Here is a 61,285-nt window from a genome sequence, read left to right on the forward strand (position 1 = left end):
AAGCACTTGCAATGCTCTTGCACTACTCAGCAGTCTGAAATTATATTAATTACCCTCAGGATTCAGTGCGCACATACACTAGGGAGTAGTACTGCTTGCTGTGGACAAAGTACTATATTGTGATAATACTGCTACATATGGAAAGAGTGAGATGCTTTGTGATAAATTGAAAACATACAGGAGATCCCTAAATGTAACATGATTAAAGATTAGCCTGCATTAGTTGGATTATGTGAATGTCATCAAAAGATGCACAAAAACGCTCGTCTACGACATCAGAGGTTTGTCAGCATGTTATGATACAGTGCAGTATTGCAGTATTAGAATTACAAAGCCTAATTTTGCGATACTGGTTAACAAACATTAAATTGACTAATTCACTAACAAATAGACTAGCTAAGGGCAGCTCACTATTGGTGCATTTCATTGATGAATCTGCACAAGAGAGACAGAGAGAAAGACAGAGTCCCACTGTACAGCTACTCATAGGTCAAATATTTGTTAAACATCTTCCAATTGTGATGTTTTGTCCTATGTGTATTTTTCCTCTAAGTGCCAGTTGATCCACTGTACTATGACGTTATTCAGTGATCAATATATGACTAATGTTGCATTCATGTTGCAAATAAGCTAACGCTCCTTAACAGCTGAAATGACATTGCATGAAAGTAAACTGGTTATTACACTTATGACATAATAACACCAGTCACTTAAAACAGAGGCTACTGCTGTCCAAGCAACTAAACCACCACTTTGGACTATGTTGCTTGCTTATGTGTGTGGGATATTTTGGTGAGGTTATATGTTAGAGGTTACCAGTGGTGGACAGTAACTAAGTAAATGTAATTTGTTACTGTACTTAAGTATTTTTTTCATGTATGTGTACTTTACTTAAGTTTTTCCATTTTGGGCGACTTTTTACTTTCACTCCACTACATTTCAAAGTCAAATATCTGACTTTTTACTCCTACATTTTGAGTAGGTCCTTTTGGTTTCTGTGTGTATAAAAACGTAACATGCCAAAACAAAAGAAGCGCAAAGCAAGAGCACCAATCAGGGCACAGTGATCACTTTGTTCTGAGCTTGTTTTGACCTGTTGGTCATACCGACCCAGTGCAGCACACGGTTCAACGTCAGCGCAGCAGCGTAAAAATTTGGGAGCACATCCGTCACCTAAATGATGAACTAACCTAACTTTGTGTAAATAGACCACAATATAGAAATATGTCCACATATGCAGTCGTGACTGGCGTGTTTCTTTTTTTCTGAATTCATACAAACACTTTCATTTTATAGTAAATTAGTTTGGGTTAGTTTATGTTTATGAACTGAGGCCTACAGATCAACACAGTAAAGGAAAACTTATTTGTGATCCTGAGTTTAAAGCCAGTTTTTATTCAACTTGTAACTAATTTACAAAGTAATCTGAAACTTTGCTTGTGTGTAAAAGTGATTTCAGAGCCACTCGGTTCTCCCTGATGGAAACTGTTGACCTTCAGTGTTTTGTGCTTATGATCATTTTAATAGACGTCAGCGTCACTAATTAATGACGTTCTGTTAAAAGACTGGTTTACCAAGAGAGACGCTGGAGGACTTTCACCTGAAATGAGTTCATGAAACGAGTCTTGTTACAAAAAGGATAACAGGACATCAGAGCCATAATTACTCTTTTAGTACTTTTACTTTTGATACTTTTATTCAAGTTGAGGTCTAAAGGGAGGAACTTCTACTTTTACTGGAGTAATATTTTACCTTGGGTATCTCTACTTTAACTCAAGTACATGATTTGTGTACTTCATCCACCTCTGACATCTTCCAATCATGATATGTTTTGTCCTGTGTATATTTTCCCTCAAGTGCCAGTTCATCCTCTGTACTATGACGTTATTCAGTGATCAATATATGACTAATGTTGCATTCATGTTGCAAATAAGCTAACGCTCCTTAACAGCTGAAATGACATTGCATGAAAGTAAACTGGTTATTACACTTATGACATAACACCAGTCACTTAAAACAGAGGCTACTGCTGTCGAAGCAACTAAACCACCACTTTGGACCAAGCTTGCTTATGTGTGTGGGATATTTTGGTGAGGTTACTCTTATAATGTCAATTCAGTGCACAGCAGTGTTAGCCTGCAGCATAGCATATTTTGACAATCAGAGAAAACATTCACATAAGAATGTACATACTGATGTATTAACACTGTTTGTATCCATATAGTACACTTCTCTACATTTCTCCAATAAATGTGTGCAAATAGTAGTTTTAACACTTATTATGTGTGGAGGCTAATTTCTCTTTTCCACACTTCTATCAGACCAGTTTTTCAGAACAGTGTCCAAAATGATTTAGTATGAAATTAGAAGCTATGAAGCTTTAAACAGCAGACAATATAGATGTGCCCAAAATGATCTACAGAGCTGTAGATGACTCTGATATGACTGAGAAAACTGTAGACTTGTGATAAAACCAACACCTAGAATAGCTCATATTTGAAGTGGTGGTCAAATCTTGAGGTAAATAGCTTTGTAAATGATGATAAGTATATAATGATTCAAAATCCTTGAAATCCTTAAAACTTATAAAACGCCTTTCTGTGTCTAGTAAATAAATTTTAAAATCAGATTTTATATTTTAAAGACCCAAGTTATCATTGTAAATAAACCAACACAAGTATCAAGCAGGGTCTATCCTTCAGGAAACAAGCAGAATGTATAAATACAGTAGGCGTGTGTTATTAACAATTCATAGACGATTTATTAAAGAGCTTATTTTGAAACTCGTGTTTTATTCGTGTTATTCACATGATCAGTTACCATGACCACCCAAACGCACTTGCTCACGTGACCGTTTTACCGATTTACTGGACGAAGAGGACCGACCGGTTGGCGAATATAAAGTGCTAGCCAATCGCAGCGCAAGAGGCGGGTAACACTAGCCAATCCTAGCCCAATATGCAAATAACAAACGGAGAGTGAGAATCGGAGCCACGTAGAAGATCAGAGTGAGAATGAACTACTAACCAATCACGATGAGGGAGGCGGGGTTTGTCGGAGTACGGGTGGGAAAAAATGTGACTCTCACAGCCTCCAGGCTTTACTTCTCGTTTCTCGCGCTGTTCTGTCTTCACTCCTCAGGTCTCAGTGCAGTAAGCGGTTTACCTGCCCCGCTCAGGACAGGAGCGGTTTACCTGTCCTGCTGAACGCATAACGACTGAAATAACAACGTTCAACAAAGGGCAAGTACCTGCTGTTTTTTTGGGTTTTTTTTTTTTTTACTAAACTTTTGGTGTTTAAGACACTTTGTCTGAAGTGGGGTACAGGCTGTGCTAATGCCAGTAACGGTTTGATATTCGATTCGATTTTTCAAAATAAACAACGCTGCTGTCTTCAGTAAAATGACTGTCAGATGTAACGTTAGCCCACTTTTTTCCCTTTAAATTGTAATAAGATGTGTCATTGTCCATGTGCTTTAGTTGTAGATCATTAAGTGAACTGAATATGACGTTCCGTGAGAAAAAGATGGACCAACTTACTCTGATGGCTAACTAGAGAGAGCTTGTGTTGTGCACAGACTTGCTATGTGAAGAATCCCCCCGAGGTCTGACTGATGTGATGGTGAGAGAGCCCAGGCTGGGTGTGGGGTTTCTCAGTTCTAAGCGGTGGCACCGAGTGCCTAACTGGGGAAATCCGGGAATTGGATGATCTCCGGGACTAACCGTGTTTAGTGATTACATAAGGCCCGTGTGAGTGAGAGAGAGGGAACGGGCTGGACCAGGGCATGTCCTGAAGGTCAGCCTGCAATCATATCCTTTTAAAAACCCAGTTTACACACAGAGCCCCCTTTCAGACCTCAGTTCAATAGCACATACAGTACCGAGCAAAATCAACACCATTGTGTTTTTTATCTGTAAAAACAGAATAACATTAGAATAAAGGCAAATAAACAGAAAAGTAAACGAGGTTTTCTTGTTTTTTCAACTTTGGTTGTGTTTTTCAGTCAATGCACTCCAGCCAGGAGTTTGTTAAACTAAGGGATTGACCAGCTAGTTGTTTTTCTAACAAATCTACGCTCACTGTCCAGATAAATATCTTTACATATCTTTTTTGGCCTAAGATTTTTATGCAGTATTATATTCCTTTTCCAACCTATCCGTGTTTGGATGTGAGTGGTTTCCTTAGTTCATATATGTTTCAGTTTAATTGTAAAATTAAGTTCTGAAAGTTTTGGGTTGCCTTAGGCGAGTACATCGCATTAGCAGATTGTGAACACTCAGATGGCCTCCAGAGAGAAACAGAGAGATAAAAAGTAGCTTTTGTTCTCTTGCCAGAGACAAGAGCATTTTAAAACAAGATTCAGTTCAGGAACAACCTTGGGGTGTGTCTGGCCTTCTTGGTGGCCACAAATTGGCCTCCTGCTTCTTTACCAGCAGCAGGCTGCCTTTCCACAGCCAAACGAGGCTCCAGTTAAAGAGGGTTACTAAAACGGTCTGGTTTATCAGTCTGGTTTTGCCACCAACTGTGTCTCGACTGCAGTAGCTACACTACAGTAACTTAGTCTTCATTCCAATCCTTTTGAGCTCTGTTAAGTGTGTACCTGATACTTTATAGCATAAAAGACATGGAGTGCTGGGACTAAATGCCCTGTTTGTGAACGATCTGCAAGCATAGCTTACAAACTAAAATGAAGTAACACATCAAGGACCAAATGGATGGCATCTGGTCGGTGAAGTAAGGGATGAAAAGTGATGTGAGAGATGTTGGCCAACAGCATACATCTGCATTGTACAAAAACACCTGTGAGTTTTGGAACAGTAGTTCAAGAGTAATCTGGGTGTAAACTTGGACGATGATGTAAATTTGGACAAAGGATCATCTTCTGCAGAATTATCACGATCAGCAGTATCAGCATTTTCCCTGATGGTGTTATCATTACCACATAATTACCAACTGAGCCGTCTTTCAATAATACTTAATAGTTTATTATGATAACTATATTCTGCGCAGGTGGCATGTAACACTGTTAACATCCAGTGGATCCCTACATTTATTTAGTCAGAAACTAAATTATTGCCTAAAATAGATCTCATGTACTTTTCGTTTTTTGTTGTTATCCCATTTATGCGTTCCCCACTTCTTTGCCCGACTGAAAATCTATGTTATGATCAATCCAAGTGGCTTTGAAAGTATAAGTGTGTGTAGTTAATTAGTTGATATTCTGTTTGTATAGCCTACAATTAAGTGCAGTCTTTTCTGTCGTTTACATTATTGAGCCATCCGTAGATTAGAGTAAGATTGTACAAAGGGAATAGTTAAATAAAGGCAGGTTTAGGAGACTTGTTCTTTATAAGGTTCGGCATCTTTTTTTATCTTGCTGTATCAGATGTCCTGTCTTACTGGAACAGGAAAAAGACATTAATAAGTCGCTCTCAGCTAAGGCCAAAAATGAAGTATTGCAACTGTATCCCTCTCTTCCTTAATGTTTCCACAAATGCTTCTGGTGACCAGTCTACGTGCTCATAGGGTGGGTTCAGAGCACACACATAAAAAAACATTTACGCAAGCAAAGCCTTTAGTGCCACCCCTTTCAAAAACCAAACAAATGGCAACAACACTCTTAGGAATGCATGAAATGTTTGCAGACATATGATTTGGGGCCAGTAAGTCTTTGTGAAAATCTGAAAAGGGTTGTTTTTTCTATACTTTCAAATTGATTTCTCAGTAGATGCACTTTTATTATGTGATTTTTTTTCAGTTATGCTTTCCCAGCCTAATTTTCCTGGTTGTAAATCTACTTTTTTCTTTCTACAGACTCACACAGCAGCATTCTGATGACACATTTCATGACCTGCTGAGGTGCTCCTGATCTCCAGGGAGCTGCAGACTGAGAGGCAGCCAGAATATTCAACTGCAAGCAAGCAGCCAAAAATACTAAAGAACAACAAAGAATTGGAACATCTTCCTCTTTTTTCTACAAAAGAATGCTGATGGTCATTGTTTTCATTGCATCATCATTGTGAGCTGTAACTGTGGTGGCATAACATTTGATATTGGACTGAAAAGGGCATTTTATTGGACACCTGTCCAAAAAGAACAGAGGAAAACTTTAGCATTCCATATACCTGTCACTTTTTTGTGTGGCAAAGGAGGAACAAGTAACAATTGACCAATGTCTGGACAAAAAATCTACTCATGCTAACTCCTTAACCTAACAGCTACATCATCAAAGAAGGCGTTGGTGTTACTCTCTGAATTCTGGGAAACAGAATGCCAGCCAAGACGCCCATGTACTTAAAGACATCCACACCCAAGCGGGGCAAAAAGTTAAAATTGAGGGACGTTCTGTCTGGTGATATGATCAGCCCTCCACTGGGGGACGTGCGCCACAGCGCCCATGTTGGTCCGGAGGGTCAGGGCGATATGTTTGGTGACGTTGGCTTCCTGCAAGGCAAACTGGATATGTTGCCTGCTCTAACCAGACCACACCACCACCGCTCAAACAGCATGGACAGGCACCTGGATGATATTTTTGATGTGAGCCCCAAAGGCCTGAACCACACATATGACACCCATCGGAATTCCCACCACACTTCTCATCTCAAAAGCACCATCTCAATGCCTGTCTTCATTGCACCTGAACAGCCTCCTCCTAAACCTCCTCGTCTACATTTGGAGGAGAACTCCCCCCATGAGCAGCAGAATCATTACAACCAACAGGAGCAGCAGAAGAACCACCACAACCAGCAAGAGCAGCAGAAGAACCACCCCAACCAGCAGGAGCAGCACAAGAATCACCACAATCATCAGCAGCAGCGCTCCATGTCCGTATGCGAGGAAGTGATAGGCTGCTGCAGAGAACCCTGCAATGACCTCACTCTTTCAGCTTCTATCCCTATCCTCAGACACTTGGTTCCATCCAATGGCTCTTTTTCCGAGGCCTCTTCAGATGACTCCATGTCCGAGGGCTGCGGGCCACTGGACCCAAGTAGAGGTCTGAGCTTGGACTCTGACGCCGGCCTGAGTAACGAGGACCTGCGAAGTGACCGCAGCGAGTCGCCTGCACTGTCTCCGAGCATGTCCCGCTCTGAGTCCCTTGCGGGCCTAGACCTGGACCTTGGACCGTCCATCCTGGAGGACGTTCTCAGGATCATGGACCGTTACAAGAGCGTGGAGGAGAGGTGTGAGCTGTGAGTCAGCAAAATGCCTTCAGATTCACCAGGGATGTCCAGAGGTGTTCAATTCCAGTCCTGAAGGGTTGGCATCCATAAAGACTGAAGTTTCCCTGCTCAAGCATGTGGACTCATTTTTAAACAGATGGTTTCAGTGAACCACAGAGACGATGACACATCATTGGTCAAAATCAAAGTTGAATTATGACTGCATCTGTTCCTGTATTACAGTACCTCTGAACTGGAGATTTGATTTTATGTTTGTTTGTTTTGTTTTGTACTTTATTATACATAAAATACAAACAACATATTGGAGATGAAGGAACTGAGATTTTCACAGATTTACATAGGTTGCCTATGCATGCATGGGCTTTAGTCCACCAAATAGTGCTGGACTGAGGTCTTACAGGACTGGAGCTTTGTTTAGGTATTGTAATGAGGTTATCATTGCATGACCTTGCACTTGTGTGCTAGTTCTCCAGAGACACTATAAAAACTGGTTTGAACAATCTTTACATTTCAGAGGAGGAGAAACAGCGAACTTGTCATCACCAGCTAACTAATTTGCAAACAGATGGTTTCTCTTTCAGTGAATCAGAGAGATTATGACTTATTGATAGTAAACAAAGGAGACAACATCTTTTTCTGTATTACAGGCCGTGTGAACTGGAAGTGCAGAATGTTTAAGAGATAATGTATTCATTGTTTTGTACTTTTACAATCAAAATACAAACAACATATTGAAGGTAAAGGGACTGAGAATTTGGCTGCCTTATATAGGTTGTCATTTTGAGTAGACTAACAAAAACCAGTCAAATACATAGAAGTGAAATTCAGACAGCTTGCTTGTTACTTTCAGCACAATATATGGTTAAAACTAGCTCATGATCTCGATCACTAATAATATGCTACGTACAAATTCAAAAGTAAGTTATTATTATGGGAGGCCCATTTTTATCTTGGGGTATTATACAACCATACATTCCATTATTGATATGTATTATAATGTAAGATTTAAAATGGTTATGTAAATAAAATGTTCTAGACTTCTGTTGCTGTTTTGGTCTATAATTATTACAATACACAGGCTGTGTCCACCGTGTCCTCATCTATAACCGTCTGGTTTGGCACTCTATCTGCTCAGTCCAAGGGCAAACTGTAGCGCATTATCCACTCATCTGAAAAGATCATCAGGTGTAACCTGTCGTCCGTCTAAGACCTGCATGAGTAAACGGATAAAGGAGCAAGTGGGGAAGATCACTGCAGATCCTTCTCGCCCTAGTCATCACCTATTTCAGAGAATACCCTCCGGTTCAGGACACTGTGTGTTGTATTTATTTGTATTATTTGTTTACTGTTTGTATTCTGCATTTTAAAGACAGTGTACAACTTCCTCATACACATGCAAGAGTACCTGACTAATACAGTGATTTTGATTCTAGTGTGTTACATGGAGTCAACCAATCAAAACTGACCATTTTTGTTTATGTTCCTGGTCATGTTAATTGGCAATTCCTACATAATCAAATCATTTGGATGTAAACAGTCACACGATGATTTGGCGTGAAATGGTTTGTTCTAGAGAAATGAGTCTGAATTGTTCACAGCAGTGGTGAAAGGAACCATACGTATGCAACATTTAAAAGCCCCCATACATAAAGTTATTATATGAAATAGCTAAGAATACGCTGCCTGATACCTATGACACTGTTCAACAGTATGAGGTAATGTTTTGGCCTGAAATGTATCTTTTAAAAGACGTTCACGGTGGAGTGGGACATGCAGGGCAATATTAGGCAAAAAAGTCCCCAAAAGATAACAGATTTTTCCAGATTTAGTACTATTTTAGCAATTTTAACATAGAAAAACATGTAGATTCAGTGGTGGTTTCAGTAAATGAAATGGCTAGATTTGCACTGTAGACACTGTGACCCCTGATTCCTATCATTTCCACTGAAAAGAAAATCTGAGTTTGTAAGTTCCTCTGTAATGTACCGTTTCATGTCAAAACAGTCTGAAGGTCAAGTGCTGAATTATGCAGATATTTTGAAAGATCTGTGGAATTCCCCTTTAAGCATGATTAATGGTGGAGCCTAATCATGATGCATCATGTTAAGACATTTTTCAGCAATCTTCCTTTAAAATGTGATGACTTACTTCTAAAAAGTTTTCTGAGTTGTGATTATGTCAACATGCACCAGCGGTGTTTCACCTCCCAATCCCATATATATATATATATATATATATATATATATATATATATATATATATATAGCTCAGTAAGGAAGGAAAGTCTGTACAAAAGCCTATACAAATATAACAGCCCAAAAGACTGTTTCCCTCTCATTAAAGACAAAATATGTACTATGCACTTAAAATAATTATAAAATCGTGCTCACGCATTTTTCTTTTATTGAAATAGCAGAAAAGACAAAATGCAAAACAGTCATTTTATGGAATGAACTCATAAGAGAATCTGATGTGAGAGAAAAGCAAAAAGTTGGTTCTTTAACTGCCGACTTTTATTTTATATTCTCAGATCGAAAGCTCGGGCAGGCTCAGTGAGTAGGCGGGTTTTACTGCGGTGCAATTTTTGATGGACAAGTAGGTCGTCCAATCAAAGCACTGCTCAAGAAGCGTCTATAGCGGTTCAGCCAATCCTGGTCGCGTATACGCTTTTTGGACGCGACGGTGTGCCGTTAGACAGTGTTATGTTAGTTTACATGCACCAAAGTTATTTAACAGTTATCCTCTAAATAGTGTTTTAATATTGTGCCGAGCCGCGGCCAAGTTGTGGCCTACACGATAAAGGAGGTGGCACAGTGCCACAGCGTCCCGCCGCCAGCCACCAGCCAAGATGAAGTGAGTATCTCCAACGTTAGCATTGTGGTCTGTGCCACAGAGGGAAGCCCCTCAGTGCCTGCAGCTGACGGTATCACAGCTCAGAATCATGTATGTCTGCTGTGCATTAAACGTCGCCGCATTTTGATATTGCTTTGTCCACTAGGCTGAACATCGATGGGCTATTAGTCTATTTCCCATATGACTACATTTATCCAGAGCAGTACTCTTACATGCTTGAGCTCAAGAGGACTCTGGACGCAAAGGTGAGTCTAAGGCATCATGTCGTTGCAGGTGGGTGGTTTACAGATATTTGCATGTACTCAAAACAGTTTTAGGGGTTTGTTTCAGGTTTTTTTGCTTACACTCGAGTATGTCTGTGAAGAAAGTGTTCTACTTTGAACTCAGTCACATTTTAATCATTAAACTTTAGTTGTTAATTCCTTTCTGTGTTTAATTCGTTTTCGCCAGTGACAGTATCTGTGCTGTTTTGTGATGAATCGCATGTCTAACTTTTGAGGTTTATCGTTTTATTTTCGTCCAAAAAATAGAAGAGTAGTGCTACATTTTCTGTGCTGGTAGATGTTGGGTGTTCTGATACATTCCACTGTCATTCTGTAACCTGGTACACTAGGAAAACCTTTCAAATCCCCTTTTTTCCCCCCGTACACAACAAAAGAAGAAAATTAGAGAACTTTGTGGGTCAGGTAGAAATGTACTACCTTTCTGTCTGAATAACAAAATGGATCAGGTCAGTGCGTACAGTAACAGGAGTTTTACTTTTTTTTTCTTTTCTTTTAATAGCGCTTCTCTTTTTTTCCACTTAACAATGTGTTGCAAAAATACATTAGTCAGTATCCATTCACTGACCAACTTCATTCAACCATAAAACTCTGGATGTACACCTTAAAGCTAAACTGATCATTACTCAATGTTCATTGTGTATGTATAGCACAGTGGTGCTGTCGTTTAGTCTCGCAATCTGCCTTGTATAGAAAAAAAAAATAGAAATAACAAAAAAATTCTGAAGGCCTTCAAAAAAACAACTTACCTGCAGGTAAAAAAAAATCAGAAGAGAGAAAAAAAATTCACAGAATGCGGATGATGTCCCTTCTTACTGGAATCCTTCTGAACAAGCAGTCCTTAGCAGTCCAGCCATATGCCATCAGCGCGCAGCCAGCATCATAAGCCCAGGAGAGCAGTCCCATAAAACGCACTTTCACCTATTACAAAATGAAAGTATAAGTGAATCTGAAGGAATTAAATTAAGCATTTGCTGAGGAGCTTAAACGATGGACCCCCCGGAGCCATGGTACTACGTTCACAATGAGGCTCACTGTGATCACGTGTTGCCGTGTCCCGCAGCAGATCTCTATACCCTCCTTATTTTAGCCCTTTTTCAGTAAAAGGTTGACAGACTATTTCTTTATCAAGAATTTGACATAAAAAAAAAACTATTAAAAAACATTTATATAAAAAAAATAAATCTGCTAGATTTTTTTTCTTCTCCTTGTCTTGGGTGGGTTACTTTTCCACAAATAACTGTTCTTTTTCAATTTTTTTTAATACTTTGGTGCACCTATTCAAGTTATTTCTGACCTGCTGCTTTTAAATTTATTTCTTTGCTTGTTTTTTTTTTCAGTTAACTGCTTTTACTTAAGTCTTTTTCCCAGAAATAACAGTTCTTGAGTATAGGTTCAGGTCACTCTACCCACCTCTTCCATACATAATACACAATTTACCTGCTGCTCTCTGTCCTCAGGGCCATGGAGTTCTGGAGATGCCCTCAGGGACTGGAAAGACCATCTCACTTCTGTCTCTGATTGTTGCTTATCAGAGGGTGAGGATCTGTGGTGTTGTTGTAGTAGTAGTGGCAGCAATAGTAGAACTAGTTTATCTGGAAATGAACAAACGGGCAAAAATCTTTCTTTGGGTTTCCACACTCTGTGCAGACCTACCCCCTCGAGGTGACCAAGTTGATCTACTGTTCTCGAACTGTGCCTGAGATCGAGAAGGTAAGTTACAGACGGACTCTGTGGTCTGCCTGTTTCATCAAGGCTGTTTGATGGATTTGTATTTTTCTGTTTTACAGGTGATAGAGGAACTGAGGAAATTAATGGAATTTTACACCAAGGAAACGGGGGAGAAAAACAACTTCCTTGCACTAGCGCTGTCTTCAAGAAAGAATCTGTGCATTCATCCTGAAGTGAGTGTCATTTAAAAGTGTTGTTACATCTAAAACAGCAGACAGTCTTGTGGATTTTCATTTCAAGAGTTACTTATTGACGATGTTATTTAGTCCAGACTGATCCTGAATGCATTGTTTACAGGTGAGTTCTCTGCGCTTTGGTAAAGAGGTGGATGGAAAATGTCACAGTCTGACAGCATCATACATTCGAGCCCAGCGTCACAGTAACCCAAACCAACCAGTCTGCCGTTTTTATGAGGTAAATGGCAGTAGCAAACAGAGGATGTAGTGTTTTGAAATTAAGGGTGCTGTTGCTTTTATTTTGGGCTTAGCATTCTGAATATAGTAAACTTTGTGTGATATGCTGTTTATTGACTGACGTTGACTTTTATCATCTGATTTTACTCGCAAATTGATTTTTCAATCTATTTATAAGATTTTGTTTTGTCCCTTATTATTTCTCTATGTGCAGGAGTTTGATGCAGTGGGCAGGCAGGTGCCCATTCCTTCTGGTATTTACAACCTAGATGACCTTAAAGCCTTTGGGCGTAAGAAAGGCTGGTGCCCGTACTACCTAGCGCGCTACTCCGTATGTATTTCATTAAGATTTTTACCATGTTTATCATGTTATTTCGGTTATTTGTAGACCTAGTTGTCTGTTTGAATGCACTGAAGAAGGTCAGTGGACACATGACCTAATGATTCTTGCTCTCCTTTAACTTTTTCATGCAGATTCTTCATGCCAACATAGTGGTTTACAGTTATCATTACCTCCTGGACCCAAAAATCGCAGACCTGGTTTCTAAAGAGCTCGCAAAGAAATCTGTTGTTGTGTTTGACGAAGCTCACAACATTGGTAAGATTCATCTGAGAAACAGGCTCTGTCTCACCTGGCAGGTTCAAAAGGGGCATCGATAACGTGTGATTTTTATTTTCATTTTTTTCTTTTTATATCCAGACAATGTGTGCATTGACTCAATGAGTGTTAACATCACCAGGAGGACACTGGACCGCTGCCAGACCAATGTGGAAACCCTTCAGAATACCATTCAGAGGTGAGGAGTTTTATTTTCTAGGACAAAATCTAGGACAATTCCATGATGTACATGATGGTTGTTGCTCTCACAGGTTCAGCTTTAAATGGGACACAGCTACTGGTGTCCTTGGCATTAAAGTCAAACATACAGCCCCTAATGAACCCTTATTTTCTGGAGGTTTTCCACGATTGAAAAACTGGTATAGAGCAGTTTTATTTATTTAGTTACAAGGTAAAACACGTATAGTATTTTAATTCCTTTGCCATAGTGAAGAACAGTGTTATATAATTGTGTTACTTGGTACTTCATAACTCATTTATGTACACTTTTAAAGTCATTGCTAAATGTATAAACTGCAGCTTTGTTCTTCTGTTAAAGGATAAAGGAAACTGATGCTGCTAAACTCCGAGAGGAGTACAGGAGACTAGTGGAGGGACTGAAAGAAGCCAATGTTGCCAGAGAAACTGACATCTACTTGTCTAATCCAGTGCTGCCAGATGAAATTCTCCAAGGTTTGTTGCATCTTTATAAAATCCGTTTTTAACTAAATTGTTTAAGAAGCAACATTCCTACCATAGTACATAAACATAAAAATGATGTACCTTTTATACTGGGTCCGTTCACTGTAGAGGCGGTTCCTGGTAGCATCCGCACCGCAGAGCACTTTGTAGGCTTCCTGAAGCGCTTCCTGGAGTACCTGAAAGCTCGGCTGCGTATACACCATGTTGTGCAGGAGAGCTCTCCTCAGTTTCTGAAAGATATCTATGAGAAGGTGTGCATTGACCGCAAGCCCCTCAGGTGAGTCTCTGTGCTATGTGTCCTGTGTGGCTAATCTGTGTTGTTTTATACATCCTAGACATTCTCTGATGTTGAGTGAGTGCTGCATTCACTAGACAGCATAAAAATATATTCTGCATGTTAAAAATATGGGGACATCTAGCTTCAAAATTATTTTAATAAATGCACGTTTCATTTGTTAGTTTGTGAAAATAGAAATATATTTAAATCTTGCCATTTAAATATATTTTAATGGGGAGTATTTCAAGCTGTGGTTGTAACAGTAGTTTAGTACAAAGAGTAGGTTTTCTCTTCTAACACTTTGATGAGCATGAAGTTGAGTTTCTCGAAAATGAATAAACACACACAAGCAGTGATGCAGGTAAATGCAGGTGTCTTCTTCCTACTTAACTGGAAAGTAACTAAGAATTAAAGACAGTGTCCCCAAAGTTTTGATGCGCAGTGTACATTATGGAAATTTTGATTTTAAGTGACAATATTGACATTATTTGTAGCTCAATATCAGTACAACATATTGAAATATAGAAAATATGTCAGCTGAGCTCTAGTTATTCTTCCCCATAGATTCTGTGCTGAGAGGCTTCGCTCATTGCTGAGAACTCTGGAGATTGCAGACATCGCTGACTTTTCTGCCGTTACTCTGATCTCCAACTTTGCTACACTCGTCAGCACCTATAGCAAAGGTGAAGAAGCACTCATCTCTTCTGATTCCACCACAAACACCAAATGTATTTATTGGCAGCCTTCAGCTTGTTTCCATGTAAAATAAATAAATCTCTTTTGCAGGCTTCACTATTATTATTGAGCCTTTTGAAGACAAAACGCCAACAATAGTGAATCCAGTCCTTCACTTCAGGTTTGTAAGAAGGAAAAAAATCTTCTGAAAAATAAATGATAGTTGTGGAAGCCACTGGTTCTGACTGTCAACTGTTTATTCTCCAGCTGTATGGACCCCTCCATCGCCATAAAGCCTGTGTTTGAAAGGTTTCAGTCAGTCATCATCACCTCAGGGGTAAACAGCCTTCTCCATAGCAGCCTCCTTTCTCAGCACCCTCCTTCATGCATTTGATTATTAGATTACATATGGCTTGTTTTCTAATCTGAGATTATAATCCATGCCATCTGTGGTGGACACAGTCTCTCTAATAAACAAGTTAACCACAGTTTAGCCCATCTGCATGTACTTAATTTGCCATAATCCTTTTTTTTTGGTCCAGATTAATGTTTTCGTAAGTAGAGAATCTAAAATATTTTTCGCCTGATGTTAGTCGCAGCTATACAAGAAATAATTGACTACTTATGACCCCATATGACCTGATGACTGTAAATAAGTGTACTAGGCTTGTGTTTTGATATGGTGCTGCATTATTCCTCTTGATAGACACTCTCCCCACTGGACATCTATCCCCGAATCCTGGACTTTCGACCTGTCACTATGGCCTCCTTCACCATGACACTGGCGCGAACCTGCCTTTGCCCCTTGGTAAGTGTTCTGTAGAACACTCATCTAACATACTGTCTTGGATATATTTTGCTTCAAAATTCAGGTACCAAGTCCTATAGCTGAATATGTCATGTTTTCTCAGATTGTCGGGCGAGGGAATGACCAAGTGGCAATGAGCTCAAAATTTGAGACCAGAGAAGATTTTGGTAAGCTGTACTGTAGTTTAATGTGTGATCAATACAAGCCATATTAATACCATTGTTACAAAATATTTGTGCTGTTAATGAGACTGATAGTTTAAATAGATGTATGCACTGCAATCCACAGCTGTGATCCGAAACTATGGGAACCTGCTTCTGGAAATGTCTGCCATTGTACCTGATGGGATTGTCGCATTTTTCACAAGCTACGTTTACATGGAAAACATTGTGGCTTCATGGTATGAGCAGGTAAGGAAGTAAAAAGGTTTTATTTTATTGGAGTTTTGATTAGAAAATGTGCGTTTTGAGAAACTGTAAAGAGTCTCTGTTTTGTTCTCTGGCTCTGGGGCCTGTAGGGAATTCTGGAAAATATCCAGAGAAACAAGCTCATCTTCATCGAGACTCAAGATGCAGCAGAGACCAGCATGGCTCTGGAGAAGTACCAGGAGGTGAGAAGACATTCTTGAATTTCATTTTTAAATGCTGTTGCCATTTAGTAATTAAGATTAAGTGACCCTTAAGTGACCAGGACAATGAATAGAGCTGACTTGATACAACCATTTCACCTCCGTATTTGACGCATCCGTGCAGTGAAACACCACATACACACCAGTAAATGCACACACACTAGGGGCAGTGAGCACACTTGCCCGGAGCGGTTAGGTGCCTTGCTCAAGGGCACTTCAGTCTCGTACCATTCAGGGGATCAAACCAGCAACTTTCTGGTCACAGGGCTGGTTCCCTATCATCCAGCCCATGACTGGAGTAATGTCAGAGGAGATACAGTACGTGTGGTCTGGTATGTCAAGTGTATTTATTAGTAAAGATATTATATGTCAAAGACTGTGTTACACTAAAGACCTTTTTACTGTTGACCTGTTGTTCCAGGCCTGTGAAAATGGCAGAGGGGCTATCTTGCTGTCAGTGGCCAGAGGCAAAGTGTCTGAGGGGATTGACTTTGGTAAGTATACTGAAAAATATATGCTGTTTGTGTTTCTGTTTGATGACTTGCAGAGATGGCAGCAATGCATAACCAGTTGTTTTAATTAAAAATAGGTCAGTTTAAAGTATTTAAAGAAACAAATGTCACATCGGTACATCTTTAAGATTTATACTCAAGGTTTCAGTATCTGTGGGAGTATTGGAACATAAGTGGTATTGTGCCACCTATGAGTTTAACTGACAGAGAATTTAAAAAATTTGATGTACAGTTTTTTTATACATAAGAAGACTAAGATAATCAAATTTTGCGTCTGATTGACCCACAGTTCATCACTTTGGCCGAGCTGTGATCATGTTTGGAGTGCCTTATGTGTATACCCAGAGCCGAATCCTCAAGGTCTGCCCTGTCATTCTGCGTTGCCGTAATTTCTACTGTATTTGTATAACTTTTTTTATTATTAACTATAAACTGAATTTACCATCAATTAATACTCACACTTTTCCTATCTGCATCAGGCTCGGCTGGAGTATCTCCGAGACCAGTTTCAGATACGTGAGAACGACTTTCTGACCTTCGATGCCATGCGACATGCAGCCCAGTGTGTAGGCAGAGCCATCCGAGGCAAAACTGACTATGGCCTTATGATCTTTGCAGACAAGGTAAACTGGTTACCTCTGTATTACTCAGATCTGGTCTGGCTGATGTAGGTTAGGTGCATTCTATCAAATATTTAATCACCTTGGTTCTTCCTCTTAGCGTTACGCCCGAGCAGACAAGCGAGGGAAGCTGCCCCGTTGGATCCAGGAGCACATCACAGATGGCAGCCTGAACCTGACCATCGATGAGACAGTGCAGCTGTCCAAGCATTTCCTGAGGCAGATGGCCCAGCCATTCAGGCGGGTAAGGACGTTTGGTGCAGCTATAAGGCCAGCACAAGCCATTACCTAAATATATCAGGGTTAAAAAAAAAAAGTTTGTCAACATTTGGTGGGATGGAGTCATCTAAATGTTATTACACTATTTTGTGGTCCCTCGAACGTCACTGCTATTTTCTTACAGTGTCTTTGTCTGCTTTGCAGGAGGATCAGTTGGGTCTGTCCTTGCTGACCCTGGAACAGCTACAGTCAGAAGAAATGCTGCAGAAAATCTCTCAAATCGCTCAGCAGGTCTAATGCTTGTTGTGTAGATGTAACACATGCTCATCATTTGAGCTTACATATCTGTACATATCTTTTTTTTTTTAAAGTTTGTTATTGTATGATCATATCTTCATCTTCCAAAACAAAGGCAGGAATAAATACTGATGATTTTCTATAAAATCCCTTTTGTCAGCTATTGGTAAGGTTGGACACATTAGCATGACTCAAAAATATTTCATGCTCAAATGACCAACAGGAAGTTTCAGAGTCAAAATTTCAGGTTTTTTAGGTTACAAAACTGATTTTAAGAACATTTCTTCTATTATTATTATTATTATTATGTTACTGCACTGAGTTTTTCTTATGACTGACATCATGGGCAGTTTGAATGGCAGCATGCAGCCATTTCATCCTCTTGCATAAAGGGTAAAAAATACAAGGGGCATGTTCCTCTCTAGAGGGCGCAAAACTACACTCTTCATTGGGTTTGGATTTAGGTAGGTGAACTGCGAGGCTTTCAATCCACTCTGTAGGCTACATGGAAAGACAGACAGCAGTTTTATTTGGTTCTTCAGTGTTTCTGTACTGAGTCTGTACATTTAAACAATGTCAAATAGATTCAACTGTAGACCATCTACCGTAAAACCTATCTTGTTGTTTAGGTACAGTTAGGCTGACAGAAAGCTAGCTTAAAGTAGCCTTACATTACACATTACATTTAGGTGTTTTTCTAGATCTTTCTGGCATTTCACACACATGATACAAAATCACATCCTGCCTTTCAGGATAAGTAGAGTAAAACAAAATTCAATAAACTACACTATTATCACCAAATTAAATTAAAATCTATGTATGAAATTGAAAAATCAAGTCCCTTCTTTCACAGGCACAAGTAGAGAGCTACATTTTCATTTTTAAAATAACATAGATAACAAACATTTGTCATTGCATATAGAAATATAGAAACTAGTGCAATAGTGTCCTCTCCGTTCTAACCTGTAACATTAAGTGCAAAAGAAATTTCAGATCCTAGCGGGCTGTAATAAGTTAAGATTTTATAGTGCAACGGTCCTTTAAGATCAGAAAGAGACAACTAGCTCCAGAGCAGTGAGGTACTAGTGTGCTCCATTAGCTCTAAAAAGGGAGATCTGTGTGAAAAGTTCCCTTAAATTTCCGCAGTTCAAGCTGGTCCACAAAAAAAGGATGTGTGCTGCTTCATTCCTTTAAAATGGTCCATATGAGGACCAGGTACACAGGAGTAGGTACACAGTGCAGGAAAGTGCAGGGAAAACTAGTAGGCAAGGTTAACCTTCTCCACTTAAAGAGCTGCGTCGGGCCAGACTCTGCGTGCTGGAGCTGAGAGTGCGACTGTCTGTCAGCCTGTTGAGATTCTGGAAGGAAAAAAAGCGTTTAGGAAAATTTGAAGTCACGATGCCTGTTGTCTCAGGCTGTCAATAAAAGACATACGTACAACAGGTGACTTGGTACATACATTATATCTCTAAATAATAATCCAAAGAAAGCAAACAGCAAAGACTATCATCTTTTTTATAGTAGAAGAAAGTGAAAGCCCCAAAAGCAGAAAGCTCCATTCTTACCTTTGCAGTCTCTTGACTCTCCCTCACTCCCACATTTAACACATTGAGGGAATTTGCCCTTTTCATTCTGTTGCAAAGAAAACATCATGAGCTGGCAAAATAGACTGCTTTGTCCAGACTTGGGCTACTTCCTCCAGAGAGAACAGGGCTACTTTCCTCCTCATCCCTCCCTCAGTGTCCCACCCTTAAAATATTCACATAGGGAACACACAGCATATGTTAAAAAAGATCAGCTAACGGGAGATGCAATTACCCAGGAGCACGAGGGGCTGTTTCTGGTGTTCCGACCCCTTTCAGCTTCCTAACCAGCTTCTCACTGCTCCGCCTTATGGACTCCCGAAGCTTTGTGAAAGACCCACTGCGCTTGAGACTACCAAGACTGTCCTAGAGCCACAGAAAGAAGACATGGTTTAACTCCTGCTCTCTAGAAAAGCTGCAGAAACTACATTGTGTTTAACATACTTGTCTAGAGCTCCCCTCGTCGGTATGTACCCAAACTGGACGTCCATCCCCTGAAAGTCAGCAAGAGAGTGAGAGTGAAGGAAGGCCAGGACAATGAATAGAGCTGATGTGATACAAACAATTCATTTTGGTAAAATGTGTGGTGTTCAGGTCTGTGGGACCCACTTTAAAAGTTAACAAAAAATAAATAATTGCAATTTTTTATTATTTCAACCCCAGACTCCTTAGTGTTTGCTCATTTTCTGTAAAGAACAAGTAAAATAACACATTTTCAGTGACTTCACACTGCACACCCAACTACACATTTATATTACACATGTGGTGTTGGGCTGAACCTGTGGGGAATAAAAGTGTGAAGGTGCTGTGCTCCTTCACTCTGTTCTCCTCCTACATGGCCTGCTGTTAGTGTGTGTCTGTGTGTAAGTCTTTGTAAAGGTGTTCATGTGTGTGATGCTGGACAGCATGGACACACTGCTGGCTGGCTACAGCTTGTGATATTTTAAACATCTGGTACGTTTACAATAATGCAGTGGATCCACCAGACTCACTCAGTAATAAAAACTTGAACACCACACAGGGGTTAAAACACAATAACAAACAATTTTATAAACAGGAATAACAATGTTATTGAGTTTTATTTTATTTTTCTGTTATATTGTGTATTGTGTATAACTATTGAATAACTGAATTTTACATGTGAATTGCTATAAATATTTTTGCAAAAACCCTCAAATGTGATAATTAATCAGACATAGGAAGGACTACTGATAACTGGCAACAAACAACAATAAATGAATATATATCATGTATTAAGTGACATACAGGTTAGTACATGTTTCTCTTTGGTATTACTGATTATGACTAAATGAAAAGACAATCTGTTTTGTATTTAACAAGTTTTAATTTGAAAACTAATAGTTTTGCTGTGTTGGGATCTTAAACAGCTGATGGAAATTTACCTTCCACTGATCCAAACTCCTTCTCATGAGCACGAGTCAAGATCTCTTTATACAGAGCTTCAGCTTGTCTGTACTTGCCCTGCTTGAGGTAGCAAGAGGCCTGTTAATCAAACACACAGCATATTCTGTAAACACCTACCGCACATCCTTCTCACAGACACCCTCCCCAACCTCCACAGCCTACTGAACAGGATTCATAACCCATTCATACATGAAAGAAATGCAGCCCTTGCCTTTGTAGTTCAAAATCATGCATGTGACCCTCAAATAAAATACCATAACAAGAAAGCACAAGGTCATCTCAAACCCTCACCAGGTTATTTTTGGTTTTGGCCACATTGGCGTCATCTGGACCCAGCCGACTCTGGTAAATGTGCAGCGCTCTCTCATAGTATTCTTCCACCTCTTGATATTTGCCCTGGTTCTGGCACAGCAGAGCCAGGTTATTGAGCTGCTTGGCCACATCAGGGTGGTCAGTCCCCAGCACCTGCAGAAAAAGGGGCAGGGATTATCTTTGGGTTGTGCTGAATAAAATTGTATATATATATATATATATATATATATATATATATATATATATATATATATATATATATATATATATATTTTTTTTATACAAATGAGAACTCTTTAAAAACAAACAACGTGAAGGAATACAGACAATAAAGCAATACGCAATGGCGTTTTACATTTAAAAACAACACACTTTAGTGAATGTTTTTATAGGGCTGTCAAATGATTAAAATAATCACAATTAACTATTTTTGTGTGGGTCAACAGGAATTACTTGCATGTGTCTTATGTGCCCACATTACCCTTTATTATAGCTGCATGAGTGGACAAAATGAACTTCCTCAGACTATATTTATTACTTTCATTAATTCAGTTACATTATTTTCATTATGTTTTGTGAAAGTCAGTTACCACTTCCTCTACAGAGAGCACACTTCTACACACTTTAATGCACAATTACTGTTTTTTTTTGTTGAATTTAACATAATAGGAAAAATAAATATGAAATGTGGCCTGTACAAATGTTCATGTAATGTTTATGTTCAACTCAAATAATCTCTGCATTAAACAAATTCTACATTAAAATGTGCAATGAAATTTAAGTTTATTCTCTGTTGAGGATGTGTTAACTTTTCACTTACGTTTTAACTTAGAAAATCAATCTAACAGGGGGTTCAAGCTTTTGCATACATCTGTGTCATATATATAGCCAATGGCTCCATCTCCTCTGTGATTGTAGGCTCTTGCTCTCATACTGATTCGTTACATCTTGTTTTTTGATTCGAGTGGAACTGGAGCTTTCCACTTTGCTGTTGCTTTTGTTAATTTGTTAAATTAACTGTTAATTTATCATTGGTTCCTGAGCACTGCTGAGCACTGTCTACTGAATTACTGATACTGCCACATCACCCTTGTGTTTTGCTTGTAAATGACACCTCAGACTACGTACTTCATAGATAAACAAATTCATGGCATGTCAGTAGCTGGAAATAACTTTGATTTTGTAATGAGAGACATCAATAGAAGTTGCCATTTAAAAGCTGTTTGAGTGACAGGAACACAGTCATGAAAGCAATAAACAGCGCGTAAACAGCTAGGCTTTAGTGTGGAATCCAGATGGTGTGAAGAGTCAAATCAAGACAATGCATTAACATTATTATTATCATGCTGTCTACCGTACCTTTTCCCTGATCTCCAGTGCTCTCTTGCAAAGGGGCTCTGCCTCTTTATATTTCCCTCTTTTGCCATAGAGTACAGCCAGGTTATTTAGAGTAGCTGCCACCTGTACAAATGTACATTAAGACAAATACAACTCTGATGCTGCCATTCATATTTTCTAAAAACACTCATTAAATACAGTGTGATGAACAGAAAAACACATACTGCAGGGTGGTCCATGCCAAGTGTCTTCTCACGTATTGCAAGCGCATCATTCAGGAGGCTGGCAGCTTCTTTGTATTTGTTCTGGTCCCTGTGTAGAGTAAAAATAACACAAATCCAATATTAAATGGAGTAACGGATGAAATAAGAGTAAAGTCTAGGCACTGAAGACAATTCAGTCTTTTAACTACCTGTATACTAGCGCCAAGATGTTGAGCATGGTGGCTACGTCTGGGTGGCTGTGTCCAGAAGATTTTTCCAGGTCCTCCAGAGCTTGCTTGCAGAGAGGCACAGCCACCTCATAGCGGCCCTGAGAGGCATACTGGATCACCAGGTTGTGGAGTGTTCTTAGCCTGGCAGGGATCTCATAGCCTCCCTGCTGGGCTGCAGCGACACCACTTCTGTGGGGCTGAGACACTGTGAAAACAAAACGGCCAATGTTACTGAGAAAATGTAATGAAGCTGCTTCAAAACATTTCAGGGGCAAAAGAAATCCAAGAATAAAAATTTAAGTGTATACCTTGTTAATACTATTACAGATACATTCAAAAAGTTTTACAATGTTTTCAGAAAGTTGTTCATCCACAGGTCTGTCATGCAACACTGAATACAACGTGCTTTGTCCTGCACACAAGAACGCCATGTGCATGTTGTGCACCAGCTATGTTCAGCTCTAAAAGTGTAGTCATGGCGTAACACTGACAACAACATTTAAATGAACTCATCCTCCATTTCGGAGGGATGTGAGCTGGAATCATTTGACAATCAAGGGCCAATCACAGGATGACAACGTTTTTATACCTATCCAACCATGAAGAGTATTTTCAAAAACATGTACTTATGTACATGGTGGAAAGTGCCTTTTCAGAGAGGATGAGGATTCTGACCTTCAGTACAGAGTAGGGCAGCACAATATATAATTTGTTAATAATTTCTGCAATATTGGTAACATTAAATACTTTTGGCCAAAAACATGTCCCATTCCTGAATCACTTATAAATTTGAATATATTCCGAGGTGTACTGTAATTGCAATATATTACAATATAATCACAATATTGTATTATTGTGCAGTCTTAGTACAGAGAACGCAGATTCTGAGAAAAACTTGCTTTGTGTTTGCTCTTCTTCATCAGTAGGAAAGAGATCATCAAGGGACTCCTTGGTTGAGGAATTGTCTTTGTCCTCCTGTTCAAAATACAGAAAATGACCATCCTGTGTTCTTACACAAATCTTCAGACAATCAAACAAACTTTATTCCATTCTATTCAATTCCCAGCTGGACAAACGCAAACAAACAAACGTTTGACTAATGTGCTATACCCATGTTCGTTGTACGATTCTAAAATGTTCTGGTTCGTTTTTTTAAGCTCTTCTTCTGAACATTCTAAAAACAACTACAAACATTAGAATGTATCCGTTTGTCCAGTTGCTATTCTCTGGCCTTAAACCATAAACTAGAAACAATTAACACCTATAACCCAAAAGAACGCCCATTCAAAACCATTTAAACACTATAATGTCTCAGTGTAATTGAGAATACTGGGCTTTTCCCATCATGGTATGTTTATGTTGGGCATTTCAGTACTAATGCTCACCACTGGTGGCTCATCCTGGTCGTACTTGCGGATACTGCTCATAAACTGTAGGTGTTTATTTTGCTCCTCCAGTGTAACCACTTCCTGTTCTCTCTCCTGCAGCTTCTGCTGGGCCGCAGACAGCTCGTCCCGCAGCCACTGGTTCTCCTGGCAAAGCCGCCGCACCTGAGCACGTAGCTTCTGCTTCTCCGCCTCCAGTGAGCCCAGGTGTGCTGACAGAGCCATCATCATCTGGGTTTAGGAGGCAACAGAAAATAAGGTCTTTTTCCTTAAAGTAATGGTTTGAAATTTGCTTCTTTAATTTTGGACTGGAGCTACGAGACCTATCTAGCTAACAGGTAAAGGAAGCTTATATTCACCAATTAGCATCATGTCAACAACATGCCTAAATCATCTCAAATTTGAGTTGTTATCTCAAACGAATGCTTATATTGTTTCTGACACCACAATAAATTGTTAGCCTGATATTTGTCTGCATTTTGACCCATTTTTATAGAACAAAGCAAGTCGTGCTTAAGGATATCTGTTTGTGGCAACTTAACAACTAAGTTTAAAGCAAATGCGTGACAATGTAGGCACACAGTTTGCACGATGGTAATTGGTGGCTATAAGCTTCCATTCATGTTTAGACTGTTCATACATTAAACTGGGCCTTAAGTATGGAAAATCCAGCATGCTAGTGACACCTCAGAACAACATAAACAAGTCCTTTTAAGCCTACTTAATAAGAAAACATGGTTTGAGGCATGTAGATTTCATGATGCTAATTGGTGAGCATATCGCTGCTTTCAGAAGAAAACCTTGTATCTCCAAAATGGTAACTTTACAGGAGAAGGAAAAACCTTCTCTACTGTCAATGTAAGACGATGGAACCAGACTTTTTTCCAACGCAGTTTGGCCCGTTTGTTTTGATCCATTCATCATGAAATTTACACACAATGTAAAGGGCAACAGGCATTTTCACATTATGTGAAAAACAGCAAAAATGGAGATAAGAGGTTTTCTTCCGACAGCAACAATGTGCTATCTTTACTTGTTAGCTACATTAGCTCCAGTGAAAAACTAAAGAAGCAAGTTTTGGATACCAAACATGTATTGGCTGATCTACAACATCTGTGGAACAATTCTTTTAGTGTGTTTTTCTTTTTTAATTTCTCATGAAACTCACCTGTGCCTCACCCAGGCCCAGCTCGATCTTCTCCAGAGACTGTAAGACGATGCCAGTCTTCTCCTGCTCCAAGCTGCCACTCTCGCTCGCCGGCCGGCTCTGTAACTGTTCCTGCAGGCTGTCCAGCAGCGTGCGATTCTCTGCCCGCAGAGCATCCAGCCCAGCGATCACCTGCCGAGTGATGCATAGTATCTCCTCTGCCGACAGCATGACTCCTACAGCCCTCAGCCTTGCAAAGTAAACAGATTTTTACCACTCACTGCTTCACATCAAACTATAAGAACCCACTACTGTTGCAAAGTTTGTAATTACTATTTATACTTATTATATTAATAATTACTGTTATTTTAAACAGTAAAAAGCTGCACAGTATAGACTGAAGTAGGCCTGAATGATTTGGGGAAATATCTGATTGCAATTTTTTCAAATCAATATTAATCTTTTTTTTTCCCCAGTCCAACACTGTGACTTTTAGGAATTTTTCAGACCAATATCATGGAGCTCCAGCATATCCACTTTTTTGGCTTTGGGGCTTGAATGTTGGCAGTTACTGCCAAGTAGATGTGGTTGTATTTAGGCCTGTCACAATTATTGCATAACCACATGATCAGTATTATTTGGGCCGTTTGTAATTATTTTATCTGACGACAACTATTTACCACAGTTGTTAGCTTTTACAATCATATCACAATCACATTATAACAAGCATAACTTGAACTGGGTGTGTTTTCATTCATTGAGTAAAATATATATAAATAAAAGAAAGCAGAAAACACACTTAAGTCCTATACAAACAACTTCTGACTGTTGCTATAAGACCATTAGATTGCAGCGGAGAGTAGTATTTGCTTATTTGAGCTTGACGTGTTTTTGTCATCAGTTGGGAGCTACTAAAAGTATTGACTGTTGGCTGAATCAACCAGCTTGGCCAGGTCAGTCTTTAATAGCTGCATTCAATAAGCAAAAAAGACCAATTGTTAATTACAATTATATTTATGAAACTCAACTGTCACCTAAATTTCATGACAGTGACAGGCACAGTTGTACACATGTACAAGCAACATTTTCCCATATAATGCTTATGAGAACATTGTAGATAATGATGGTTAAGTGCAGCTCTTAAATATGAAAACTGCATTCTTTCAATTTGCCATTTTTATATAAAAATGATCTTTTAGCCCTAGACTGAAGAATTATCAGGTAGACACCAAAAGGTATTTTAAGATGTTTTATACTTTTTATATGTGTTTTGGGAACATAAAAGTCTATAATATACAGTGACCGTCTACATATAGTGAACTGGTAAGTTACCTGTTTTAAGACAATCGTTCCTCTTGTAAAGCACATTCTGGACGTTTATTTTAATTATAACTTCATCCTCAACATTATGCAAAATATCATGGAATTCTTTTGTAAATTTTGTAAATGTATGTTTAACATGTACAACCCTGTTTCCCGAAAGGTTTGCACACTGCAAAGTGTAAAAAAATAAAAAATAAATAAGGGAATGCAATAATGTGCAAATTTAAACCCTATATTTAAATGAAAATAGTACAAAGACAACATATTAAATGTTGAAACTGAGAAACTATTGTTTTTTTTTGTTTTTTTTTTAAATATATGCCCATTTTGAATTTGATACCAATAACACGTTCCAAAAAAGTTGGACTATTAAAATTTATTACTGTGTTGCATCACATCTTCTTTTAACAACACTCTGTAAGGAACTGAAGAGACCAATTGCTGTAGTTGTGGAGTTTTTCCCTATTTTTGCTTGATATTTGATTTTGCCTGCTCAACAGTTCAGGGTCCCCTTTGTCATATTTTTCATTTCATAATGCGGCAAATGTTTTCAGCAGTGACAGGTCTGGACTGCAGTCAGGCCAATTTAGCACCCAAACTCCTTTACTATGAAGTCATGCTGTTGTAATACATGCAGAATGTGGTTTGGCCTTGTCTTGCTGAAATAACAAGGCCTTCCCTGAAAAAGGCATTGTATGGTGTCATACATTTCTCCAAATCCTGAATATATCCTTTAACATTAATGGTGCCTTCACAGAGGAGCAAGTCACCCATTCCATTAGCAATAATGCACGCCTATACCATCAGGATACATCGGAAGGTGCCTCGCCTCCGGGAGGACAGTGTCCATCATTTCCACAAATAATTTAAAATTTTGATTTGTCGGACCACAAGATGCTTTTCCACTTCACCTCAGTCCATTTTTAATGAGCTTGGGCCCAGAGACGGTCCAAATAAAACCTCTTCCATGGTGTCTGCTGTTGGCCCTGCCCTGATGGGATGATTGACAGGTTCTTAAAACTGTAAAAAAAGGAAAATGCAATCTGGTGGAATGCATTTTAACTACACTTTGACACAGAATGAGTGAAGTATGTGAGGAGAGATGCTTCCCTTTCTAGCATGGTGTTTTCTTTGATAATGCAATTTCAAAATTATGCAAATTAATTTACATTTTAATCATCATTATTGCATAATAAAGCATGAATATGCAGTTCTAGAAATACATTTAACTTGAAATAAAGTTACTTATAAAGCTTATAAATCTGTGTGTAAATGAAATGTCAGTGCTAGTGGACCAAATGGCAAATGTGAATGGAAATACAATTTTCATTCTGAGCCCAAACTTTCATGTATGAATGAAAATTTAAATTCAAACTTTTGCCATTTTGCATGCTACATTTTTCATTTTAATTTTGATGCTGATATGCTTCCATACTTTTGTTGCCCCCGTCCCAACTTTTTTGAAAAGTGTTGCTGGCATCAAATTCAAAATGTACAAACATATACTTTTCAAAAAACAAAAACATTTTTCACTTTCATCTTTTGCTATGTTGTCCTTGTATTGTTTTCAATTAAATATAGGGTTTTATGCACATTATTGAATATTGTTTTTATTTACAGTTTACAAGTTGTATCTTGGTTGTATATTCCTGAAAAAAGAAAACCTTTAAATGTTAGCGTATTCATTTAATAGTAGGTACTGAAGAGTTGATGGAACAAGTCTTAAAAGTAAATGAGGCATAATAAGACTATAGATTAAGGGTTTAAGCTTTAAGGTGTTATGTGATGTATGATCTAATGCCACAGGGAGGACTGTGGCAGACTGACTGCTGATACATCGTAATGGTGTTGAGAAAGGAAAGCACAGGTAAAAGCTGACACTGAAAGTACAACAGTCCTAATCTCTTAACCACAACATAATGAATGTGCACTGCAGTCTGCAACAAGATACATACAGAATGCAAAGCCAGCCCTCATGGAAATACAGAATTCAATAACAAGTATGTAAGGCTAGGGAACCTAGCTACACTAGAATAACAGTACATTTTAAAATAAATTTTAAATAAATTTGAAATAAATGATTTTTTTTTGTTTACATTTTTTGATTAAAAGTGTAATTGACAAATAAAGATTCTCAACATTTTGTGATGCAATGAAGAATAATAAAAATGAAAAAGCCTTATATCTTAAAAATGAGTTGGCAGTTCAGTCATCTATGAAGAACACAAGACACTTATTCAGTGCTGAATGAAAGACAATATGAAAAGAAGAGTTTCTGCCAAGTTCTTCGTAACCCAACAAAGAGCAGACCAGCAACAGCTGATGTTTTACTAAAATGCCGAGTGACAGAAGCCTACTAGACAAAAGGACTAAAGTATGGGTTAATGACCAATAAGGCTTTGTGAAGATGGTACATTGCAGGTTCCTTTTTTTGCATTTTATGAGTGATCACTTGACCCAGACTCAGCTTAAACATTCTTTTCTACTCTCTGCTATTAGAGAATAAACAAACCAATGCATTCTTCTGATAATGTTTTAGATCCTGATTCACTTGCCAAAAAACTTCTACAAACCATTAAAGATGCATATTCAAGCTCAAAAAGGACAGATTTTAGTACATAAAACCGCACAAATGTAATAAATGGACCTCAGGGGAAGCTAAAGGATTCTACAGTTTTGTAAACACACGTGACAGTGCATTGAGCCAGTGTTTCATGGTGTTGTTCAGGTGTTTTGATGCAATTCTTTAAAGCTCATGTTTAATGTCTCAACAAAACCCTGCATACGCACCTGCCTTTTCCTAAAATAGTGTTTCTGGAACCAACGTTCTGAGAACTTTCACCCTTTAAATCACAGGCTTCTTCCATCCAAGGCTTAACAGTCAGTAACTACATGGACTACAGTGCAAACTGGCTGTCGCGCTTCACAGAAGCACGGAATAAAATGTGGGCCTTTTCAGTCACAGCAGCCATATTAAAAAGTTAAACTTCAAACAAAACAAAACACGGCCTGGACAGACACAACAGAGATACGAATACATTAATTATCTAATTAATAGTCGTAATTGGTGTGTAATAAACTAGTGAATAGTATAATAGTATAATAGAATAAACTCGTCTCATCGGGTCTCCATGTTTACATTTGAACACTTCAAATGCTAAAATACCTAAAATACACGGGTAAGGCGTGTATGAAGACATCAGTCATCTTTGCTCTGCCTACAAACGATAGCCATAAGACCCTCTCCTGACCTGTGGGAGGTCAAATGACCATCGCTCAGTGCAGCGGTTTAAAATCACCCACTTCAATAAAACTATAGAGACAAAAAGCAGAGTAAACCTGCCGGCCATAACAACGGCTAAATCGAAAGGCACGGCCACCCAGCGCTGGTTCAGACGGGAACAGCAGGGGAACAGTCACCTAAAGCCAGATTAAAGGCGCTCTGATAATAACAAACGCTCGGACTCGCTGCTCCCTCCGAGCCTGACACAGTGAGCCGAGCGACGGACACGAGCCACAGACTCACTACAGCCCACAGACACACCGCAGAGAGACAACGTGAAAGACCGCAACCTGTAGGCGCAGCTCGTGTTCACAGAGCGAGGTGGATATCGAGTTACCTGCCAAACACACCGAGGTAGTGATGGCGACGAGTCCCGAGAGAAAACCGGACAACGCGGCGCTCAAACCGAACTACAGCTCGAGCTCTCCGGCTCAGACCTCACATCTCCACCTCCGGCAGGCGTGTCGGGGACGAAACGCTGTAGGTATGCTGGTGCAAACAGGTGTGGTCATCATTCACCTGCTCCTGCCCCTCTCCCTACTACTCACTCACTCTGTCTCTCTCCCTCACCTGATCTGGTCCTGACCAGCATGCACAGCGCCGTGATGGACGAGTGTAGAAGCTCCGCCCACTCCACACCTTCAACACACATCGACTCTATTTCACAGTGGATTCATATTATATATATATATATATATATATATATATATATATATATATATATATATATATAAAATAAGAATCTAATATTAAAAAAATAAATAAATATTTATTACTTAAAATCTAATTTAATGCTCAATATGACTGACCTTTTACAGCTTTCATTAATATTTTAACAACTGTTTATTAAAAACTATAAACATTCAGTAAAGCTGTCTGAGTTCTATGAATTACTTTACTGTAATTCACTACTAAACAAGGCAACTTTTGATATTACTGACTCCCTATATGGAAAGGAAACACATGCAAAGTATATTTCTCAAATGTATCTTACACAAAACATGTCCATGTTTTTTTTTCCCCTTGTGGGTTAATTGTAGTGAGCTTTTATTATTAATTACAATCTCTACATAATAGAACGTTTTGCATATAGCTGACTGCATTTGAATGAGTTATTTACATTAAAAAAAATCAAAATATGTTAACACCATATAAAATAGGATTTGAGACTTTGTGCACTGTAATAAATCCTTTAGAGTTTTGTCAGTTTCTGATTTCTATTTCATTCAGAGACGTTATCTTAGATTTCCTTGTCTCATTTATGTCACTCTAGTTAATCACATTGTTCTGAGCTGTGTTCGATTACATACTTTTACAGTTAAAACAACAAGAGTAGTTTTAACAAAAGAGCTGCTAGAATGTGTGTAGTGAACTAAATGGGTAATCTCATTTTCTCGTTATCTGTGAGAGGTGTTTTATTTTTCTGCCATAAATGCAGAGGCCTACATTTCCACTTTCTGTTTCTGTCTGTCACTGCTAACAGTCTGGCGACAGAACAAAGTGGGCTGTGTGTTTTGCTATGTGTTGGTAGACGACGAGGGAGGAGCCTTTCAAGTGACGTCTCTCTGGCACATTTTCAACAAAGCGGCTTAGGAAGGGCAGGGAGGGGTGAGGTTTCTCTGGATGAGTAAAATAAGTGGCATTAGTCTGGCCCTGTCACACTTGCTTAGCTTGACAAGCCGCAGCTACACCAGTCAGGACACATGGCTGCTAACATCAACACTGATGTTTTTACAGGCATGCAAGCGAAGATTTGCAGCTTACACTTGGCTGTAAGAGCTTAAATTTTGCTGAGCATTTTGTAGTTTGACAAAAGCCCTCAGGGGTCAGGAGTGAGAAGATAGAGAGAGAGAGAGAGAGAGAGAGGGAGAGAGCGGGAGAGAGCGGGAGAGAGAGAGAGAGAGAGAGAGAGGGAGAGAGAGGGAGAGAGAGAGAGAGAGAGAGAGAGAGGGAGAGAGGGAGAGAGGGAGAGAGAGAGAGAGAGAGAGAGAGAGAGAGAGAGAGAGAGAGAGAGAGAGAGGAGGGGGGCGGCTGGGGGGTCTTTTCCAGAGAATAAGAAGAGTGAATAGTGCATGTTGAAGGGTTTGGCTGCACTGAAGCTCTGTGTAGGTGTGAGTGCTCAGAGGGAGAAGGTGATGGCAGAGCAACAACTGTGGCCAGGCAGATATATGAGGCAGGGCTGATTGATGGTTCAGCTGCTAGGCAGGGGGCTGTGGGAGGCAGACTCATGCCATATAAGGCAGCCTGGCTGGGGGACGGACCAGCACAGCTCCAGAGGGGGCAAAACGGCACGTCTCACAAAAGCGAGTCAGAGTTAAAAGAGCCACCAGCTCTCTTCCACATTCAGATGCGGCCTACAACAATACACATAAAATACAATCCACAGCGAAGGATCGCTCCATTTCTGAAATGGCAATTCTGCAGCCAGTAGTGAAAATGGCACAGTGGTTAAACAATCAAGGATTAAACACAATTGTTTGGATTGTTTTATCAGTTGAATTTTTGCTTTCATGTTAGATTTTACTACGGTACTTTGCAAAAGTCAGAGACTACCCTTAATTTATTTAAATGTCAGTTACAAACAGTCATTAAATACAAGTTATCCATTTTAGGCAATATTTCTGAGGAGTTCAACTCTACAACAGCTTCCAAAACTATTTTTTTCAATGGAGAAAATAGGACTCCTATGTCCTAGATAGACCACCAAAACTGTCTCCATCAGATAAACAGTATTTAAAGCTTTCATCTCTGAGAAAGAAGAAAAGCTTCATTCTTACTTCAGATCTGAAACAGTCCACAGGTGTTTCTGTTGATCCTTACACTGTGAGAAGACAACAACACTATGGGTATGGAAGGATGTGTAGCTGTCAAGAAGCTCTTACTGAGAAAAAAATAAGGACAAAAAGAAAAACATTTGCAAATCAAGCACAGAAGCTGCTGCTGTTTCAGAACAATGAGTCCACACCACAATGTCAATGAATGTGTTTGGGATTCATCAATTATGAAAAAAAGAAACTTCAAAGACTGAACTTGGGAGCCGTGGAAAAATACTTATGCAGATTTCTTTAGAAAACATAAGGCAAGTTACATATTGTTAAATACTGAATACTGACTTTTTTGTGATGCTGAAAAATGAGTAAGTTGTACCGAATGGGTGTTTTGACTGGAAATGAAATAAGTGAACTTTTGCAGAGTACTGAACAATTCCTTTGTACATTTTAATTCTCTTGTGTATGTTTCTTTAAAAAGTTGACTAGACTTTTGTAAAAGAGAAAAGAAGAGCATAAACTGGGGTGACAAATTGCCAGTGGGCTTAAGTGCATTGAGAGCACACCAGCTTTTCTTGTTTAGGTGATGTTACGTCTAACACACTTCAGTATTACATTTCATGTGGGAGAAGAGAGAATAGCTTTGGGAAGAGGCATTATTTTCCATAGTGCACTGGAGGCAATGAGGCCTATGTGTGAGTAGATGGGAGGAGGGAGAGGTGCTAAGCATGCAGAATGCAATCAATGCATCTGCGTCAAGCCTCTCTGTACCAGGTGACTGCAAACACACAGCTGTTAGTGTACATGGTGGCCGCCTTCGCCAGAGATCGAGTGAGTGTACAGAGTGTATGCGCTGAATGTGTGGCCCATAACATGACTGTACAGTCTGTTTGCAGCACATGTAATCAGAGGCATATACACAAGGGAAACATATGTGACACCTTAGCGCCTATAAATATGATCTTCAAACACAAAGTAGCCAGCATGGTGGAGTATAGCGTAGCATCATTTTACATGGCTGTGAATGTTCTGTCATACCAAGTTGGACAATCTATACAGCAAAAACTCAACTCAACCTAAGGAGAAACTACGAGAAAATAATGCACTTTATTTGTAGAGTTGCTACAGACAGTCACGGTGTTTCCTGTTCTCACTACTGAGCTTGACTATGATGATTTAGCTATTAGAAACTATACAGGTAACAAAAAATGACAGTGAATTTACAAGCATGGTAACTTTAGTTTGATTCCTCTTCAAAAAGCTAACAGTGTGACTATTTATATGTATACAAAATAAATATAATTTCAAATAAAAAACCCTCTCTATATTTGTATATGGACAAACATTTGACAACTTTGACAGCATTTGGATAAAAATTGAGTTTTTTAGTTCATTGCTAGCTGTTAGTTTGTTGCTACTTGCTGATTTCTTGCCAATTTTACTCTGGACAAGCTGTACAGAACTTTGTCAACAATCCCAGGAAACTGTAGTGTACTACTCTGTTATTTGTAAAAATATGGGAATTGATTGATTGAGCGTGTTTTTTCAGCGTGTTCTAGCTTCAGCGCTTGCACATTTCATTGAAGAGTGGCACCTTCCTCATAAACAGACACAAGATTGAATGTCACAAGGTTTCCCATTCATTTTCTAAACAGTGAACTCTCTCCGTCTCTGGTTTATCTACATAACACAGTCCAGCTCAGTAACACAGCATTTTAAACAGTAAACTTTGCAAAGCAACCCTAAACACAAAGTTACTTTCTCATTAGATTAAATCAGACTTGTGTGAATGTTTTGTAAAGTTTATCCAATTGCTATGAAATAATGCATTGGTGGTTGGAGCATGGAAAGGACTGGATTCTCCATTATGTTATTATTTTATATCACTCTCTCTGGGCCACATATAAGCATGAGACAGAGCCATTACTCTATGTCGGTTGGTTGGCCTCCTGAAGATTAGTCAGATGCACTTAACTTCGTTCATTGCATTGTCTACATGACTACTGTCCTGCCACTCTAGTCACTCTGAATTCCACGGCCAAAGGTCGCTGGAAGGGTCGATGGTTTTGTGGGTGGACAGACCCTGAGCTGAGTCAAAGCAATTCAATCTGGCAAGCTGGCACGAGGAAACTGACAACCTTGCAACTAAACATAGCACTGTGAGCGCAAGGTGGGGGCAAAGCTCCAGTTTCAATGGACAAGGTTCCCAAAACCAACATGCCTTCATATTCGTGCAGAGACATGCAAAGTACATAAACCTGTTTTATAAAAGGTTGGAAGGGTTCTTATGCCAAGTCTGTTTATTGAGGCTTTGCCAGACGACGCCAGTATTTTTGTACATTATTCTAAAATCTTGTTAATTTCAGAGGTTTGAGGTTTTTTTTTTAATATGAAATTTTATATTCAAGTCCTGGAGAGATATTCCCCTCTCATGACATACTGAATAAAACTAACAACAGTCTATGCAATTAGCTGGGGAGCTGAACTGGGTGGGTTCAATATTTTGCAATTCTGTAGTGCTCCAGGATTGGAGTCAGACCCCCCTTCTTTATATCATGTGACGCACGTAACTCCATCTTCTTATGCAATATGGAGTGAAAAAAAGATGGCTGCCAGCTGAAAGCAGGCTGAAACTCATGGATCTGGTTACTCCTGCCATTTATACGATGGACTTGTCAGTAAATTGGAGGCCAGGTTGGCAGACCCTGCTGCCAATGTTCTGAGACTGACTGAGGATGCACTGCATGTATATGTGTTGCACATGCTCTCGATGTATGTACAGTGTACAAAATGATCCACAAACTGAAGAGCTACCGTATTACTGGCAACATCATGTGAAGCAGGCATTGATGATGATAAGTCCATTCTCTAAACGTCCAAGAAGAGTGAGGTTGAGTCATCCTTAACCATTTGTTAAGAAATATTACAGGCAATATGTTGACACTGATTGGTTCTTACTTCTGTGTTTTACACTTTTTACATGGGCAGTGAAGACTCATAGCACGAAGAGGTCAAATCCTGTGCATCAATTCCAAAGAAGAACCCCAAAAGACTGAGACAACCTTGGAGCCCATGCTAAATTTGAGCAGAGTTATTCATTTTGTAGCTAGTTGGTACTTTGTTGCTGTTGTTAGTTTAGCTGTACAGAACGTTAGCAAAAATCCTATTAAGCCTACTGGGTAACTGCAGCACATTTTGGGGGAGGGGGGGGGATAAAGGAATTTATGGTGTGTTGTGAATTTCAAATAATTTCAAATGATACTTTGTATGTATGTGAAAGACCACAGTGTTAAAACGGACCTGGTGTAGTTTTTTGACATGGAATCGCGCTAATGTTAGCATGCTAGCCAATTCCTTGACTTTCCAACCAGCTGGGTTTGGACAAGATCTGCCCACTGGGACGGCCTCCTTGTTATAACCTCCGAGGAGTTATTTCCACTCAAACATGAAAAATTCCTATCTCTCTAAATAAAGAGAGACCTGTAACCCCCAAATTAAAAGCCACAGTAATGTTAAAAAATGTACTGAAACTACTGGTAAGATCTGCTAAAATCACATAAATAGTTTGGAGTGTTTGGCTTAAATAACATACAAAACACTTTTTTTCAGCTTGTTCTAGCTTCTGCATTTGTGCATACCTGAATTCCAAGCAGGAATTGCAACAGACTGAGACAACCTTGGAGCTCACGCTAAAAGGCCAACATGCATTTCTGAACAGAGATTTGGAAGGTCTTAGGGAATCCTTTGGTAGTCTCATGGGCTGAACTTGGAAATACTTTTCAACTTGGGAAAAAAAAATTATACAGTTTATTTATGTGCTGCATGTTGTAATAAGATAGTTTAGGTTTATAATATTTGCTTTAGAAAAATAGTCTGCAGTTTTTGAGTTCTAAGGAACAGTACTGTGCAAAGAATTTAGGCAGACAACGTTGTTTAAAACTGTTTATCTAGTCAGTAAATGTGATTTTGGCAGTATAAACACTATAATGTTAGAATAATTTCTTGTTTTTAAATAAGAGTCTTAAAATTATAAAGTTAAAAGAACACGTTCTTTTAAGAAGAAAAGATTCTGCTGTTTTGGTGCAATCCAGCTATTACATGGGTGTATTGAAGCCACACTATGTAAGTTTTAGGGAATTGGAGACCTCTCTGGTAGATATGTGTAATTACACACCAAGAACATTTTGTAACATCAGTTGTTCTGCTGTCTTTTTTCCTGAACAGATGAATGTGACTATTTCAAGTGCATTAAAGAAGTTTTTAAAGGGAACTCGTGTCTTCTGAGTAAATTATCTACTACTGTCATCATATCTTCATCAGTATAATGTTGATTTTTTCTCATTTGAGATTTAAACATCGAGCTGGATGCTTTTTTTTGAGTGTGTGAATGTGACAGTTACGATGTGGTTCAAAAGCTCTGGTGAAATCCAACCCCACACCTCTGACTTAAATTTCTATTTCAGGCTTTACAGGGCAACGCACCAGTTACAGCAGCTACACCATATTTTAGGATGTTTTTTTCTTCTGTTTCAGTAATGCTACTTCTTTCAATGTTAACAAAAAAAAACTGATACACTAAAACTTTAATGGACTCATGTCATGGACCACTTCATTTTTAATCACTTTTTTTGGAATAAAAGTGTTACATACAGTCAACATATTGAAAATAAATAGCAAAAACAGCCTGTTTTAAATTTGTTGTATCAGCAATGTCATGAAAACAAACATATTTACATACATCCACCTACTTAGCCTTAAGCTCTGCCCATTCACATTGAAGATAGAAGTGTTTCACCCTGAACCGCTTTCTGAAGGAGGTACAATATAGGGCAGCCAATCAGAACAGAGATCATTTGCATATATCAGTCTTAAAGGCACAATAACTAAAACAACCTGTATAATATAATAATGTGTTGACAGAGGTTGGATTACTGTCATGTAAAAATGAATAACAATGTTTTTTGGGTAGATAAAACCACACAAATAAGTGCACATCAGGGAAAAAAACTCATTTAAGATATTTAGGATATGGGCCCTTCAAATTCCATCAGCAGCAGACCTGATTTAATTCAATGAAGGATTAATTAACTTGGATCGGATGCCAACTGTAAATCCTGGGCTTCCTTGAGGAAAGGTTTGGAAATGGTTAAGCTGACACACTGACACACATCAAATCACAATATATTGTTTATTTGCATGATTTTTAAATTGAGCATTTCTGAACAAATAAACTCTTACTGCACAGATAAATGGTTTTATATATTTTCTCTGATGCCTCAGACTTGCAAAGTGGTGTACCTCTCAACCTCTGACCTGAACTCAAAAGGTCATATGCAGTATCCTATTACAAATGCTTAGAATTATGCAAGAAATGCACAGGCTGCATCTAACTGTACAGAGAGGCACGATACGTTCCACACACTGAGCTTTTTTGAGAAGCAGTGAAGATTTGCCCCCATCATTTTCCTCCCAAGCTGCTGAGAGTTGTCAGCTGAAAGGGGGTTTCTCCAGTAATGGGGACCCCCACACAATCAAGCACTCCCCAACCTTCAATGTAACAGTTCTTATGTAACTGTCCTCTCTCCGTGCCAGGGAGCTAGAGCCTATTGGATACTAATTTTGGAGGCAGGCGCTGGACTAGATGACTGCTCTAGCTTCCTTTCACCCTCTCTCCCTTTTCTCTACTGAGGCCTAAAGCTTTCACACCTCAATCTGAAATCAATGGTGCAACAGTCCAAATAAACCATCTAGGATTTGATGTTAGCCACCTTTTATTAACCCCTTAAACTGCAAGGTTTCGCACACTACCTAATTTATATATCATAGTAGCTAATGAACAATAAGTCTTAAGATAAATGACTAAATACTGATTCTGCCGTTTTAAGGGTTCTACTTTTGCATTAAATTTTTGCATAAATGTAAACATAAATACACATATATACACATAAATATATATATATATATATATATATATATATATATATATATATATATATATATATATATATATATATATATATGTGCATAAATACACACACACGTATATATATATATAAACACACACGTATATATATATATATATATATACCCATCCATCCATCCATCCATCCATTTTCCAAGCCGCTTAAGCCGCTTAAATAAAATGTAACTGTGTCTATGGAAGTCAAAGGATGACAGTGCCAATTAAAGGAAAAGTAGAAGAAGAAAAGGATGCTAGAGACAAATTTATTAAGTCATTATGTGCTACCTGGACCTAAAGACATTACGTGAGGATACAGAAGAAGGAGCTGAACATTGGTCAAGTGGCTAACTTTCATTAGGATAAAGTGAAGTGCAGAAGTCTCACTGCTCAAACTGCAATATAAAATGCATATACAAAGTTAAGTGGCTTGAGCAATGCAGTCAAAATGAAAATGCTACTTCAGCTAGTTTCCTATTGCACACTTACTCACTGCATGCAATTGTCCTAATTAATTATAGGCAGCTAGGTTACACATATATTTAATATCTGTCAGTAATTGCATTACAGACTTCAAATGCATTTAAAATACCATGGGACATTCGCAATCTCAGATTCCTCCTAACAAGTCTAAAAATAGCACCTTATGGCCCCTGCCAATTCTAATTACTATACACATGAAATCATGCATCCTTTGCCACAGTTTTGTATTCAACTTTGAGGACGAAGTTGATGGCAAATGTGGTTTTCCTAAGAGGCACCAGTAAATTTGGTTATAACTGACCAAATTTAAACCAAAATGCATGATCCAGTACTTCCGATCTGCTTTAGAAAAAAGTCAATGCACCTTTAAAGTTCTGTAACTTGTTCTTTCCACTTAAAGCGTTCAGGGGTTTGGAGCTTGTCATTATGTGCTTACATGCTAAAGCAACAAGTATCAATCAAATACTTCTCCTGGAATGTTTTTCTCTCAGTCCTATTACTGGAGTTCACCAGGGTTCAGTTCTTGGTCCACTTTTATTGTTTATTGTTTATTGTAAGTTAAATCACTCTGATAAGCGATAAGTTCACATACTTTCGCTTACCACTGCTGTGCTGATGATGATGTTGGGCTGTCTTTCTTATACCTCTTTCTGTGTAGTGGCTCATCATCCAAAACAATCTTGACAAAACAGGACTTGACGACCTACCTGCCAACACTTCCCTACAAAGGACCTTCCTATCATCGACTCTATCACCATCCGTCACGCTTAGCAAAAAACCTTTGGGAGAAGTTTGATTTAATTTCTCCAGTCATATAAACTTTAACAACTATGTAGACCCTACAGTGACATGGTGACTATTCATAACCACAAATACAGTGAGGCCACAAGAAGTTTCAAATGAATATATTCAAGCCACAAATTAATACAGTGCATCCGGAAAGTATTCACAGCGCTTCACTTTTTCCACATTTTGTTTTGTTACAGCCTTATTCCAAATTTAATTATATTAATCTTTTTCCTCAAAATTCTACACAAAATACCCCATTGTGACCATGTGAAAAAAGTTTTCTCGAGAGTTTTGAAAATGTATTAAAATTAAAAAACAAAGAAATCATATTTACATAAGTATTCACAGCCTTTGCCATGAAGCTCAAAATTGAGCTCAGGTGCATCCTGTTTCCACTGATCATCCTTGAGATGTTTCTACAGCTTAAATGGAGTCCACCTGTGGTTGATTGGACATGATTTGGAAAGGCACACACCTGTCTATATAAGGTCCCACAGTTGACTGCATGTCAGAGCGCAAACACCAAGCATGAAGTCAAAGGAATTGTCTGTAGACCTCCGAGACAAAATTGTCTCGAGGCACAAATCTGGGGAAGGATACAGAAAAATTACTGCTGCGTTGAAGGTCCCAATGAGCACAGTGGCCTCCATCATTCGTAAATGGAAGAAGTTCGGAACCACCAGGACTCTTCCTAGAGCTGGCCGGCCGTCTAAATTGAGCGATCGGGGGAGAAGGGCCTTGGTCAGGGAGGTGACCAAGAACCCAATGATCACTCTGTCAGAGCTCCAGCGTTCCTCCGTGGAGAGAGGAGAACCTTGCAGAAGGACAACCATCTCTGCAGCAATCCACCAATCAGGCCTGTATGGCAGAGTGGCCAGGCGAAAGCCACTCCTTAGTAAAAGGCACAAGGCAGCCCGTCTGGAATTTGCAAAAAGGCACCTGAAGGACTCTCAGACCATGAGAAACAAAATTCTCTGGTCTGATGAGACAAAGATTGAACTCTTTGGTGTGAATGCCAGGCGTCATGTTTGGAGGAAACCAGGCACTGCTCATCACGAGGCCAATACCATCCCTACAGTCAAGCATGGTGGTGGCAGCATCATGCTATGGGGATGTTTCTCAGCAGCAGGAACTGGCAGACTAGTCAGGATAGAGGGAAAGATGAATGCCGCAATGTACAGAGACATCCTGGATAAAAACCTGCTCCAGAGCGCTCTTGACCTCAGACTGGGGCGACGGTTCATTTTTCAGCAGGACAACGATCCGAAGCACACAGCCAAGATCTCAAAGCAGTGGCTTCAGGACCACTCTGTGAATGTCCTGGAGTGGCCCAGCCAGAGCCCAGACTTGAATCCGATTGAACATCTCTGGAGAGATCTGAAAATGGCTGTGCACAGACGTCTCCCATCCAACCTGATGGAGCTTCAGAGGTACTGCAAAGAAGAATGGGCAAAACTGCCTAAAGATAGGTGTGCCAAGCTTGTGGCATCATATTCAAAAAGACTTGAGGCTGTAGTTGCTGCCAAAGGTGGTTCTACAAAGTATTAAGCAAAGGCTGTGAATACTTATGTAAATATGATTTCTTTGTTTTTTAATTTTAATAAATTTTCAAAACTCTCGAGAAAACGTTTTTCACATGGTCACAATGGGGTATTTTGTGTAGAATTTAGAGGAAAAAGATTAATTTAATTCAATTTGGAATAAGGCTGTAACAAAACAAAATGTGGAAAAAGTGAAGCGCTGTGAATACTTTCCGGATGCACTGTATATTGAGTGGTCAGGATAAACTTAACTTGTGGCCACACTATTATTAAAAAATAATCACCATGTCACCTTAGGGGCTCTATAAACAACATATCCCGGCAATTCCTATTTCATGACGTCCTGGCTGCAGATGCAGCTTAATGTCTTGTTCATGCTTTAGTCATTTATTCTCACAACCCGACTATTACAATTAATTCTATGTGGGCCTTCTCCCATACTCCATTTCTCCTTCTGGTCCATAACCTCTCAAAGTTCTCCCTTGTGACTTCTCCACTGAAGTCACTTCACTGGCTCCCTGTGGAACCAAATCAGGCACAAAGCTTTGGCTCTCATATTCCTGGCTTTAGAGGGCTCAGCTCCACACTATCTCTGCACCTTGATTCAGAACTAGACACTTGCACACCAACTTAGAGCTCTCACTGTCCTCATCTGACATCAAAGCATGCTTGTATGTACTTTAGTGTCTTTGCCCCTAAGTGAAGAACTAATTAACTTTCCCAAAAACCGTAATAGACAGTTACTCTGTTTCTGCTGCCATGGTTGGACGACTTCTAGGGTAGCTTATTTTTGCAACTTTGTTTTGTTGAACTTTTACCCCAATTTTATCCCTGATGTAGTCTTTCCCAAATCCAACCACTGGATAAGTCTCCTTCAATCTGATACCAGGGTGAGGGTGAGGGCTAGCATGTGCTTCTCCTGAGATGTTACCACTTTTTTTCTGCAGCTAACACTACAGCATCGGATCAGACCGTTAGAAGAGAAGGATATATATATATACATACACATATATATATATACACACACACACACACACACACACACGTTATACACTCTCATTATGACCACCTCTTTGCTTCTTTTGCTTTTATGCTCGTGGATGGTGGATCATTCTCAGCACTGATGTGGTGGTGATGTGTTAATGTGTGTTGCGCTGGTCTGAGTGGATCAGACAGCAGTGCTGCTGGATTTTTTAAACACCTCAGTGCCACTGCTGGACTGAGAATAGTCCACTAACAGTGTCCTGTGTGCAGCGTCCTGTAAGTAGGTCTAAGAGAGTGGACAGTGAGTCACTCACTAACACTGCTTAAAAACTCCAGCAGCAGTGCTGTATCTGATCCCCTCGTACCAACGCAACACACACTAACACACCACCACCACCATGTCAGTGTTACTGCAGTGCTGAGAATGACCCACCCAAATAATATCTGTTCTGTGAATGTCCAAGGGGGTCCTGACCACTGAACCAGAGCAGGGTAAAAGGGGGCTAACAAAGTATGCAGAAAAACAGATGGACTACAGTCTGTAATTGTAGAACTATGAAGTGCACCTATATAGTTGCACTGATAAAATGGAGAAGGAGCGTAGAAACAAGGAGGTGGTCTTAAATGTTATGAGTTTATTAGTCAAATGTCAAATACATTTGCTTGATGAGGAAGTCTGAGTCTGTCCACAGCAGTAGTGATAGGTTTAATGCCTCTAAATGCTCTCTCACAGAATGGAGTAGCTACAAACAGGTAGCCTGGTGTCTGAGACATTGTTTTACCATAGTACTGTCATGGGGTTTGACCTAAACATATTTTAAATACATTCAAGGCAGAGTGGTACAAGTAGGGTATTGCAATGTAAAAATAAGAAAATGTTTTTTTTCTACTTTACACTAAAACTTAAATGACCTGAATATGTTCGCTGGGTATTTTGGATAGCAAGTGACTACATTTTTCACATTGCAAGCCCTGGAGAAAAAAAATGGGAGAAGTTTCACTTCAAAATTCTCCAGGCTACTTTGCTTATATTTCAATGACTGAATTACGCAGAAATGTCCATTTAAAGCACGAAAGAGTCATAGCATGTCAATAAAATGTAATTGGTTTGAAGGAAAAGAATTCACCTCTCTCAAGAAAATGCAGAGCCAAAAAGGACACTTAAATGGGTTTTCAGTCGTGAAGTCATTTTGAAATGTAGCTTCAAGTATTACATGCAGAAACAGTTGATTTAATTTTAGATCCAGTCACTAGAAATGTGAGAACATTACATGAACTAAAACCTTACGTTAATAAATCTGAAACGTGATCAAAAAATTATATTTTAAAGATAAAAGACTTGTTTGAAAATATTCATGAGCTACATAGATGCCTAAACACTTCTGAATCCTTTTAGACAGGAAGTACGCTTTCGCTCTGAATGATTGTCTCAGAGCTTATTTCTCCCTCACATAAGTCTCTCAACCACTGAACACACGGGGACAGGCCACTGTTAAGGGGTGGGGACAGCTGTCCCCCCTTCTCGGGTGTTGTAATGTAGGTTCTTTCCTTTTAGAACCTAAACCTGCTATCAGGGAGCACTAATCTCCAATAGGCTGAGAGCATGCACGCACAGAGCAGCCAATGGGCATTAAGCATCTGGGTATATAAACCAAGGTCTGACATCTTGCAAAGTTGGGCAACCCCTACATTGGCTTTGGTGGACAGGATCTGATCCCAAGGACTGTTACCTCTTTCTCACGTGCAGGTAATCATAACTGTGGCTCTACGGATCAAAACGGGTGGGAAATGGGGAACAAACATGAAACGTTCCTGAAAAAAAGGCACAGTTAAAGGAAAGATTTTTACATTTAAGTACTGTTGCCTTAAAAGTAGTAAGCAGTTTTCAGGAAAAAATGGCCAAAATCTCACCAGTAGTTTGGACTCTCAGGATGCAATTATTTGAAGGCATCTGCATTTTTCTGGAGTTCCTGTTGTGGAGTTTTAAAATAAAAGAAAATTCAGTCGTGCGCCGTCGGTGCCGATGCTTTTTACTCATGTAGTGAATAATATGTAATGGTTGCAAGGATTTAGGGGCATTGAAATTGATTATAACTGGGTTTCATTCTACACAAACATCTCAGATCTGCATGTAGAGGTCTTTGTCTAAGGCTAAATTAGCTGTGGGGGACACCTGTTGCACAAGGTCAGCTGTTGTGGCAAAAGGGCACAGTTGCAGGACTGATTTAGAGTTTGGTTGAAAGGCAATGAGAGGATCCTCTTTGAAACATAAGTGTTGCGGAATTAAGTAAGGAGTGTGCTGACCGATAACTAATTATATATAACAGATGAGCCTTGGTTTTAAATTCAGTGAAATTCTGCATGTGGTAATTTGCTCAGGTTACAGTACTAAACTAACTTTTAACGAAATGTTGCCATTACCATTGTGAGTACAGGTAGAATAAGCTTTCTCACATGAACAAGCTCTAACTTTGGTGTGGACATGCATACATGCCACCCCCATGGAAATAAGAGAAGTGCATGGTCTATCTGGAGTGAGAGTTTGGCAGACATGCTAAAAATATCTTGTGAAGTCTGATACATATAAGTATGCAGGCCATGCCCCCCACCACTTTATGCAGAAATATGAAGCAGTGGTTACAGTTAGCCAGTCACCTAGTTACTATGAGACCAGGGTTCACAGACAATACAAAACATTTCACTTGTGACAGCTAGGAATAGCCCTGAACTGCTATTAGCATTCTGCTCTCGCTCTAACAAGCTTAGCATGTCCTTTCTGCTGAAAGTAGTATGGTTATTTCTCAGAGTGCAGAAGAGCTTTCAGATGTTAGCTGGGTTACAGAGGGATAAAACATTAACAGCTACACCGTCTCTTAATTTTGTATCTCAACAGATCATCTAAAAAGTGCAATCATGGCTAAGAACTGCCACAACGACTATAAAATGAAGTTCTCTCTGGAGGAGGAGTACCCTGACCTCTCTCAGCACAACAACCACATGGCCAAGGCACTGACCAAGGACATCTATGACAAGCTGAGGAGCAAGTCTACCCCAAGTGGCTTCACTCTGGATGACGTCATCCAGACCGGTGTGGACAACCCTGGTAAGAAGGCCTACAAAAAAAAAAAAGCAAGAAAACATTTTAGCAATGCACTGTATCTGGTGAAAGCTCATCAGCACCCCAGTTGAGGAACTTTGCTATAAAACTACTATCATTCATTCTAGTTTTGAGTTACTAGAAAATACTTTGATCAAATCCCAGGGAAAAAGACAGAGTTCAAGCCAAGTCCATTTCAAAAGCATGCTTCATGACTCACACATCCACATTTTCCTCACTGTTTCCAGGCCACCCCTTTATCATGACTGTCGGCTGCGTTGCCGGTGATGAGGAGTCCTATGAGGTCTTCAAGGATCTCCTTGACCCAGTCATCTCCGACCGTCATGGTGGCTACAAGCCCACTGACAAGCACAAGACTGATCTGAACTGGGAAAACCTGAAGGTATAGAAAAATTCCATTATCACAATCATTCACATAACCATTTCTTGTTTGGTTCAGAGGATAAGAAAATCTTAGATGGCTGAAGAATAACCTTCTTCCCTTGTGCAGGGTGGTGATGATCTTGACCCCAACTATGTTCTGAGCAGCCGTGTGCGTACTGGCCGCAGCATCAAGGGATTCACCCTGCCCCCCCACAACAGCCGTGGCGAGCGCAGAGCTGTGGAGAAGCTGTCCATTGAGGGTGAGTCTTGGTCACTGAACTTGAAGGACACTTCAACTCCTCGCTTTCATAATTACATAACCTATACATTAGTTTCATAGTGCCTACTAAATAATTCACAAACTGAGGACATTCCCACTCATAAGCAGAAGCTCTGAGCCTAGCCAACCTTGCTTTGGTCTTCTTACCCCTCACAGCTCTGGCCAGCCTGGATGGTGAGTTAAAGGGCAAGTACTACCCCCTGAAGGACATGACCGACAAGGAGCAGGAGCAGCTGATCGCTGACCACTTCCTGTTTGACAAGCCTGTCTCTCCCCTGCTGCTGGCTGCTGGCATGGCCCGTGACTGGCCTGATGCAAGAGGAATCTGGCACAACGACAACAAGACCTTCCTGGTCTGGGTAAACGAGGAGGACCATCTCCGTGTCATCTCCATGCAGAAGGGTGGCAACATGAAGGAGGTCTTCAAGAGGTTCTGCGTTGGTCTCCAGAGGGTAAGAACTTTTGTGAACATGGATTGAACCTAGTCTTGGAATAAACTTGCGTCAACTGTCTTACTCCATTAAAAAAATCATTTATACTAGTTATGCAGTCTGAAAAAGTGGCCCTTACTACATAATCATGTTTGCTAGTATGCTAAAGTGTGTCCCTAAAATTGATGTCCATCTCTGATACAATCTGATACAGATTGAGGAAATCTTCAAGAAGCACAACCATGGATTCATGTGGAATGAGCATCTTGGTTACATCCTTACCTGCCCATCTAACCTGGGTACTGGCCTGCGTGGTGGTGTGCACGTCAAGCTGCCCAAGCTCAGCACACACGCCAAGTTTGAGGAGATTCTGACCAGACTCCGTCTGCAGAAGCGTGGCACAGGTACACTTAAAACCAGCCAAGTTCAATGCTAAGCTGATTCTCAACTCAACTTCATTTGTCCTTACATTGATAGACTATCAATTTGACCTTCCTTCTTTACTTGCTCTGTACAGGTGGTGTGGACACTGCTTCCGTCGGTGGTGTGTTTGACATCTCCAACGCTGACCGTCTGGGTTCCTCCGAAGTGGCGCAGGTGCAGCTTGTGGTCGACGGTGTGAAGCTCATGATTGAGATGGAGAAGAAGCTGGAGAAGGGCGAGTCCATCGACGGCATGATCCCTGCCCAGAAGTAAAGTGGAAATAGTGCTTTGTTTTTGTTTTGTATTCATTCTTATGAGAAACCTTGGCATCACGCAGGAAAAATGCTCTCGTCTGACTTTTCCAAGAGACTCTCCTCCCTGCTCCCTCTCATTCTTCCTTTTTAATCCTTTCTCTCTATCCTGTCGCCTTCAACTTTTTCTTTTGCCCTCCTTTTTACTGTCACCCTTACCATCTTTCCCGTTCTTTCTGTAACATCTTGGGATCAAATCACCGCATAGCCTGGGAACTCTGACTATGCTGTCTTCACCTAAACATTTTTTTGGTTGTACAAATTGAGTAAATAAAAAGCCCCATGTAACAATCAACCTCATGTGTTATGCTTCGTGCTTGTAGCTCATGTCACCTGGATAGATGGATGTGACTTTGTTTTACAGCAGCGGTCACCAACTAATATATTGGAGATCTACTTTTCTGCAGATTTTAGTTCCAACCTGCATCCAACATGCTCCTCATACCTACAGTAAAGGACCTGATCCAGGCAAAGAAGTTACTAAGCTGAAGCAGGTGTGGCAGACTGTGGTTGAAACTAGTCCACAGAACATAGATCTCCAGCACCAGGGTTGGTGACCACTGATTTACAGTGTTTTACAATCAGCTCATAAACAAATTCATTAAAAGGTTACACTTTTAGCGGTAAACACAAAGAGTGCAAATAAGTTTTAAACTCAGCGAGTTTATTCTTCTGTCACTTCAGACGTTCCCCTTTCCGTACATTTAAAGGCAAAAAATAATAATAATAAAATCTAGAACTTTCAAAAGAACAAAACTAAATTCAATCATAATTTAACTTTTTTTTTCTACACAATTATACATTTTGAAGTAGTCAGTTAGCTTTGCAGGAGCAGAAGAGACAGTATGTGGTGATTTATCCATGATTGCTAGTCCAAACCGTAGATACTGAGAACCTGCAAAAACATTAAGCAAAATAGTGGGCTTGAAATGTTGGTCGTTGTTAAAGGGTGAAGACTCAGTAAACTGTGGATCAGAAAAAATGCCTCTTTCTTGGTCAGGATGACTAAAACTTCTTAATCTGGTGTCAATACATGCCATTTGCCAGCAGGGAATCAGATTTTGTCAAAACACTTAATATCTTTTTTGACTGTTTCAAAGACTATCCAACATTTATAAACCAACATCCATCCAAAAATTTTTTTCTCAAAAATAAAAGCATCACATGCTTTTTTTCCCCTAGGACTGACCCCACTCACCCACTGACTCTCCACAAACACACTTTCTGCTGGATCAGAGTGACCTTTTTTCCAAATCCTGACTGGGATCATAAGAAGTCACACATAATTCCAATGCTTGTTCAAACAGTAAGCTTTTAACTTGACTAAATTCCTTTGAACCAGACTCTGCTGGTATTTCCGCACAATCTACAGCAAAGTTTTAACCTGAACATCTATTAGTTCTTATGGTTTGCACACAGTTTCAAAAATAACATAAATATGCTGACCTAGTTGCAGAAGCCATTGGAAACACGATGTTTATACAACTGTGAATCGTTCATACTGCCATATGAAATCAGCAATGTGCCAAGTCATTAACGTAGTAGACAGGTCGGACTGTATGAAAGTTGGTACATTCTGCAATGTACCCAGGTAAACAGATCCTGCACCTTGCATTAAGTGATTATCTCACAGATCTCTGAGCACGGAACATACAGCTGCAATGGTTCAGGTCAATTAACTATATGCAGTTCAATTCAATTCAATTCAATTCAATTCAATTCAATTCAATATCACTATTATAGATCACTAGTGAACAGCAAGCGAAGCAAATCTAGATTTTACAGTCACGTTTATATCAGAAAGACAGAATTGGCTTTAGTGTGTTTTTTTTTTTTTTCTTCAAACAACAAAAACTGGGATGTGGAATTTGACACAGTAATAGCTCGTTTATATACAATTCAGAAGAATTTCGGATCTCTTCCAGGTGATGCGGTTGTGGCTCATAACAAAAACAATGACATTTTCAATATTTTGCAAATCGCTTAATCAAATCTTGGCCCACACATTTCTACAGATAGCCCTTGTGCCTTAGCAAACCCAGAATGGTGCTCATAGGAACAGTACAGCTATAGTTATCCTTAATGAAGGACTTAATGAAGGATACCTGGTGGTTTGTCCATCTTTACAACACCCTAGCATTACTAAAATGATCCATTACAAACAGTAATTATGACAGTGTTTTAAAGGGGCCTTTTGGGCTAAAAATACAAACAAAGTCATTTACAACAAACAGTACTGAGAACATATCACAGGATAATTTGGCAGACAAATGTTAGCACCCCAACATTTCTTGTCACATTATCAAAAATAGTACTTCAACGACTGCTAGATGACTTCAAGGCTACGACTAGACTTGCACATTCCGGGGTTTCTTACAAATGTTGTACTAATAAATTTCGCACAGTGCAGGGAGCTCTGCTAGAGAGATGTTTTCTTCTTTAGGGTCATTTGCTATATCAAATTGGTGATGAACAGCAGTCTTATGTCCATTTAGCAGGGTCCTCTTTTGGCCAGGTGACAGGCTTTTTACCAGCTAAAATACAGGAGAAAAGGAGTGTTGGCTTGGCTGGACAGGTGCATTGTACCATTTAAGGGGAAATTACAGTTAAAAAAAAAGTGGTGCTCACTCAACTCTAAAGTGCTACTGTATGATAATGGAGGATGTACAACAGAAAAACAACTGCTGAAACGCAGGAAAGAAAAAAAAACCCACAAAAGGCTACACACTGTAAGTGGCTCAGAAAAGCAGCCATTGCTAATCTCCCAAACAGGTCTAGACAGCTTTTATTCCCATTAGACAGACTCTTACACCTGTAATTAGGCAGCTTTTCACATGGAAAAACGTTAATACAAAAGATGTAAGAGAACCCACAGTCCGCAGTTCTTCAGGACATCTGTTTTAGAACCGAAGCTGTGAGTTTCATATGAAAAGGAAAAAAATGGAATTTTGCAACTGACCCTCTTGCTAGATGCAAGTAAATGAAAAAGTCAACTAAATAGCAGCTGTTCAAAGGAAATGATATGAAAGGCTGAGACACTGTGGTATTTCTGGAAAAAACTGGAATAGAAAACAACTTGGCTAAAACACCCGGTAAAAATCAGCGGGAAAGAGGGGTGTTCTCTCAGCAGGACGTGTGTGTGTGTGTGTGGCAGGCACAAGGCTCTCCGCATTTGCGTGTATTTCAGAGTCCATATAAGAGTCTGTTTGAGCTGCGAGGAGGTGGGGGTGGGCTTTGGCTTTGTGGAGTGGGAGGTTCCTCCTAAGGGTGTAAAAATGCATCTGAAAGGGGCGATTCAACTGCATCGATTTTAGAACAATGATTACAATTAATTATAACATTATCCCCATATATTGTAATATTAATTGTGACAATTATGAATTATAATAATATGAATACACTATAGAAATTAGGAATACTAACACATTAACAGGCCATTCTATATTAGTATTCGTATGTATTTTATATTACTATATGCATGCAATGAATGTTTTTTTTTTTCAGTGCTGTGTAAATAGTTCCTCCATTCACATTTAGGTTTTAAATTTAATGTTTGAACAGAATCCTGAATCGTACCAAAATAACTGAACTGAATTAAACTGGAAATGGTTTCCTAAAGAATCATTACCCAGCCCACAAGGTCACACATTTACACCCCTGGTTTCTCTGCCTCCCACCAGTCATTCCGTCCCATGCTCTTGCCCGTCCCCTCCCTTCCACCCCCTCTGTGGCCCTTAGAGTTCCAGCTCTTTGGACACTTTGGTGGCGATGTCCCGGAAGGCAAGCGGCGCCCCCCACAGACGTCTGAAGCGGACGCCGCTGGTCTCGTTGGGGCCGGCAGGTAGGTGGCATACCTCGGCCTCAAAGGCCACTCTTGAGCCGGCGGCGCCATGCGTGCAGGACAGCAGGAAGGGTCCAGCCTGGTGTACCTGACAACCACAGCCCTGTGCCGCCTCCCGCAGTGCCGACACCACCTCCGCAGGGTCCCGCGGGCTCCGCACCCTCACATCCCAGCCGCATCGGGGGGTCCGGGGCTCTGCCGCTTTTTGATGCCCAGATAGATGGCGACTGCAAGGGAGTGAGGGATTTGAGGTGTGGATGAGCAATGGAAGTGGAATAATGGAGATAAAGGGGTGAGGTGATGTGCATGTGGGTAAGTGAGTGAATGAGAGGGGAGGGGAGAAAGAAATAGATTAAAAACATGCAAAGTAAAACAATGCAGTCATTTTTTTTTAAATATGCCAGTTGTCTTGAGTGAATACTTCACAGTGAATGGATAAATAGAACAATGAAAGTCCAAAAATTTAATCTGAATTAATTAACATGCATTTAAGTTTTTTATAATAAGTGTGACTAATAATAATAATCATCATACCACCAATGATACACATTTTACCTTTCAGTAGGAGTTCTTCAGAAGATGCTACACATTTGCGAGTACTTAATTTACCCTGACTAACATTAGGATATAATAAAACACTAAAAGGCTACTAGAGTACAGCAACATGATGTTTCAATGTGTATGATAACAAAATATTAGATATGTACTTCTTGCATATTTTAAAACTCCTATGTAGATTTTGGGGATCTGGAGACCACCAAACCTGCAGTTTTTTTCTCTCTGATGGAAATATTTAATTGAACACAATCTTGGAGGGAAAAAAAAAAACATTGGTTCTGCTTCAGACTTCTTCCCTGAGCGGATGAACTGAAAGAGGGATCATGTGTTGTGAGAATGTAAGTGAATGATCTATTGTCATCATATTTTCATCAGTATAATGTTGATTTTGCTTATGAAACTTAGCCTAGACATTGAACCAGACCTTCTTGAGTGTGTCCATATGAAATTAATATGTAAGGACATGTGACATAGTCAGAAAAAAAAAAATCAGATCTGAAAATCAGATCAAAATCAGATCTGACACCTCTAACCTTTAAATGATTAATTCAGGCTATACAGGGTGACTTGCAGCAGTTCATGTACATCATATTTTAGTATGTTCATGTTCTTCTGACTCAACAATTGCTACTTATTTCAAATTTAACAACAAAAAATAACTTGTATAGCTTTAAGTATTAGACAGTTACAGTATTTATGCCTAAATATACACATACATCCTCACAATTACCTTCATCAGCATCATGGACTCATGTCCTCAGTCACACAATACAGTACAATAATAACAGGCATGTTGCAACGTACTAGAGATGAGCATCATTCATTAAATTCCAGTGCACAGCATGTCCTTCAAACCATTCCAGGTTAATGGTAATGATTTTCTAAATGGATTTTCCGATGAATGTTTCATTTATGGGGTTCATACTTCAAGCAATATCCAAAAGTAGAGGATACTGCTCTGTGAATCGAACACTGTTACAGGTTAAAAGGGGCAGGGGCAGATGAGGGGAGGGAGTCTATTCTAAAATATTTAATAGTTAGTGCACACCACAAAACGTGCACACAGTCTCGCCACACAGAAAAGTAGTCGCATGTCCCCTTGCACTAATGACAGCGTGAATCCTGTCAGGTAAGGATTACACTAGTCTATGGAGACAGTACCCCTACAGTGTCAATGTTGCATTCTGTTCCGATATGAAGCTCAAAGTTAGTGGAAGAATGGACAGAAAGAGAGAGACTGGTACAACCTTTACCCGATTGATGCTGTCATTATGGAAACTGGGTGCTTAGTGAAATATTGGAAAAGAAATTATGCATGCGACTAATTTTGTTGCCTGGGGAGCTTTTATGTATATGTATATTTCTGAACTACATGGGGACCAAGCACGTGTTAGAAGTTACCTGTTGTTTTTAACCTGATTTTTTGCTTCTGGGGCTTTGGAAAGGGAGTGGAGAGAATCAGTTTGAATAGTTAGAGCCAGTTTTGCACACATAGGTTTCACCTAGTCTGAATGTTACACCGTCAGTAGAGATCCATTTACCATATTCAAACTGTGCTCAGAAAACTGGCCCTTAAAATAAAGGAAATGCTCAATACTGTGGTAAAAATTTTATTAATGCAGTTATATTCATTTCAGCATTGAACTTAAGGTCTGAATTAAAAAATAAATTTACTATATTAAAAAAAATCTAGATTATAGGTGTTGCTGCATAATTTTGTCTGATAGGAATGAAAAAGGTAAAATGTGACACTCACCTTGTGACCGGAGATCTGCAGACTCTCTCAGGTTCGTCTGTGACCCTCAAGAAGAAGACAAAGGTTCGTGTTAGGAATCAGCTGACAGGCAGCAAAACAAGCATTTCTCACCCTGCCCTCTTCAATAAACAGACCGATCAAGAAGTATACAGCTAAAAAGCATCAGGGCCACAGTAACACCCCTACAACAGCAAACCAAACAAAATCACCACTATACAACATTAAAAATAGCAAAATACAAACTAACACTGGGTCATCAATCAGTGTATCTGGGAAGATTCACATGCATTTCACATCATCACAGCACACAGACGCCAACAGAACAATAGAATGAACTAACAGCAATCTACTTAAAAATATTAACAGTAAATGTATGTATAGTGATGCTGTAATTATGTTTTGCTTTTCTTTATGATTTTGGGTATGACAGCTGAAAACACTCCTAAATGAATCAGTCAAGTCTATATTAATAATATATTTTTAACAAAACTGAACTGAAATGTATTTGCTTCATTAGCATTTGCATGTTACAGAGCAAAAACATAAGTTTACAGTTGCACATATGCAATTTCGCTTGCTGCCACTTGGGTGCGGCAGTGCTCAAAGCAACATTTATGAGCATTCAGCAAACATGACACAGCAAAAGTCTCTACATGCCCTTGTTCTCTTGACTCTGGACAGGTTAACTCTACAGAGACATTTATAAGCTCTCTGGCCATTGCTGTATGCAGAGGAAGCAGATGTGCCTGGCCACCATGATTAGCCTCAAGCTGTGAATGGGATCCTAATGAAGACAGAAAGCTGGTTACACAACTAATCCAGATTTAGACTGGACATTGGAAACCGTCTTCGGTCTTGTCAAAGTACACCAAATTTAGCACTCTTGTGGTGGCATGACAACATACAGAGGCCATCTGCAATAGCACATTCAAGGTCATGTATTATTTGAATAACATCATGACTGTGGGGATATACTGTACCCGCCTGTTGTTATTTGCGATAACACACAACCGCTTGTGTTCTATTGATTTTAACAACAGTTCTGCACAATAAATAAAAAAGTATGAGCATTGTATCAGATGGGCTTCAACAGAGACATTACAAAGGAGGAGACAGATAATTGGCTAAAATGAATGGGAAAGCTTGTAAGAGAGTTTGATTACAAGCCCCATCCTTCAATAAAATGAGCCAATCAGCTTGTTGTTTAAGCTGCAAGCAGAAAAAGCCCCCCTTTGTTGTAGACATCTGTGCAAGCACAGTAGCCAAAAAAAAAAAAAAAGCTGAAAATTTGTTTGTGTGTGTGTTATTTTAACCAAATGCTGATTTATGCTGTTTTGGTCTGATTTTGTCTGTGATTTCAAATGTGTATTTTTAACATTAATATGGCTTTTGGTTCCTGTTTTAACTCTCTCACCATTAAAACAGAGTGGAGCCTGGTTTTGTATGAGTGGAAATACAAGCCCCATGGCATTGCCAAGGCCGCCGTCAAGTGAACTTTCCTATAATCACTTTGGCTTTAATATTAGCTAAAAAATAGTTGCCTTTTTCATTACTGAAACTAGATAAATTACACAGAACTGTAGCTATCAAAAATGCCCCTAGAGAAAAAAAGCAAAAAAGCTCAATTCTATGTTAAAAAATATGAGCTAATATGGGATGAATGACGCCAGGGACAAATTGTCCCAAGTTGTCAAAATGTACCTACCATATTGTGTACTTATAGGAAGGTCCCGATATAAAACTTTAAGAAGAATATTTTGATAAATGACCTTACCAGAAATGCTACCACCATTAGAACTATGGGTAGGACAGTTTATTTAGTAATCTCTTAAGAGAGTAAGCAGTAATATAACGCTGAGCCTATATAATACACTCAAATTAGGGTTGAATTAACATTAAAACCACAAAATGTTAGGAGAAACTTGGTTAGCCGCGTGACAATGATATGCACATACGCAGTAATCTCGCTCAATGGGTAGGATAATTTGTAAAAGCTCACTTTGGGCAATGATGCATTGGGAATTTGATGTAGACCTGCTGTCCCACCCTTCTTCAGATTCTGACCAAATGAGCTGCAGGTCAAATATAGTCAAATACAAGTTATCTAATGTGTCCATTTTCTGTTTTTATATAGGCTGAAGTGCAACAGTAGCTTTAGCATAAATGGAGCCATACATAGCAACCAGTATAGCACAGTTGTCACAAATAACAGTAGGGGTAGAACACTTCATGCCAATCAGACTGCCACTGGCACTAACTGTTGTATAAAGTCTCTAAGGTTGACCAAAAGGACATTAAGTAGGGGGATGACTTTAAAGTTTTATGGTTTAATAAAGTTTTTCACAAGGGAGCCACATGATGAATTATGACATAACCTGGGTCAAGTCTGGAATTCCTCCTGTGAATGAGTGGCGAGTGCGGGAGAATGAGGAGAGTAAACATGAACACAGCAGATGAATGCAGTGCTATGGTAGAGAGTGCCCCTTGGTAACCAAACACAATTAGGCTTGGAAGCCATCTGCATCAAGCTTGAAGCCACTGAGAACATTTTGACCTCTAAAAATGCAGCGGATGGTGTCACATGCATTTCTACCGCACTTCCTTTTGTGTTTGAAAGCTCTTCTGGTAATGGCCACAAGGGGGAGCTCTACCCAGCTCCAGTAGTGCAAGAAGAGAACAGGCAGTGAGGATGGGATGCTGGCAGGCAGTGAAGGTGGCCAGGTGGATAGAAGGTGGAAACGAAAAGGGTGGAAAGATGGGAAAGAAGACTTACTAACTGTTTTCGATCCATGTGGCAGAGGGCAGCCCGAGACGGACTTGTTTGAGCTCTGACGCTTAGAGGGGTCAAGAGTGACCCTAGGAAATGGAGAGGGGAAAGAGGAAAGCATGACAGAAAGAGACAGAAAGAAAGAAAGAGAAAAAGGCAGGAAGATTGACAGAGAAATAAGACTGCAGCTGAAGACTGGCAAGGAAAAAAATATAGAGCACCCAACCTCAGCCAGGACTAAAGAAGAAAGGGATATGTGGGGATTCAGGGGTTAGAAGCTCTTGGTTAAAGTTAATGCAGGAAGAGTTAATGCAGACCTATGCAAAGTTGGCTTTAAAAAAAGGAGCACATCTGAAGCACTTTGCAATGAAAAGGCATCATAAGGTCAACTGAGCTATAGCACTGAACATGAACTCTTTGGTAAGAGTAGTGTGAAGAGTTGGTGGTTAACCAAATCCTAGGGAAAAAATCTTTCAAAGAACAAACCTGAGATTTAACTGGTCAAGTATGATGAAGTCAAAATAGTTAGGAAAGATATTTAGTAATCTATATGAGTCTCAATACCTTTAGTTATCTTTCACTGAGCCAAGCTTGTGGGTATACGGATTACTGTGGTCATAAGAGACCATAAAAAAAAATCTTTCATTTTTTATTTATACCACTGGAAAACAGCAGCTCCCTGATACATTATAATACATTTAATCACATAACCGCTGAAAATCAAATAGAAAGTTAAATCAATGTTAGAGAACATGTTTAGCATTTTTCATAAATCCACTGTTTTGTAGATACAAAGGTCCCATTACAATACGTTTTCGTAAACATGCCCTTGCCAACTTTCACCCAGCACTCAGACCTTTGTTATACAAGTTCCTCTAAGAACTCATCTAAGACTTCACTTGTAGTAAAAAAGGCCAAGTGGACGAGGCTATGTTAAAGCTGGTTTTGAAACAGGTGGAAGCTTTTCTTACTACAACAATAATAAGATCTGAAATGATTCTTCTGGTACATTTGTGCTCAGGAAAGAGCATTAATGAGTTTATTATGGATCCAGCAGAGCATTACTCCTCATTGCACACTAATGAACATTTCGCCTTCGCCTGTGTCAAAATTTAGATCCAAGAAATTCATTTCATTTCTATTCATTTGACTTTTTTACGTTTCACTCAACAATTGGTAAAGAAGCGAAAGGAAACTCGATCATCGATTAGTGGGACTCCCAAGAGACTGCCAAGAGCCTGTGTAATAGTCGAATGAACAGGGTTACATGGGCATACAGTTATGCTACTGAAAGCAGAGAAAATATTCCAGATGAACTGTTCACACTTTGTGAGAACAAAGTGACAATGAAGACTCCCACTCTGAGAATGGCAACTGTCTGTGTTCAGGACGTGACCTGTTCTCTCCTCTTACCTGCGGGTAAGCTTGGAGGTGAGTTTGCTGAAGAGGTTGGAGCTGGCACGGCTGCGTACATGGGGCAGGGGGCTGGCATCGTGGGAAAGAGTGGGGGAGGTGGGCGGAGCATGGGTAGGGGTCCGGCGCTCTCGGAGCTGACCCCCATGGAAGGTGCTGCGGACGGTGGAGCCTCGGGTCAGGCGGGAACGCTCCGCCGATGAGGAAGTGGCAACCCCCGCCCCGGCGATGCTGTGGGTGGAGGGGGAGGCCGGAGGTAAACGGTGTGAGAGTGAGCTGTGGAGAGAACAAGAAAATGACATTGTATAAATCACTTATGCTGTGTGTTATCATTGGCAAATTTGTTGTAGATATAAGTGAAACTACACACAAAGCAGGCAATTATTTTTTCAGAAAATGCAGTTCCACTGTTCCACAGACCAATGTTGGGATTCTTTAAACCCCTTGTAGCAACTGTAAGGCATTTGGGCATGGTGACCTGCGTTGATGCTACAAAGTCCCAATCTACTTGCAATGATTGTCTATAGCTTGACATGATTAACCAACTGACTGACAAATAAACACTCATTCAAATAAAGCTATCAGTTATTACATGTTAACTTCTTTTGCATTCCCAATAAACATGGTTCATACTTGAATAGGTGGGTTATCATTCAAGTTGAGGAATGTTTCTGAACTGCATGCATGAAGGCGCAATAGGCGATGCTTCTGTTACACAGGACTATTTAAAAAAAAAAAAAAAACAGCAGTCAACTATAAATAGTGGTGTTCAGAAGCACTTTTTGACTTTTTTTTGACACACACACACACACACACACACATATACATATATACATACAGATATAAAGAGAGAGAGAGAGCGAGAGAGAGAGAGAGAGAGAGAGCGAGAGAGAGCGAGAGAGAGCGAGAGAGAGCGAGAGAGAGCGAGAGAGAGAGAGAGAGAGAGAGAGAGAGAGAGAGAGAGAGAGAGAGAGAGAGAGAGAGATGTGGTGGGCGGCGGCAGCTTTCAAAAGTACACTGAGCCAAAGCCAGCACCATTGAACAGTGTGTCAGTAATAAGTGAAGCTCAAAGTATCTGCATTTACTAATTATACAGAGTATCTGGATACATCTGAACATACACAATTTTTACAGAACATTTTTGGCATGTTTATTATATGAAAGACCATGCATGTATTACTGACTATACACCAATCAGGCATAACATTATGAGTTCCTCCTTGTTTTGAAGCTCATTGTCCATTTTATCAGCTCCACTTACTATACAGATGCACAATGTAGTTCTACAATTACAGACTGTAGTCCTTCTGTTTCTCTGCATACTTTGTTAGCCCCCTTTTACCCTGTTCTTCAGTGGTCAGGACCCCCATGGACCCTCACAGAGCAGGTACTATTTGAGTGGTGGATCATTCTCAGCACCACTGATGTGGTGGTGGTGTGTTAGTGTGTGTTGTGCTGATATGACTGGATCAGACAACATTGCTACTGGAGTTTTTAACACTGTGTCCACTCACTGTCCACTCTATTAGACACACCTGCGTTGTTGGCCCACCTTGTACATGTAAAGTCAGAGACGATAGCTCATCTCTTGCTGTACAGTATGAGCTAATCATCTTCTAGTCCTTCATTGGTGGTCACAGGATGCTGCCCACAGGATGCTGCTGGTTATTTTTGGTTGGTGGACTATTCTCAGTCCAGCAGTGACACTGAGGTGTTTAAAAATAGTCCACCAACCAAAAATAACCAGCAGCATCCTGTGACCACCAATTGGGCCAACAACGCAGGTGTGTCTAATAGAGTGGACAGTGAGTGTACACAGTGTTAAAAACTCCAGCAGCACTGCTGTGTCTGATCCACTCACACCAGTACAACACACACCACGTGAGTGTTACTGTAGTATTGAGAATGATCCACCACCCAAATAGTACCTGCTCTGTGAGGGTCCATGGGGGTCCTGACCACTGAGGAACAGGGTAAAAGGGGGCTAACAAAGTATACAGAGAAACAGGTGGACTACAGTCTGTAATTGTAGAACTACAAAGTGCACCTATGTAGTAAGTGGAGCTGATAAAATCATCAATGAGTGTAGAAACAAGGAGGTGGCCATAACATTATGTATGTAACTGATAACTTCATTTTTTGGGGTAAGATTTTAAGGTTGTTTATTTAAATGTTAAAATGATGGTCAGTGAAAAAAATAATTTCATCATCAAAGATAAAGTATATTCAATTCAACTAAAACACAAAAATGTTCAGCAACAGGGACAACAACAACAACAGGTTTTCAAGTGCTGAAGGCCTGGAGACCTTTCCCTTGACAAGAGACTCAGCTGCTCAAACCCAATCTCCACGTTTCTCGATGGGGTCTACCATGTTGTGTGATTTCATCAATGGTACATGACATACTGAGTGCAATAACAGGCCTGAGGCGATATGATCAGCTATCAGATCATACAGATGGGGCCCTCAGTGAGCCAGCGCTGCCTGAGTGCAGTTAAGCATGAACACACAGCACAGGATGCTGAGTCACCCAGCTATGAGATTTCACTCTCCCTGTCTCTCTCTTTCAATTTCTCTCTCTCTATTGCTTGCTTTTTCCATCTCTCCCTCTCTCTCTCTCTCTCTCTCTCTGAGCACAGAAACAGACAGTTGGGCCAAATTAAAGCTGAGCCTTTAGCTGAAAGCACACATGGCTGAACATCTGATCAGCAGAGTGCAAGTGAGGAGAACGCTGGGGGGTAAAGTGGAAAAAAAAAAACAGAACTTTTGTGGATTCTGCATTGATGTGGAGAACTACAACTGAGATATATGCACAGAAGAAGATATGGATAAGTTTTCACGACATACGATATGTCAGGATTTGTATTTGTTTTTGACATCTTATAAGCTGCAACAAAGTAGTGCCATAATTAATATCAATAATTATGAATATAATGATTTGTATTCAGCATTTCAAGCACCCCACTGCCCAAAATCCAATTAAAAGGACTGTTCAATGCTTTCTTTCTAATCAAAGACGCAGTTGGGAAGTACAGTTTAAGGAAACTAATTCCCATAGAAAATTTAAGGAAATAATACCATAAACACGCAAACCAATTTCAACAACTTTAACATGACGGCAGAATGTCTTTGCAGAATGTCTCAGACTATAAAAAAAAATTAAAAAATCTAGTTGTGTTTTTTTTGCACTGAATTCACAGAAGCTGTTATATAAGTAAATGAAGAAAAATATGAAACTCATGTGAATCTCACATTTTATTGATTACAGCGAACTGATTTTCTGCTGTAGTAGAACAGTAGGCTATGACAGCAGGAAGCAAGCAAAATTTGAATATGTGCAGAACAGCACAGGTTTGCCGTTCAGATCTACATGTAAATATGCATTATACACCATGGATTTATATCCATTATGGCTTTAGAAGGTGATTCAAATCTGAAACTGGATGGTTATAACAGGATGACATTTTAACCAGTAA

General features: G+C 39.6%; 5 protein-coding genes across 12 annotated transcripts in view; 3 read left to right on the forward strand and 2 right to left on the reverse strand.

The window, feature by feature from the left end:
* The first annotated feature begins 3,584 nt into the window (after nt 1-3,584).
* Nucleotides 3,585-8,223, forward strand: zgc:154093 (uncharacterized protein LOC777623 homolog). The gene is made up of 2 exons (XM_017694830.2): nt 3,585-3,795; nt 5,815-8,223. Exon 2 carries the CDS (start codon nt 6,271-6,273, stop codon nt 7,192-7,194), a length of 924 nt encoding a protein of 307 aa, XP_017550319.1. The 5' UTR covers nt 3,585-3,795; nt 5,815-6,270; the 3' UTR covers nt 7,195-8,223.
* Nucleotides 8,224-9,859: 1,636 nt separating this feature from the next.
* ercc2 (excision repair cross-complementation group 2) lies at nt 9,860-17,942 on the forward strand. The gene is made up of 23 exons (XM_017694824.2): nt 9,860-10,034; nt 10,180-10,279; nt 11,776-11,853; nt 11,966-12,028; nt 12,106-12,219; nt 12,344-12,460; nt 12,674-12,790; nt 12,934-13,057; nt 13,160-13,256; nt 13,617-13,750; nt 13,868-14,036; nt 14,601-14,719; nt 14,823-14,892; nt 14,979-15,048; nt 15,418-15,519; nt 15,623-15,686; nt 15,808-15,929; nt 16,037-16,129; nt 16,569-16,641; nt 16,949-17,019; nt 17,139-17,282; nt 17,380-17,523; nt 17,703-17,942. Exons 1-23 carry the CDS (start codon nt 10,030-10,032, stop codon nt 17,793-17,795), a joined length of 2,283 nt encoding a protein of 760 aa, XP_017550313.1. The 5' UTR covers nt 9,860-10,029; the 3' UTR covers nt 17,796-17,942.
* Nucleotides 17,943-18,297: 355 nt separating this feature from the next.
* klc3 (kinesin light chain 3) lies at nt 18,298-30,607 on the reverse strand. Of its 2 annotated transcripts, none has more exons than XM_017694826.2 (13): nt 30,375-30,607; nt 25,440-25,668; nt 24,272-24,502; nt 23,786-23,861; nt 22,866-23,091; nt 22,678-22,765; nt 22,475-22,576; nt 21,095-21,268; nt 20,782-20,881; nt 19,823-19,872; nt 19,614-19,744; nt 19,361-19,427; nt 18,298-19,153 (listed from the first exon to the last, which is right to left on the reverse strand). In XM_017694826.2, exons 2-13 carry the CDS (start codon nt 25,647-25,649, stop codon nt 19,067-19,069), a joined length of 1,542 nt encoding a protein of 513 aa, XP_017550315.1. In that variant the 5' UTR covers nt 25,650-25,668; nt 30,375-30,607; the 3' UTR covers nt 18,298-19,066. The 2 variants fall into 2 exon arrangements, with proteins under 2 accessions (XP_017550315.1, XP_017550314.1); XM_017694825.2 differs by having other exon boundaries at nt 30,362-30,607.
* A 13,585-nt stretch (nt 30,608-44,192) lies between these two features.
* ckmb (creatine kinase, muscle b) lies at nt 44,193-47,769 on the forward strand. Its single transcript, XM_017694823.1, has 7 exons — nt 44,193-44,295; nt 45,442-45,651; nt 45,894-46,048; nt 46,157-46,289; nt 46,466-46,761; nt 46,955-47,144; nt 47,258-47,769. Exons 2-7 carry the CDS (start codon nt 45,462-45,464, stop codon nt 47,434-47,436), a joined length of 1,143 nt encoding a protein of 380 aa, XP_017550312.1. The 5' UTR covers nt 44,193-44,295; nt 45,442-45,461; the 3' UTR covers nt 47,437-47,769.
* Nucleotides 47,770-48,117: 348 nt separating this feature from the next.
* Nucleotides 48,118-61,285, reverse strand: part of mark4 (microtubule affinity regulating kinase 4) — a 56,598-nt gene continuing 43,430 nt past the window's right edge. The window contains exons 15-19 of one of the 7 annotated variants that reach the window (XM_017694815.2): nt 57,810-58,085; nt 56,403-56,485; nt 53,630-53,674; nt 53,275-53,308; nt 48,118-51,542 (exon numbers count right to left, since the gene is read on the reverse strand). In XM_017694815.2, the coding sequence (XP_017550304.1) occupies nt 51,209-51,542; nt 53,275-53,308; nt 53,630-53,674; nt 56,403-56,485; nt 57,810-58,085 (772 nt within the window). In that variant the 3' untranslated portion in view covers nt 48,118-51,208. The remainder of the gene's footprint in view (nt 51,543-53,274; nt 53,309-53,629; nt 53,675-56,402; nt 56,486-57,809; nt 58,086-61,285) is intronic. The other 6 variants (XM_017694820.2, XM_017694816.2, XM_017694818.2 and 3 more) reach the window with 6 other exon arrangements.

The sequence above is a fragment of the Pygocentrus nattereri genome, chromosome 17 (assembly GCF_015220715.1).
Source record: "Pygocentrus nattereri isolate fPygNat1 chromosome 17, fPygNat1.pri, whole genome shotgun sequence".
NCBI lineage: Eukaryota > Metazoa > Chordata > Actinopteri > Characiformes > Serrasalmidae > Pygocentrus > Pygocentrus nattereri.

Bases quoted from the DNA above. Each gene is read 5' to 3' on its own strand.
- ckmb (XM_017694823.1), top strand. From the start codon at position 45,462: ATGGCTAAGAACTGCCACAACGACTATAAAATGAAGTTCTCTCTGGAG. The intron at 45,652-45,893 runs GTAAGAAGGCCT...CACTGTTTCCAG, and splicing joins GACCGGTGTGGACAACCCTG to GCCACCCCTTTATCATGACT. The intron at 46,290-46,465 runs GTGAGTCTTGGT...TACCCCTCACAG, and splicing joins GGAGAAGCTGTCCATTGAGG to CTCTGGCCAGCCTGGATGGT.
- ercc2 (XM_017694824.2), top strand. The intron at 12,220-12,343 runs GTGAGTGTCATT...CATTGTTTACAG, and splicing joins ATCTGTGCATTCATCCTGAA to GTGAGTTCTCTGCGCTTTGG. The intron at 13,058-13,159 runs GTAAGATTCATC...TTTTATATCCAG, and splicing joins TGACGAAGCTCACAACATTG to ACAATGTGTGCATTGACTCA.
- klc3 (XM_017694826.2), bottom strand. From the start codon at position 25,649: ATGCTGTCGGCAGAGGAGATACTATGCATCACTCGGCAGGTGATCGCT. The intron at 22,766-22,865 runs GTAGTTAAAAGA...TACTCTACACAG, and splicing joins ATCTTGGCGCTAGTATACAG to GGACCAGAACAAATACAAAG. The intron at 22,577-22,677 runs GTATGTGTTTTT...ACATTTGTACAG, and splicing joins TTGGCATGGACCACCCTGCA to GTGGCAGCTACTCTAAATAA.
- zgc:154093 (XM_017694830.2), top strand. From the start codon at position 6,271: ATGCCAGCCAAGACGCCCATGTACTTAAAGACATCCACACCCAAGCGG.